Raw genomic sequence first — 72089 nt, forward strand, 5'->3', positions numbered from 1 at the left:
AGGATGTACCTTCACGTTTTAATTGTTTTCTGCTAGTTATTTTTGGTGAATGTTTTTGTGCCTATTAAGAAGAGGGATGTCAGTGCTGAGGAATGGAATACTCTTCCACTTGTTGATATCTAGTGTCAGTGCTAAATGCCCCTGGGATAGAAACATTGTGGATCAGAAGCAAGTAAAGCTTTCTCCACTCTGCCTAATCTATCTTAATCCCCAGTGTCAGCACAACTCCAATTACCAAACCGTTTCCCATATCAGTTATCCATTGCTTCTATGAGTAAGATTAATGTTAGTGCTGATTATAGTCATCTCTACTTGAATGTTGTCCCTATTAACAACTGAAGTGAAACTGTCCAAATCTGACTTGCAGCATCAGAGATCAGTCTGGACTGAATGTTAAGGAAGCACTCAGATGAAAACAAAAAGTGTTCCAATCCCATGCACCATCCATTTCCCTGTAGAATTGAATACACAAGATTAGAAGAAAGGTTTAGATGAAGAAGAAAGCTCTCTTTGAACCATTTGATCTTATCCTTTTACAATACCCATCCTCTTGCCTCTGAGTCAGAAGATTGTGGGTTCAAGCCCCACATTGGGATTGGAGGAGAGGATGGGCGATGCGTGAGAGGCTGGTTGGTAGTGGAGAAGAGGAGCCTGGGGTTGTCCTTGGCCTCCAAGATTATCTTGGAATAGAAGGATGATTTAGCGGAGGTGGAGTGGTAAGTTTTAAAATGATCATTGTGGTTCACGTTCTATTCTGAATTCCTGCAACAGACACAGAGCAATAATTTTTTTATTCATACAGTGACATAATTTCAGTTTTATTACATCTTGTCCATGTTAATTCATTGAAATAATTGCCATATCATTAATTGCCTCTGGTAGGTCTGGTGTGAGCAGTAATTTCAAGAAACGCATCTGGTCTAGACAACAATCTATACACTATATCCATAGTCTCATCACTGGAATGAACATTGGTTAATCTATATGTGAATGCCTGGCATCATTTAATTCCTAGATAGATTTAAATAAATAGGAAGGAATGAAAAACCCTAGTGGCCCAACAAGGGAAAATACCTCACTCTAACTTCATGCAATATTCACGTACATATCAGTGGCATTTGCTTTGCAAGTGGGTTCAATATCCAGCAGGGCAAGTTTCCTTACTCCACATGCCTCTGTTTACCTAACAGTAAGTAGGAATCCAGTTGTCAGTCGATTGGCTGATACCTTTTGGGGGTGCAATCGTTCTCTCCTCTAATTTCAATGTCCTTCCCTTTCAATGTATCAGTAGCTTCGCTCTCCAGGACCCAAGTGATCCTTTCTCACCTTTCAGTGACTCACCCAGGTCACAGACTTCGTGTCGCCAAGATTGTCCTTACAGCTTTATATTTTGGTCCTTTTGGAACGCCATCCCACAGTCCCTTCGCCTTGCTCCCTCCCTTGCCTCCTTCAAAGCGTGACTCAAGACCTTCCTTTTCGACTGTACCTTCAGCCGGCCACCTAGCTCTCTGCCCTCCCTCATCCCAACTCTGCACTTGGATCCTGTTCCCAACTGTTTAGCACCTTGAGATGTCCTCCTGATGTGAAAGGTGCTTTAAAAATGTAATTTTGTTGTTGCTGTTGACCTTAAATGCGCTTAAATGTGCTCCAAGTCTTACTTTGCACAAAATCTCAGTAGATACAAAATATCTAGATTAATAACCTTAATAAAAGAGGTAGATTGCTAATTTGAATAGGGTGACCGCAACAGGAGTAATAACTACCCCCCCACCCAAAAACAACTGACTGTTTGTGGAACACTGCTGTGCGAAATTGGGTGCCATATTTCACTCACATAATATACAGTCACTACACTTTACAATATATTCTGTGAAGCGCGTTGATACAACAACAACAACAACAATATTACATTTGTATAGCGCCTTTCAGATCGGGAGGATATCCCAAGGCCTGGACAAAATTACAGACCTGAGCTGGGGGTCAGCGTCAGGTGGATGTAGGACAGGTGGGGAGGCAGGGAGATCGAAAGCACGGTTGAACAGGAGGGTCTTGAGATGGGTCTTGAAGGTGCTAAGGCAGGGGACAAGGTGGAGGGACTGTGGGATGGAGTTCCAGAGGGTAGGGGCAGAGTGGCAAAAAGTCCGCCCGCCAATAGTGGGTGAGCAAGGCGGGGGACGTGAAGCAGAAGCCCGCAGAATGGTAGCGGTTTAGGAGGACGCAGAGATAGGGAGGAGCAAGACCATGGAGGGCTTTGAAGTGAGAACCAGGATCTTGAACTGTATCCTCTGTGTGATGGGAAGCCAGTGGAGTCGGGCGAGGATGGGGGTGATAGGGTCGCGGAGCCTAATGCAGGAGAGTTTGCATAGTTGAGCATAATTTATTGTAAATAATTCTAACTCTATTTGTTTAAATAATAAACATTACACTAGAGTTAAATTTTCTCTTCATTCTTTCCTCAAGCTCTACTTACAAAAGGTCAAAGGGCTTATTGTTGACTTCTTCTAATTTTCGTTTTGCTTTCTCCCATTACCAATCTCCTCATGAAGGTAGTGTTCTGACCTAGAGAACAACCAACTGAGTCAAGCTGACAAGCATTTTGTATTACAGATTCCTGGATAATGATCAGGAATGGCAAAACTGGTGGAATTTATCCCTCCTTGGCCTGGGAACAGTGAAGTTAATTGGAACATATCCTTGCTGCCATTCAAGTGAGATCAGGTAACTCAGCACTAAGTATGAATCAAATCTGAGACCTTCTTGGCCTGTAATCCTCAATAACCACTGAATCATTGTTAGTGAGCCTGAAACATTGTTTTCTAACATTCTTTTTAAAACATATTGAATGTAATAACTTGTGAACACGGATAGTTAATTGCTACCAAAGAATACATTAATTCAGCTTTAAATGTGCCCAAACCACTTCAGCTAAAAAAAATGCATAGCTTGCCATTATTAGCACCCTCTAGCAAGCTTTCCCATTGTTTGTCCAGCTAGGACAACCTACCCAATAGGGCTTTGGTTTGCAAGGTTAACAGGAGCTGAGTGAGAAGATTTCCTACTCCCAGTGGCTCGTCTGCCTTTCCAAGTCCTGCCGATGAGCCAGGCTGGCTGTGCTGTTATTAGCAGTGCCCTGGAATACTGCGGACCCACCTGGCTTAGGAACCGGGCTACCACGGCCGCCACAGAAGGCTGGCTTGATTCTGACATTCCACTGCCAAGCATGTCACTTCTGAGCCAGTTCAGCTCCAAGGAGACTCCGCTTACCTCCGCACCCCAAATAATAATAACAATAATAATCCTTGCATTTGATATAGTGCCTTATCACACCCTCAAGATGTCTCAAAGTGCTTCACAGAATATACTGTAAAGTGAATTGACTGTACAGTTTGTGGGTGAAGCGAAGCAGCAAGTGTCCCACCAACAGTTGTGGATTGAGTGGCCAAAGTATTATTTTTTTAAAAGGATTATTACCCCCGGAAAGTAATCCGCCAATTGACTAACAACCAGGTTCCTATTTACTGCTAGGTAAACAGGCAATTAAGGAAACTTGTCAAACTTTTGCACCTGCCCAGGAACTGAACCCAGGCTTGCTCTAACCAATCTCTTGCTTGCTCTAACCAATATGAGGCTCTAACCAAAGAGGAGCCACTTCAGCCAACATTAAAAATGCATGAAAATGAAGCTTATTCATGCTTTTTTTTAAACTTGTCATATGATGTTAAAATAACTGTGTTAAAGCATCAATGAACTACAAAGTGATGGCACATACGTTCATTTCACATCCCCCACACAGCTAAGTTCCAGATCTTACTTGCAACATTGCAGGAAAGCACGAAGCAGGAACCAGACACTTTCCTGTATTAAAGCAAGTTAACTCCCTTGAGCTTTCCTTTTAGCATTGAGTTCTGAGAAATAGACAATTAAAAAATAGAGTTGTTCTCAAATAATTAAAACAAATGATTCAAAAATCCATTGTTTTTTAAACTTCAATTTTAAACAGTTTAAATCTCCATTTTTGAATGGTGCATGTTTTGTGCAATTGAAAATACACCATTTAAACAGGGTAACAGTGAAGAAAGAAACTCAAGCACAACCAGAGCAACAGTCTGACATTGCATGAGTGCCAAGCCTGCTGAACAGAGCAATTCCAAATGAGCAAAGTGAGAAACGTTTCCACAAGTTTGGAGACCTTCCAATAAAAAAAAACAAATGTAGGTAGGTATGTGAAACATAAACATGAGGTCAACATAAACCAGAGGCTGTCTAATGTCAGAAGTCTGGGCTGTTTTATTCCAATTCTATTGCATCTTCTGATCCTATATGCTTCCTAATCAGTACCAATGTGGCTAGCGTGACATGTGTCTGTGTATTCAATCTTTACTGATTAGCTAATTACATCCTTACAAATGTCATCAGGTCTTTGCAAACACTAAACTTTTGAAAATATCCAACTTTATTGTGTTTCTATTTTGTAACATTAAACAATGTGTTTCTAAATTGTTCCCTTATAAGGCAATTATATTACAGATACCAAGTTGACAGCTGCCCGTAGTGGAGCAATGCAGAGTGCATCACACTGCTCGCTCTGCATCATTCACACCCCAGACTGAGTTCAACTGAACCACAACTCTGCCAAACAATGCCTGAATACTGATAAGGTTTTAACATCCCTTGAGAGCTGATAGTGCTGCTAGAACTTTAATAATGTTAAAACCACCAACTTTTAAAACTTTTACATGTGAAAATTTGCTTTGAGCTGGCTGAGCTTCAACACCAGTCACACAATAGCCCACGAAAAGCCAAAGCAGCATGAAGTAATTTCTTTTAGGTTGCTTCAAACTAATTTGCACAATCAGATATTACAATCCCAAAACTGCAATTATGCTGCAGTCTGTATCGTTTTGACATCAAATGAGTGTAATTGTAGAATAACTGATTCAATGATGCCCAAAGGGACTCTTTTTCTAACTGTAGAGATTTGACTTCCTTGCTACTGAACATCTACAATGGCCCTATCTATTGTGTGGTCTGAACCACACAGGCCAGTAAACTATGAGAGATGTTAGCTGAGCTGTAGTAGCATTTTAAATCACATTTTCCACATGAACATGTTGATGCTTAGCAAAAGGTAACATTTCTAAACACAGACAAAAAGAAGTCGTCTTAATTAAACGATTTACTTATTTGAGATAATTTGAGAGTAGTGTAGGGTGGCTTCTTCATAATCCCCATATAATAATGATTCTTGCAATTGATATAACGCCTTATCAGATCTTCTAGACGTCACAAGTCACTTCACAGAATATACTGTAAAGTGAATTGACTGTTTATTTTGTGTGCGAAAAGATAATAAAGATCCTGTACAGAAAATTTAGCAAATACGTGGCTCCACAGTGAAACTGTGCTATTGCCATGTTTGTAATGGAAAGCATACCCATAAATACGACTGCTGGCACACTCAGGAACAGATTAAAATGTCCAATGGATCTGTACGTACTCAGAGGACAATCCAATTATACACAGGTTTCCTTACGTGAACTGAAGCAGTGAAAATGAACTGTGTGCAATAAATAACTCAAATGACAGATTGTAAAGTAAATATTGAAATATTATTAGAGAGGCAACTTTTCACAAATGCCTGGAAAGCTGCAGTTCTTGACTAATGAATAACAGAGAAACATTGTTCTTCTTCAAATACATTCTCAATTTATTAGAAATATTTCTTTTTTAAAAATTTGGTTTTACAGGCCCTGATCCAAACATCTGCTTCCAGTTAAATAAAAGAAAAACAAAGGTCTGTCTTTCAATAGAAAATCTCTAAAGAGAGCAGCAGAGCGACAGTAATGCAGCAAAAATAGCTTTAGAAAACTCAAATATAGTAAATTAATATTGTAATGAAAGAGAGGGGCTCGAAGAGGGTTGGTGATAAGGTGGAGTAGTGGGATTGAATTGATCTCCTTGCTTTGTGAGCTGCTGTGGACTCGGTGGATCAAATAGCCTATTTCTGCACTGTAGATTTCTATATTTCTGTTTCTATAATAGTACTGCTGTGTTATCTTTTGGGTATTCAATTACATATTGAAGGTTCAGTGATCACCCCAGTTTTCAATGTTTTAGCAAGGGTGGCATCATGTGCGAGGGTGGCATCATGTTAACTCCATGTTGTAATTCTGCTGATCGTCACCATAACTTCTTCCAATTGGGGAAAACATACACAAAATTACAAAATTACATTTGTATAGTGTCTTTCACATCAGGAGGACGGTCTCTCAGTTCTGCTGTTCAAAAAATCCAGCTCATTCAGAACTCTGCTGCCCGCATACTTACCCGAACCAAACTCGTACCCCCATCTCACCAGTTCTGGCTCCCCATCACTGAATGGATTGACTTCAAGATCCTCACACTCATTTTCAAATCCCTTCACACCCTGGCACCTCCCTACCTCTCCAACCTTCTCACTCCCCAATCCGCCACCCGGCGCCTCTGCTCAATTGGCGCCGGCCTCCTGCTTATCCCTTGCGCCCTCCACTCCACCATTGGAGGCGCGCTTTCAGCCACTACGGCCTGAAACTCTGGACCACTCTCCATCAATCCCTCTGCCTTGCCCCCTCTCTCCCCTTTTTCAAGTCCCGCCTGAAAACCTTCCTTTTCCACTGTGCTTTCGTGTCAGATTCTGCCACTGTTAAGCACTCTGATACGCTACCCTGCATGGAGGGCGCTATATAAGCGCAAGTGGTTGTTGTAGGTGTTGAAATTGCTTTCAATTGGATACATTACAAAACAAACTGAAAGCAGGAAGATGATTTTAAACTATAATATTGGCTTGGATTAAGACATTGGTTATAACTTGCCCAATGTCACCACTGATCATTCAATGATGTTTTCCAGTTCCCATATAGCTGCTGTCAACAAACTAAAATCAAATTGCCACTTGAGAACATTTGGCTAAGTTAAAATACATTTTTCCAACCTTATGTAGATTACTAGTGAGCCCACATTTTGAATATTGTGTGGAGTTTGGGAATCCATGTATTTTGTTTATTGAGGTACTGGAGAAGATTTCAAGATGAGCAACAAAGATAATTCTGGGATTTAGACCTATGAGTTATTAGCAGCGGCATAGATGATGCAGATATCATCAGGTTATTGATTCAGAATGTGAGATTAGTATACTGCACCAAGGCAGTAAAATAAGATGAAATAGTTTAGTGTTGCAAAGGGCAATATGAGGACAGATACCAGGAAATAGTTCCTTACCTAGAGGGTAACTAATGACTGAATTAAGTTATGATGAAGAGTGGTTGAAACGAGGGTACTGGACTAGTTTATAAAACTGCTTGTAATGGGAAGATGGTAGGATATGTATTCTGGATGGATGATATAAAAAGGTTAAAGGATATTTTTCATCCAAATCAAACTTGTGATCTTGTGAAAACTAGGGGTTTGAATTAAAAAGCTTTGATTTTAAGACTCCCCTTTGGCCCCTTTTTCAGGATTAGATTTAGCTATGGTAATTCCCCAGTGAAATAGTGTGTTAACACTCAATATTAAGACACATGTATGAATAACAACCAGTTGGGCAAGGTACTGGAAAGCAAGTGGGTACTAGTGCAATGCACCCTAGTAGAGGGAAAAGGAATCAATTGCTTTTAGGTGAGAAAGAAAGGATTTTAAATTTATTAGTGGAAAGAAATAGGACTAAAAAGGAACATTTCTCCAAAGAGAAGTGGATATGTGGAAAACATTCTCAACAAAGGCAATTGTTTCTGCATCAATTAATTACTTCAAAGTAGGATGATTAAGTATCTGCTTAAAACAGTATAGGTGTAAGTGGATATCAGAATGAACAAATACTCCACAGGAAGCTCTAGTTTCTATATTGGTGAGGGGAGTAAATATTACCTGTGGAGGAAAAGTTTAAGTAGGTTGAATACTGTGACATTTTTGCTTGATTGCTGACAGGCACCTGGGAGTATCCTTGCACAGCCTTTATAAGGATTAGCATGGGGTCATTTGATATAGCATCTTACTTTGTTGAAACATTTCGCTTCCCAAAGGTTTCTGTAAAGTGTAGTGACCGTGAATGCAATAACCATACAAACAATGTCCCACAAACAGTCGTGAAGTAAATTACCAATTTTTTGTCTGGGGGATTGTAGGCCAGGACACCAGGAGAAACTCCCTTCTATCTTTCGAATAGTGCCAGGGGATCTTTACAGTCCACCTGTCAGGAAGGCAACAATTAACTGCAATAGAGTGTCATCCTATGAATTCAAATTCCTAATGCGGGGTTAATGCCTACAATCTTCTGACTCAGAGTAAAGTTCACAATAGGCCAATATACTTTGATTGCTTCATGCTTTATGTTCTTAAAATTTCCTATTATGATTTCAAACACCACATGAACCCCCAATGAGATTTTTGGTTTGTACCCACTCACAACTATCCATTCATAGCTATCATTCATATTTCCTGAGATTGCCCAACCATAAACCATAAACATACAGATCCTCAGTTATTTATTATGCAATAACAATATCCAATACAGAATATGTTTTGTATTGTATTCTAGATGATTAGGATACAGTCTACATGAGCGATCAAATAATATATATGATTTATAATTTATTGCCCTGATCAATACTACGGTATAATCAGTCTGTTCTTCTTAGAGGAAGCAGCTGAATCACGGTGGAGGAGGGTGGAGGCAAGTACTCACAGGCTCTTCCAATGTCATTCTCCGGGTTACTGTTGGGAGATACATTATAATGGTCTACTCAATTCTTTCTCAGGTTTCCTTTCCCTTACTCCAAGGAAGAGGTTCTGCATAGGTATTGCCTGAATCCTAAAGGGAACACTTACGTGGAATCTCTTGGTCTTCCTTTGGAGCCTCTTAAATGCAGTAGTTAATGTCAATATGATATTTCCCATAGCAGCTATTCTTATGGATCTATAGAGTAATGCATATTGCAATGATTAGTGCACAATTAAATGTAGTTTATTTGTGTGGACTAATACCCACTAGCAACTAAATTGAGACTGTCCAAACTTTGCACACTTGCATACATTCACTTGTACCCTCTCCCTTAATCTGAGGGAGAGAAACCAGAGAGAAAATTGAGTAGACCATTCTCATTGTATCTCCCAACAGCCACTCAGAGTGACACGGTAGAGGCTCATGAACACTTGCCCTCCCCCGGCTCAGCTGTTTCCTTTAAGAGGATCAGATTGATTTTATTGTATTATTGATCAGGTCAGGTCAATAAAATTTGTGTGTCAGCTTGGTTCAGTTAGTAGCACTCTCGCTTCTGAGATAGAAGATTGTGGATTTAAGACCCATGTCGGGGACTTTGAATTCACAATCTAGGCTAACAGTTCAGTGCAGGGCTTGTATTGTCAGAGGTGTCGTCCTTCAGATGAGACATTAAATTGAGTTCCGTCTGCCTGTTCTGGTGGATGTTAAAGATCCCATGGCACTGTTGGAAAGGAGAAGTGTTTCTCCCAGTGTCCTAGTCAATATACCCTCCGATCAAATTGGTTATTCAATTCATGGCTGTTTGTTGGACATTACTGTGTGCAAATGAGCTGCTGCGTTTCACTTACAAATACAGTTTTCAGTAAACATTTTATAGTAAATTCCGTGAAGCACTTTGAGGTGTCCTCCTGACATGAAAGGCATTGTATCAAGTATAAAGATTATATTATTAGTTAGACTCTGAAAGAGAAGACTTTCAGTTATCAGACTGGGCTGGATACAAGCACGGGTTCTGAAGTAAAAGGACAGTGTTCTGTCTGTGCTACTGTATCACCCAGAGTCCTTTTATTCCCATTCTATATAATTCCACTGCACAATTCAGAATTACCCCTCATTCCAAAGTGATTATGCTTCAACAATTTTGATTTTGGCATCCTTATATTACAGTTCTACTGTGCCACAGTTTGCATTACCCTAGAATGATAGAGAAACATGAAAATAATGACTATAAATCTTAACATAAATATTTAAAATTGGCTTGATTCCCACCCGAGCTGTTAGCTCTTTCTATCTGAAAGCTAGTAAAATACATTAACATATTAATATAATCAGATTTATGAATTAAACAACAAATTGTATTTATTGATGCATTTTAGAAATCCACCTCTTCTTTGCAATTGCAGATGACTTATTCATTACACAATATCAAACTTGTTCCAGTCAATATCGCAGGTTATGCGTGTTTTTATGGAGGTGACAAGTCTGTAGAGAACTCTCCTGATATTCTTTTTGTGACTATTCCCTTGCAGGATACAAGATTATTTCATTGTGTCTCAATTACTCAATATATTTTACATGTTGTTTCTGTTCTTTCTTTTGGATTTGTTCCCTTTAGAAATGTTCTGTTATTCAATAATAACATTTTGTCTGTGTTCAGATGTTATTACATAACTGACCCAAAGAATTGTTATTATTCACAGTAAAAAATAAATGTATTGCTTTTTAAAAGAAATCAGAGCAAAGTGCATAATTTAAAATTTGAGACCAAAATTGCAAAATCCTCCATAAAGGTCATATTTAACAGGGCATGAGAGCAGTGTGAGCGTTCAAGGTCCATGTAGGGATTTTGATTTCATAGTCTTGCACTTGGGGGTGCACCGTGGTGCTTAGGGATTCATCACACTGTGAAACGTGCTGTCCTTCGAATGTGCCTGTTGTGATGGATGTTAAAGATCCCATGGTATTAGTTGAAAAGAGAAGGGATTTTCTCTGTGTCTTTGCTAAGAATCCCCCAGTTAAATTGGTCATTCACTCATTCCTGTTAATGCAAAAGTGGCTGCTGCATTCACCTACAAATACAGTCATTACGCTCTACAGTAATTCCTTTGAAATGGTTTGAGACATGTTCCTGATCTGAAATGTGCTTTATCAAAAGCAATGATGATTATCATCATTATTGATGCATTACTTGTAAGAGTATTAATATGGACAAATGTGTAATTTAGAATAAATTCAATGAAAATATTTACAAAATGGTACAAGTTTGCACCTCCGATTTATCAACAAATTATGATTAATATCCAATGTTCCCCTTAGCGCTCAGTGAGTTGTTGTAGTGGTCACTCAAAACTCACATAACTAAATCTAAGGCAGCAGCATAGGTCAAAACAGCACTCACAATTTTGAAAGTCTCCCTGGCAGTACTTTTGTACAACTGATAAGCTGCAACAACAGCGCATTGCATTTATATAGTTCCTATCACGTTGGAAGGACGTTCCACAGCACAGGACAGTCAAGGGTTTGCACCCAAGTTGGGAGTTGGGTTCAGAAGGGTTTGGAAGCTATGCAACTTTGTTGGTTTCAATTCCAGCAGTACCAAGTGTACTTTGGGGTCCCCAATGTCTGAATTCCTGCCATTGTGCAGCTGTGTTCTCCTGGCATAGGCGAGTCTCCACTGTGGGAGAGGCCGACAAAAGATTCCCCATGTTGGTACTGCCAAACAGAGACTCTGCTTCACATGCACATACATAAATTTCCTCCGTGTTTTTCTAATTTGAAAACATAGACTTTTAACACAGGCAATGGTTTTACAATTTTTTACAATTATATGCGTTTCAGTGAATTCTAGTGCCTGGCGAATAGTAATAATAATTGTTGCATTTGATATAGCGCCTTATCACATCTTCTGGACAGCACTTCACAGAATATACTGTCGAGTGAATTGACTGTATATGTTGTGGCTGCAATGACTGAATGTCTGCACATCGCTCTCCTTCCACCGTGAACACCAGGCCTTCCTCTGTGGGCTCTCTGGCGATAGCCAGGCCTCGCTCGGTTACAATCGCTGGTATGTCAGGCTGTCACTGCACATGTCCCGGGCTGTGTGAGTGAGTGTAGTGTGTGTGTAAGATCCCGGCGGTGGGGGGAGGGGCGGGGGGTGAGCTTTGCTCGTCCTGGTTTAGCCCGTGTGCGGGAGGGCGGAGCCTCAGCCACTGACTGACTGACAGGGCAGAGGGCGGGGCCTCAGCCACTGACTGACTGACTGACAGGGCAGAGGGTGGGGCCTCAGCCACTGACTGACTGACTGACAGGGCAGAGGGCGGGGCCTCAGCCACTGACTGACTGACTGACAGGGCAGAGGGCGGGGCCTCAGCCACTGACTGACTGACTGACTGACAGGGCGGGACCGGGGCGCGAACCGGAAGCGGTAGAGAGAACAGCGCGAGGCGGCCCCGGGATCCGGGCAACGTTCTGACACCCAGAGAGCAAGTGAGTTACAGAGAGAGAGACAGTCACTACATTACACTGTGTGTGTGTCACTGCATTACACTGTGTGTCACTGCATTACACTGTGTGTGTGTCACTGCATTACACTGTGTGTGTGTCACTGCACTACACTGTGTGTGTCACTGCATTACACTGTGTGTGTCACTGCATTACACTGTGTGTGTGTCACTGCATTACACTGTGTGTGTGTCACTGATTACACTGTGTGTGTCACTGCATTACACTGTGTGTGTCACTGCATTACACTGTGTGTGTCACTGCATTACACTGTGTGTGTGTCACTGATTACACTGTGTGTGTGTGTCACTGCATTACACTGTGGGTGTGTCACTGCATTACACTGTGTCACTGCATTACACTGTGTGTCATTGCATTATGCTGTGTGTCACTACATTACACTGTGTCACTGCATTACACTGTGTGTCATTGCATTACACTGTGTCACTGCATTACACTGTGTCACTGCATTACACTGTCACTGCATTACACTGTGTGTCATTGCATTACACTGTGTGTGTCATCGATAGTGTGTGACTGACTGACTGTTCATCAATAGTGTGTGAGTGACTCACTGTACGAGTGAGTGTATGTGACTGACTACACATAAATATAGGGAGTCAGTAGTGTGGGTGTTGACTGCTGCGACTGATTGCAAACAAATACAGCGAACTGGTAGTGTATGTGTCTATGAGTGAGATTGTTACTTATTCACTGAATACAAATACAATTCTGCACACACTCGTGTATAATGTCATTTATAATAAGAATCGTTGCATTTGAATTACCGCCTTATTACGTTTTCGAGACGCCTTAAACCACTTCGCAGAATATACTGTAAAGTGAATTGACTGTATATTTTATTTTTCTTCCCCCTTTTCCTAACTGATATATGAAATGCAATTCCTCTTACCAAAGGTCATGCTTTGGCCATGGATTTATTTCTGTTCATTGGTTGTCAGTTAGGAATTAATATATTGGGGGGAGGGGAAAGGAGAATCAGACTCCTCGCCCAGTCAGTAATCATTGGAGCAGCAAAGCTCTGTCTTTGGCATGTTTGCACATTGTTTGCACATGTTAGTGTTTGATTGGATGTTTCTGGTGTCAGTTTGGGCTTGGCTGACATGGAAGCTACATTGGCAATTTTTTTTCTGTATCTCATTTTATTGAGTCAAATTCCCGACTTGTTCACATTGCTGTTGTGATGTGGCAGTATACATTGCACCACTAAACAGTAGGCATATGTGTGGCAGTATACATAGCACCAGGAAACGTTAGGCATATTGGGTAATGGTGAGGATCATGTAATAAACCTTTGACCAGTTAAATGTGCCTGAACTCCTGTTTACATTGAAGGTTGTGCAACATTTAAAGGGACATTGTTTCCGCTACAGGCAATTTACTTGCTATGAATTGCGAATGTTTAAGAATGGAACACAAAGGCATTATTGCACTTAAAACATGTCCTTCGGTCACTTTGTCATAGTATAAATAATACTTCCTGGTTCTTTCCTGCCCTACAACAATAACAATAGACTGAAAAGAATAAATCATCTGCCTGAGTGTATTATATTGATTTTGAACTAGTGCAACCTCTGTATAAATAGGCAATAAAAATACCCCACATTGCATTACTGCAGAGTAATCTATGCACATTCCTCAGTGCCTTCTAACATACAGGTATTTCAAGTTTGGGTCTTTCATGTTATTGATTTTTTGGAAGGCGTCAGATTCTGAGCTTTGAACTACAGTGATTTGAATTTCTTTGAATCAAAGAAATAATACAGCACAGAAGGACGCCATTCAATCTATTGTGCAAGTACAGGGCTACCTTATTGTTCTATAACCAAATTCAAAGATTATTGGCTGTATAATTTAGAGGTAGAAATAATATTGAAACTTTAGCAATAAAATCACAAACTGCATTGTGGCAGTATTTTATTCCTAAACACCTCTTATCCTAAACTCTAGGGGTACATTGAGTGTATGGTATGTATTTCAGAAATTGGAAAGATTCAAACATGATCATTATTGTAAGGGTTAACAATAATGTGATATTGCAAGACATCTTGTATTGGTTAAATCAGCCTAATGCATTTTAGTTTCTGTTCCTCAGATGAGTAAATTACTTTTTCATTTTTACAATTTTCAAAAGTTTCAACTTTATGAGACGAGTTTTAGCCCAAATTATTCACTTTAAACAGAGCGATTGTGTGAACCAATTTTTCACTTTTATTTAAAGGGGAAAAAGTCCCCTTGTTATTGTCTAAATAATAAGAATAATAACCTTGTATTTGATATTGTGCCTTTTACGTCAGGAGAATGTCTTAAAGTGTTTCACAGAATTTTACTGTTAAGTTTAGTGACTGTAGGTGAACACAGTATCCAATTTTTACACAGCAGTGGCCGACACATAGCCATAAAGTGAATGAATGGTTTTATTTGGGGGTTTCTTGGCCAGAAACTCCCTTTTCTTTCCAAATACTGCTATGCGATCTTTAATGTCCATCTGGACAGGCAGACAGGACATCAGTTTAACGTCTCATTCAAAGGGCAGCACCTCCAACAATGTGCTCCCCTACCACCTCCAGTTCTGACGAAGAGTCGGGGACCCGAAACGTTGACTCACTTTCCTTTCTCCATAGATGCTGCCTGACCTGACCATTCCCAGCAACTTCTGTTTTTGTTACCTGAATTACAGTGTCAGTCTAGACTGTGAGTTCAAAGTTGTGATGTGAGGTTTGAACCCATAACCTGTGACTGGAAGGCAAGTGTCTTACAAACTGAGCTCGGCTAACACCTTGTCTGCTGTATTATCTACTACTTTGACATAAGCATTCCACTTGGGAATTAAATGTTTCTTCTGATGGAAAATACAACAGCTAATTAGATGAAGACATAAATAACCACAGTTATTGATTGCAGTGATGAAAATGAGTCCCTTGACCTTGTAACAGTGCAGTCAGAGATTACAACTACAAATGTTTGTGCAAAATGTCAAAATCTGGGTAGAGAGTCGAGTATACAGACAGGTTGCTGAATCCTTTATCCTCTTTGTTCACCCATAAAACAGTCACTGCACTTTACAGTATATCTTGCAAACATATTTTGCACTGCTAACTTGTAATGGACCTTTTCCAGAAGGAGGGGAGGGTGTATGGCCAAAAAAAACACACAGCATGTAGCCATATGTTCCCATGTTGCTCCTGGTGCTCTCCAGGGTAAATGGAGGAAGATCCCAAGCAGCAGCTTCAGAATTAGGACTATTGAACCAATTGATCAACAACAACAACAAATTACATTTGTATAGCACCTTTCACATTGGAAGGACATCCTAAGGCACGGGATAGTTAAGTGTTTGCACCAAAGCTGGGGGTTGGAATGAAGCAGGTTTGGAGTGGGAGTGTGGTTGAAGCATGGTCAAATAGGATGGTCTTGAATAAAATTCTGCAGTATACTTCAATGTCAACAGGGAATTAGCTGCGGATACCATAGCTGGAAATACTGCATTGTTTGCAGACAATATAGAACTCTTAAACCCAAAGCCAGAATGGATGTATCACGAGGGATCCATTACAAATTAACTACAGTGCCCATAGCTAAGTGAAACCTGTCAGGTTGTTCAATGGCATTAGATCGAGTTGCAAATCGGAGCATAGCTAAGCAGCAAAACTTCAAAATATTGATTAATAGCAGAAGAAAGTTCTACAACTCTCCCTTGCAGTAGCTGCAGTGCAGTTTATCTTCCCTTCAAAACCTATGTGGGGAACTAAAGCCTTTGAGTGATCATTTGAGAAATAAAATCTGTCCAATCTTGACATTTCCCAAACCACAGCAATTTAACCACAACATTTTTAAAAACAAATATATGTGAACATTTAATTTGCCTGAAGTATTCTGAAAATTGAATCATGCTGTACATGCAGATTTGTGCCATCAGACGTACCTGGATGAAGCACAATGAAAATTCCGGCCTTAAGATTTATCTGTGTATGTGCTGATACTTTATTACTACAACAGCGACTCCACTTGACCAGCATTGGGTCCTCACAACCCATCACGCGCAATGCCCCAGGCGCTCTGAGGTTCAAGGCCTGAATCAGCCCCGAACTTTCACACTCAGTGAAGTCTGACGCCCACGAGGCGGCCTCCAGGTGCGGTCTGGTCTTGAGCTGTGGCACGTGTGTGTCTGTACGGCACGCCTGAGAGCCCAGTGTGTCGTTGACGTGTCTGAAGACCACGTGAGGCCTCCACACTACGTCACAGCGCACATCAGGTAAGTCGTTCCGAGCCGACGCGGCGTCACTCGTCACAGGGTTGACGCAGCATCTTCCAAGAATCCAGCGCTGGTGCCGCACGGCCGTCACGTGTCTCTTCAGCAGTGGCCATGACTCTGAGCCATCCACAAGCTCTTGACACCACGCAGGCCCTGTAATGTGCAGCTCTGTAGCCAGGGACAGGCATTGCTGCCTCCAGACCCACTCCAGCTGGTTCATCACCGAGCTCCCCATGTCCATACTCCGCAGTAACCCAAGGAGTTCGACGTCACATCCTTAGGTACTTGAACCTCTGCACCGATTTGACCAGTCTCCCCAGAGAATGTTCTGGAAACAGGCCTGGCCAACAGCGACCTTCTGGAACTTGGTCTTAATCCACGGTGGGCTGAAGCCCCGTGGAGACAGCTGCTTCCTTCACCGCTTCAGGATGGCTGGCCACTTCACCGGGTTTGTCAGTGAGAAGAGCAGCGTCTTCAGGCATTGACCGGGTTTTAAACACCCTGTGGCCATGGAGGTTGCCGAGCTGGTTCGAGGACCTGTTTGTAACCCAGTTGATCGCCCTGCATAGCAGCGATGGTGAGAGAACACAACCTGTCGGACTCCAGACATGATAGGGAGGGACATACCGCTCCCACCCTCACACGGGCCATATTGTCGGTGCAGGTCTCCAATGAAGCGGAACAGAACATTAGGGTCACCGACACCCTCCAAGGTCTTCTCTCATATCTCACGGTTGAGCCACTCAAATACCACCTTGATGTCAATGTATGAGATATTTAACAGGCCTTGGGACTCGTAGTGAAGCCAGGCCACTGAGGGCTTCAGCTACAGCGGTACAGACAGTACAGCAGTGGAGTTATCAGGCGATAGTTGCCACACGCTATGTGTGGGCCCTGCTCCTTATCGAGACACAATGATGACCTTATCTTTCCACTTGACTGGGACGTGGTCGGTCCAGCACACCATTAAAAGAGGAACGTGTAAAACTTTGCATTTCAGACCCTCCGCGCACTTAATAATAATAATAATAATAATAATCCTTGCATTTGATATAGCGCTTTTCACGTCGGGAAGACGTCCCAAAGCGCTTCACAGAATATACTGTAAAGTGAATTGACTGTATACTTGTGGGCGAACGCGGCAGCCAATTGCGCACAGCAATGTCCCACAAACAGTCGTAGATTGAAAATGACCAATTTATTATTGTTTTTTGTTTTGGAGGGATTATTATTAGGCGAGTGGAGTAAGGAAACTTGCCCAAGGTTTCGCCCTGACCTGCCTTCAACAACTCAGGGCGATGCCATCCAGTCCAGCTGCACGCACACCCGTTACATAGACTCCTCGAAGCACGTCTCTCTCTCTCTTCCTCAACAGACAGTGGATCCACACTGATGTCGAGGTTGCCGCTTGCCATGACAGCCTCTAGCTGTGGGCAACGAGCTGCTGGGGGAAACCTGAGTGTGGACTCATAGTTCTCCTCACAGCTGTCGAGGATCTCGTTTCCATCACGGATGGCACGCCGAGCCATCTGCCTTGATGATAGGAACACCTATCCCACGCTGTGTGCAGACATGCCCCGGACAGCTGAGGCTTTAGGTTAACATTATTTGAAAAGTGAGAGTAACAGTGTTCACCTGATGAAAGGTGTATTTGCTATTTGATAGAACATTATTTAAATGCCTTTTTTAAAAAGAATGTCTTGACACACACCACACACACAGTGATAAAACAACATACGAATGCTGATTGTGCCCCCAAAACAGAATTACTGACACTCCTGTTCCAGTGCGAGCTAATATGTCAACGCCTGCTCCAAATAATACAGCACTCAGCAAGATTAACAGTGTCAATCCCTAACTATCTTGTAGGTTTCCCGGGTTTTATATTATTTCAGTGTCAGGTTAATGATTTCATTGTTGGGCTTCAACTAGTGCAACAAGTATTGAAAACTGAACAGTGCAGACTATTCAATTGTGACCACATTATGATCAATTTCTTTTTTGAGATTACCTTGAGGGACATATCAATATTATTAACCACGTTTCATGGCTATAATTCTTAAATATTGTCTCAATGGATACAGAGTTGACTGAGGCTGTTGTAATGCTGACGAGTGGTTACTCTGGTAACCTTGGGGACAATCTTTTAGCATGTGCAATGTATCAAAACCAGAAAGTAGGATGATTTATTCTTAATGCATGTTGCCTTGACTTTTGCAGGCACTTGTCAGTACTTTAGCAAGGTTACTTTCTATTAGTCTAGTGAATGATACTCTTCACTGCTTCAGGAATCCTAGTGTGTACAGAAGGTCCACTTTGACAGCACTGAGAAATCGGTCATTTGTTTTGTTTAGTTGCTCTCGTATATCACGCCTAAACAGTGGAACTAGCAATGTCTCTAAGGTTTAATAAATGTATAGTACATGTCTGCTGGATTATCTTTGCTGTTCTGATTATATCGGCAGAAATATTTTTTCCAGTGTATTACTAATAGTTTGTTTTAGAGCAGTGGTTGGCCAAAAAAAAAATGCTTCTTGATTGAATCATTCTTGATTTACGGCATAAATTTATGCTATTTTATTATTTCTATGATTACTTTGTTGGACAACGAAAAAAGGCTGTTTTAGATTAATATAACTGGTGAGAACAATTATTTGGTCTCAGCCTGATTCAGTTGGTAACACTTTCACCTCTGAGTCAGAGGTTTTCAGTCAAGGCTGAAAGCCTGGTGCAATCCTGGAGGAGCGCAGTATTATTGGAAGTGGTGCCTTTTGGGTGAGAGATTAAACGCACATCTCACCTGTCACATGTTCAGGTGGATGTCAACAATCTTACAGCACTATTCAAAAATTGTAGGGAGTTTCTCCCAGTGTCCTGGTCAACAATCCCACAAATAGAATTGGGCATTCACTTCATGCTCCATGTTGGATATTGCTGTGCAGAATTGGATGTCATGTTCGCTTCCAAAATACAGAGTCACAACACTTCACAGTGAACCTTGTGAAGTACTTTGAGACTTCCTCCCAATATTAAAGATGCATATTAATGTAAGGATTATTGTTAGGTAGGTGGCACCAACCTTATTCTTCCAAAAGTTTTAATAGATTCAATTAGGTTTCTCCCTTCTGAAGCAACCTAATCTTTGCATTACTTTTTTTGCTTTGCAATATATCCTTAAGATATAACCTGGAGCCCACATTCCAGTGTTATTGGACAGCAAGTAAAGAACAGATTTTATTTCGATTAAAAACACCATTTGAAATAAAGGGATTGCAGAGAAATTAACATATTTACAATCTTGGGCTATCTTGAAATAATTTACTTTGACTGTTGGAAAAGGGATACAGTAATATGCATTTATCTATGCACATTAGTAATTAATGTGCATAGATAAATGCACATTACTATATCCATTTGTAATTATTAGTAATTAATAATGTGCATGTTATACAACTGTAAAATGCAGAGTATTTTATTAGTTTAGTTTTAAATTGTATCTATTTTGATTTGTATTATAAGAAATGTATTAATGTATTATAAATCTATATATTAAAATGTATTACAATTAGTTTTTATTGAATTTTATTGCAATTGGTGTCCACAATTGGCTGCTATGTTTTGTCCACAAAACACACAGTCAATCCACTTGACAGTATATTTCTGTGAAGCACTTTGAGACGTCTCAACGATGTGATAACCACTATATCAAATGCAACGATTATTATTATTACTTGAATCAAGAGAAAATGTCAAAATACAGAAGTGGAAAAGAGTTTCTACATTAGTGCAATTAATCTTTTTGTACTCTGCCTTTCAGTTCTTTCAGTACTTTGATAAAAAGATGCTGAGTGTGACATGCTGGTCATTGTACATACTGGTCTGTTGTGAACAAGTGTTCTTAATACAATAAAACGTTTTAGTACGATAGTTTGAATGATTTCCCCGATTGAAAGAGTGCCTTATTCTGTGACCACGGTTCACTTTGGTAAACAAATCCTTGCAGTGATTTGAAACTGCTGTTTAATGCTCTACAACACGTACTTCAGCTTTGAAAAGATATACACAGTTCAGTAGTTCACAAAACAATCTGCAGACTTTGATGCAAGAGGTTTGAATTTAAATCCACCTGTCAGCTGAAATTGAGCATTATGTGGTAATAGAAGTGTTTGTCTTCAGCGGTAGTGGGGGGTAGGTTAGGATGGAGGAGAACTGACGAGCATGACCAGTTCTGCCCTGTAAAACACTTCTCCTGTTCACATAAAGAGAAGGATGGATGGTCTTTGCGGAATTCTGTATATTAGAGCATCCTTCCGTGACAACTAACAGGAAAGTATGTTGTGGGACTCAAAGGAACCAAAAGTGGGTCATTGGGAATGTTCAAATTACAACAATTGCGTGAATCAGCCGCGGTTTGTGGCTGACTAACCCTGTGTCGTCTTACAATAATTTGTTTTTTTTCATGTTTATGTGCACTTAAATTAACAGTGCTTTCCACTTCTCTCAATGAAACTTTAGTTACGAGTATTAATGTACCACACTTTGTGCACATTGGAACTGGACCAAACTTGGCCATATTTTGAGTGATATATAATTTTTTTAGTGAATATCAATATCAATTCATCCAAAAGTTGTATGTTGTGAGCGCTCAGGTGGTTCAGTAGTTCAGGTGCATGAACTCTTACTGATGTGACCTAGGTTTAAATTTTAGCTCATCACATTTGGCAGAAGCTTGAATTGTCAGACTCCTAAAGGGTCATATGTGAAATTACCTTGGCAGATTCCAATCTGAGCCTCATTTTATTGCTGGCAGCCATTTCTCTCTGGCTGGGAACAGTCAATAAATTTCATACACAATAGCGATCGGCATTCCCTCCCTCATGCCACAGGCGGTTCAGCTTTTTGATAAGATTTCTTTTATTGTACTCTTCAAGTATTTCATTGGTTTTATATAAGAAACTTTATTCCAATATGTGCAGAAATATGAATTCATATTTTATAGAGATTTAACCCTATCATGGGTAGAAAACTGTATACATTGGTTTCTTGTGATATCTTTACTTTCTATTGAGCGTTATAATAAAATAATAATCATCCCTGCATTTGATATAGCATCGCAAAGCATTTCACAGGATCTATTTGCGGATGAGTGTGGCAACCAATGTCCTACAACCGTTTATGAAATGAATAACCTATTTTATCTGGGAGAATTGTTGGCCAGGATATCGGGAGAAACTCCCTTCTCTTTTCGAATAGTATCTTTCGAATAGAATCTTCAATGCACGACATGTTATAATTCCAGTTGGACTATTACATGCATAATAATGGAGGTGTCCATCCTAAGTGTGTTCAGTTCTCTCTTAAACTCTGCCTGGCACAGTGACAAACATAATAAGTTCCCTATTGCCTCCATCTGTGTGCCTGATCTAAGGATAGGATATATGGGGAGGCGGAAGAGCTAATTTGAAAATGTAATGGAACAACCACGATTCACTTTTGAATAAATGCAATTTTTAAGAAAAACGTCAAAAAGCGTCAGCAGGCGTAAAATTACCTTAAAATGTACATCTTTTAAAATGTATTTTGTTCCTCTAAGAAAATAAAATTTGAGCAATTTTCTTTTCCAAAATTGTTACTGAATATCTCAAATTGACATGTTTTGTAAATAGAACACACGGTTGATCTGGCACAAAGGCATATGGTTTTGAAAAAGTGGAAACTCTAAAAGTAGTACTGGTACAAACAGTGCGCAGTGCTTCTGTAAAATCTAAATTTATGCACTCCCATTTTGTTTGTGTTTTAGTGGACTCCAGGGCAATGTGAAGGGGACTTGGGTCGCTCTGTGAAGTGTGTTTTGCTGTCTGGCCTCGAGCCAGGTCATCTTCCAAATTGCTGTATCAATGCAGCTGTTTCACATCTTCGGGAGTATGGTTCTTCCCATGCTTTTGCAGGACTTTTAAAGCAGTATTATAATATGGAAACGACTGCAACAACAACAACAACTTGCACTTATATAGCACCCTCCACCCAGGGTAGCATCTCAGAGTGCTTAACAGTGGCGGAGCCTGACTCCGAGCTGGGGGGAGGAGGGAGGTGGCCGGTCGTAAGCACAGTCGAACAGGAAAGTTTTCAGGCGGCTTTTTAAAGAGGGAATAGAGGGTGCAACGTGGAGGGATTGAGGGAGAGTATTCCAGAGTTTTGGGGTGTAGCGGCTGAAAGCACGACCTCCGATGGTGGGGCGGAGGGTGCGAGGGACGGACAGTAGGCTGATGCCAGTCGGACGGAAGCGGCAGGTGGTGGACTGGGGAGTGAGGAGGTCGGAGAGGTAGGGTGGTGCCAGGGAGTGAATGGATGAACACGGGAGAGGATCTTGAAGTCGATCTGTTTGGTGATGGGGAGCCAGTGGAGTCTGGCCAGACTGATGAGATGTGGGTACGGAGTTTGGTCCGGGTCAGTATGTGAGCAGCAGAGTTTTGAATGATCTGGATCTTGTGAATGGTGGAGCTGGGGAGACTGTCGTGAAGTGTGTTTGAGTAATCCAAGCGGGAGGTGACAAAAGCATGCACGAGGGTTTCGGCTGCATTTGGGATAAGGTACAGTTGGATGCGGACAATTGCAGTCGTTTTCAGTTTATATTTGCTTTGGTCTAATGTCCGATAGTTTAAAAATTAACCCGTTAAATTAAGTTGAATTCAGTGTATGTGACTGCTATATTTGTTTTCTTTCTCAGATAGGTGTGTGTTTGTGAGAGAGAAGTAGATACCAATATGCTAATAAGAATCTTTTCCAAAATCACAATTTGATTGCTAACATAACTCTTGCCTCCCTTGGATTAGAATCTTAAAGGAAGGTCGAATGATGAGTGTTATTTTTAAAATCTGATCAGCTGATTTGAACACCAGGATAGGTCACTAACTTTCTGAAAATTAAGGATGGGAATCATAAAGGTACCATGCTTCTAGGAGAGGTAATCAAAAAGATGGGGTTTCAATAACAAGTAACTGTGAGCCTGTGAAAATGTTACCTTTTAATGCACATGTCAGCATGACTTAGTTGGCAGTACTCCTGTTTCTCAGTTAGAAAGTTGTGGATTCAAGCACCGTATCAGGACTTTGAACTAATAGTCAAGGTTAGCACTCCAGTGCAGGCCTGAAGCGCTGCATTACCAGAGGTGCTGTTCTTTCGCTGAGATGGTTAAACTGAGGTCTTGTCTGCCTGTTCAGGTGGACGTTAAAGATCCTGTGGCACTATTCGAAAAATAAAGGGAGTTTCTACTCGTGTCCTGGACAACAATCCCCCAAATAAAATTGGTCATTCACTTCATGGCTGTTTGTAGAATATTGTTATGTGCAGATTGGCTGCCACTTTCGTCTACAATATAGTCGTCCACTTTACAGTAAATCCTGTGAAGCACTTTGAGGTGCTTCAATGATGTGATGAGGTGCTATGTGAAATGCAAGGATTATTATTTTTTATATGAATACCCAGCAGAAAAAAAATAGGTTTTGCCTTTCTAGCGTATGATTGAAGAGAGCATTTGAGCTGCTGTATTTGATAGTCGGACTAAATCAAGATGACGGCAGTGATGAAAACAATTTGAAGTCATGAATTAAGAGTATCACATAGCCACAAGACTAACATTAATGCATGTTGTGTGCCCCAAGCTCACACTCTGCGTTGAGGTAACTTGATTTCAGTTGGGATGTCACTGCGGGCGGCTTGTGGGTTATAGAAGGGAAATCAAACAAGATTCCTGACCATTAACCAGCAAGTCTGTCTGAGGTGTGTGGATGTCTGTCTGGGGCTGGAAGTGGCTCAGCTATGATGCCCAGCCACCCACAAGGCTAATAGCTTGTCAAGGCTCACAGATCAATAATAGCAACTTGAGTGAGGTATTGGAGGACAGCCAATTTTACAAACATCCATGAGTGAATGCCCAATTTATTTGGAGAATTGTTCAGGACACCAGGTTAACCTCTTGTCTTTTTGAATAGTTTCATATGATTTTTAACCTCCTGAGCAACAGGTAGATGGTCGCTTTAGTTTACCTCTCATGTGAAGGATAGTCGGTGCTTTCTGACAATGCAGCCCTCCCCCAGTATGTCAGTGGAATGTGAGCTCACGTCCTGATGTGGGGTTTGAGCCTACCTTCTTCTGATACAAAATCCTGAACCAACAGCAATTGGTGTCACATCACTGGTACACTTATCCTGCACTATTTATGCTGATCTTACACTGAACTTCTGAGGTGCACATTCACTTATGCAATTGTTGTCTCGCCCCATGGAAGCGTAGCTCAACATGACTTTAATTCAAGCAGCATTTTAACATATATTATTCCCAATACAAGGCCTGCTTCCCACCCCCACTTAAGTTGAGTTTCAAAATGATTATTCATCTTATATTTGTGGACCTACCAAAAGAGTAGATTACTTGACCTGGGTTACAAGATACTGGTTTGAAAAGAACTGTTATGTGAGAATTGAGAAATTGTATGCATATGATCTCAGTTGCTAGGGGCACAATTTTCTACTCGGTACATGTCAATCACATGCCTACTAACGTGCAGACAAATGGAGAGAGAGAGAAAGTCATAGAGAGAAATAAAAAGAGATGAGAACGAAAGTCAGAGAGAGAAGAGCAGGTGTAATGTGATGTCATGATGCACAATCTAAATTGCCAGTATTTTAGAATTTATCAATATTTTTAAGGGAAGTTTAATGTACCGTATTATTGTTCTAAAATTATAGAAACAAGTTTTTTTTTGACTTGTATATTTACTATATTGCACTTTATTTTGTTTTAATCAAAACCATGAAAATCGCAGGGTAGTGTCCTTGTATTCAAAACAGCACATTAGTTGTATTAAATTTGAGTTGAAAATAGTTTTGAAATAAAATATGGTGTTACACAACTTCTATATCTGGGCAGAGAGATGGGTGGGGTAACAGAGAAAGAGAAAAACCTTTTCGAAAAACTTTAATGTAGACTGCCTGAACGATGCAACCGATTCCCACAGAGGTTGATGAAATATTTTGTTTGTATTTGAACCTTTTCAGTCAAGGTTAAATTAATGTTCAAATACCTGTTGCCCTCGTAATGTTGCAAAAGTCGATATATTTTGTACATATATATAGTGCTGTGGGTTTCTTCCTAGCATGTTTCAGCAATCTTAAGAATATCAATGTATTTGGTCTTCTGGGGTCTCATGTAGTCTGTGTAGAAGTACAGTGGGTGATGAGCTACGTCCCAAAGGAATATGTTTTTGATAACAACCTTCATTTCAAACATACTAATATAGATCTGTTATTCCCCTTCCACATCTTCAGCAACACATTTTAAATTGCGCTTGATGCTTTATGCAAATGGCTAACTGATTAGACACCACGGCAGCGTCTGCTGATGTCTCCCAGGATTTCTTCAGAGTTTGTTAACTAACCATCAAAGCAGAGTGGGTGAATGGAAATTACTGTGTAGCTTTGAAGGAGGAAAGCAGGCTCACCTCTTTTAATTAGGCTTAATTAGAAATGTACATTAGACCACAGCATACCTTGTTATTTTATAAGTATTGCAAAGTGTAAGGATTTATGATTAATCTTGTAATCTCTATTTACTGTGCCAAAATGTTCATATTTTGCTAACTGGCCTTCAAACTGTTTAGCTAGCTTCTGTCACCTCAAACAGAATTTTAGGATACGTAAGTAAATGCATCAATCATAGGTCCAAGTAGGTGAACCTTACACTGTATCAGCATTGGTCAGACCACACAGGATTGTGATCAGCTTGGTAAATGTACTTGCAAAAATCGGGCCATTGGAATGTATCTTAAGAAGGTAATAGCGAGTCTCTTGGGATTCAGATCTGAAGGGTTGAAGATTTGGTACGATGGGGGAAGAGGTGACAAGTGGGGAGGGAATGGAAAATAATCCCATATTTGTTAAATTGTGAAGAGATTGTGAAGGTGGCGGATGTGGAGAGGTAATTGTGTGGAACCAACAGAAGAGAACGAGGAAATATGATTTTAAATTAAGGCAACCTCCAGTTTAATATAAATCAAGGAAAATTTAGAGTTAACTTGTGGATTCCCACCGAGCACACTGAATGTAAGCTTAGAGCGTTAATAAAAAAAAAGCCATTCCATTACTGATTGAACAGTGAATGAAGAGTAGAGGCTTGTTGCTAAGGCAGGAATTAAAATGGTTGGAGGCAGGTTATCAGAATGTAACAGTGGAGAAGATTATATAATAATAATCCTTGCATTTGATATAACACCTGATCATGTCGTCAAAATGTCTCAAAGCATTTCACAGGATACATTGTAGAATCCAGTGACCCGTGTATTTTGTAGGCGAATAAATTGATAATCTATATGTGTCTGCATTTCAGCTGTAATGCTACATTTCTGATTAATTATAATATTGTGGGCTTTTTTCATGTGGAAGGTGTCATTTTGAACACGTAATATTTGCATTGCACTTGGATGATGGTCATGGGAAATGTCATTGTGGTTCTTGTTGTGGTTTTTCTACTCACTGAATGAAAGCTGACAGCATTTTGGCTGACCCAGATCATCCATTCATGTTAAATATTAAATGTGTGCCTGTTACTGGCAGGCTGACAGACCAACATGTAGGCATGAAAGGAGAATGCCTACTGTGCAGAAAGAAAGAATAATGTAGACTGCTATCCATGAACAATTTAGGCAGTAGCACAGTGGATTAATTCCTCTGTGGAGTCCCTTCATTCTCATTGCCTATTCTCTAGTCACCAATAAATCTATGGTTGTCTGCACCACTTTTAGGGTCTAGAGCAGCCAAAGGGGCTCAGAATTTGAGAAACGAACATTCAGAACTATTCTTGTTTTTAAAATCTTCATGCACCTTTTATATATCAGGACTTTGAACACACTGACTCAGCTGACAGTCCAATACAGTGCTGGAGAACACTGCACCTGAAAAAAGCTTTGCGTTTTAGCATCTTATCACATCCTTAGAACATCTCAAAGTTCTTCACAGCACTTACTGTAAAGTGGAGAGATTCTGTATTTTGTAGGTGAATGTGGCAGCCAATTTGCACACAGCAATGTCCCACAAACAGCTATAAAGTGAGTGATTAATTTTAATTGGGAGATTGTTGACCACGACACAGGGAAAAATTCCCTTCTCTCTTCAAAGAGTCCCATTAGATCTTTAAAGTCCACCTGAACAAGCAGACAGGACCTCAGTTTAATGTCTCATCCTAAGGACAGCACCTTTGGTGTCAAAGGAGTCTTAACATAATCAATATCTTCTAGAAGGGAGAAGGGGAGAAAATTGAGGGGAAGATATATATATTTTTTAAAAAAGCATAGCATGAGCTAACGAAGTAAAACCAAATTATGGAAAATTAGGTCAGAGATCATTGATGCCTTGAAAATGCTGACCAAGCATAAAACAATAAATTGGGCTAAAAAATAAATGTGCACCAAAACGAGTTATTCATTCCTGTGGGCTTGTCAGTATTGGTTTGCCACACGTACATAGCCATTGCCAGTTCTGTGATGTTATTGATTTGATAGTAAGAGACCATCCATAATTGTCATCTTTTGCTGCGCATGAGTTCTCTTTTACTGATTCTTTGTCCCAAAAGAGTACTGTTCACACAATAGTCCCAGATTGTCCAATTTAAAGGTGGTTTCTTATACAAAATTATATTGAGCAAAATGAAAAGCTTCCCTTATGTATAATCCTGGGGATCATGAAATTGTGATTAACTGTGATTAAAAGTTCTGGACATTTATAAGTTCACCTAGCAGTCTTATTGTTTTCAAAAAATCATTAAGTTTAGGTATCTTATCACTGAAAATTTCAGCAAAATTTTATCTCTGTAAAAATTCCACAACTTGTTACTGACTTCCTTTGTAAAATACATTGAAGCATGCATATTGTTTTACTCACGTTACGCTGTTATGCTGCGGCAGTACAATACTCAGATTGCTTTGGGCGCTGTGCTGAAATTGACAAAACTCACCTCTCATTGTCCTTACAGTATCTTCTGTTGTGTCCTTTCACTTTTGCCTGATTTAAAATGTTAATGCCTCTATATTTAAATGGAATCAAATTGGAACTTTTTCCCACCTGGTTCGATTTATTATGGTTACTGTAAAATAAATATTAAGGCAAATGTGTCTTTAAGTATTCTACAATACAATAACGTTTTACCTAATTTCTCTACGAATTGGAATCTCCATTGCGAGCGCTGGTGCTCAGGCTCTTTATTGGTGAACTCTATTTTCATTCTTGTTAAATTGTAACGCAGTAACAATACATTGATGTATTGTGTATTCTCAAGCTCTCATGTTCTATAGAAATTTCACAATATGCTAGAGGGTGTCCAGAGAATACACATAGGTAAGTACCTCTAACTAACCTTATTTATAAGTGATTATAAATCATTAATCCACTCAAGAGAGGGAAACTTTTTCAAGAGTCAGCAAGTTAAATATTTATATTAACTATTGCATTGCTTATATCATTGTTTCTTTTTTAAATGTTCCCTGAAGTGAATTGTTCCTATTGATCATTTATTGCTTAGGTTCTTGGGTACATAATATGCACTCCAACTCTGTGGGAGCCAACAAGCCGCTAATCGCTAAAATAGCAATCTTTCAGCATTAGTTTATAATAGGAAATCTCATAACAAACAACTGAGAGTTCCCTGTTCGGCAATTCATGTGTGATAAAACCCTTTATATCTCTTTGATCATACCTATGGTCATCTCCTTCTCTTCTCCCTCACTTAGTGCTATTATGCAGATACTATTCTGTGTGAACAACAGCAACTTGCATTTATATAGATCCATTTATATAGTGAAGGGAACTCTCTAAATGCAAATTATTTTTTTATAGCCTGTTATATGTATGTCAGCTTTTATAAATTATTTTTTTCGGGAATGCAATGTCATGTCCAGGGTTGTCAGAGAGGAATTAAAATAATTGTTGGAATGTAATGCAACTATATATTTTTTATTTTTAGATGAGCTGTTGATAAAGATTGAAAAAAAATGGGAAGGAAAGATGCTGGTACCTCTAAAGTCCCAATTGATCAGTACCGGAAACAAATAGGTAAATAAAGTACAAATTCTTACAGATTTAAGAGTTACAAGTTTTAGATAACATTGGAGGGCATTAGAGATGTACTTTAAATATATTTTTTATCATATATTGTGAAATAATTGTGCTTCCTTTTGTTCAAGGAGTACTCCAGGTCTCTCTCTTGAGAGTCTTTTACTGAAAATAACACATAGTCAGGTGTCTATTTGCCACACGTGTAAAACATGTTTTTTTTTGGTCAGCTGGGTATCTGACAAGCGGTCTGCATGTTTAAGAGTATCCATTTTAATTTAAATGTTCAATTTTTTCAATCCTATTTATATGGAGGGAAAACGACAGTGTGTGTCATATGCTCACACATGTAGAGAGGAAGTTACAGGTACTTTTTAACAACCAATTAAAAAACATTTATTAATTTTGTAAGTAATAACAAATTATTTTCATTACGCCTTTCATTCCCTTAGTTCACACGATTTGCATACAGAATGTAAAAATTCTACAGCAGGTAAAACAAGTTTGTATAACAAATGCTAACCATGTAGTCACTAGGCGCTTGTTTGGAGTTGCAATCTTCACGTTTGTAATAATAATAATCATCCTTGTTTTTGATATAGTGCTTTATCATGTCGTCGAGATGTCTCTTAAAGAGCCTCATAGGATTTTACTGTAAATTTAGTGATAGTGTAGGCAAACACAGCAGCCAGTGTGCATATAGCAATATCCCACAAACAACCATGAAATAAATGACCAGTTTTACCTAGTTAGCCTTAAAAGTGAAGAATATGTGGGCCCTGATTGAGCATCCCAACCACTGATATTTATCTATCATCAAAGAAGGATTGAAAAATACTCTCATGGAGATAATTAAATGGACACATGAGAGCTTGAATTTGTCGTAATCAAAAATGCTCTGAGATGGTGTATGGGTTTTTGTGGAGGACAAACCTGAAGCCTCAGGATTATCTGCATTGTATAGGATGACCAATAAGTTGTGATTACAATGCCTAATAAGTCTTAAATGTCGTTTTCAAATCACATCATTCCCTCGCACCTTCCTACCTATCCGACCTGCTTACCCTTCACTTCACCACCGGCTGCCTCTGCTCAGCTGGCTCCAGCCTCGTAATTATTCCTCATGCCCTCCACGCCACCATGGTGGCTGTGCCTTCAGCCATTGCACCCCCAAAATTTGGAAATCTCTCCCTCGATCCCTCCCCCTTGCCCCTTCCCTCCCACCTTCAAATCCCGCATAAAGATCTTCCTTTTTGATCGTGCTTACGGTCACCTCTTGCGTCCCTCTCCCCCTAGCTTGTTGTCAGACTCTGCCACTGTGAAGGGCTCTGGGATGCTACCCTGCATGAAGGGCGCTCTATAAATGCAAGTTGTGTTAAAAGAAATTATGATTTATTTTAGATAATAGGTTAGATATAACAACTCTTTGGTCACCCCGTAGGTCTAGAAGTTGGATTCTCTCCCCCAGTATCCGTGACATGTGCTGTCTTGAAGCTCCGTGCTTGTTCCCTGTTGGCTCCTATATTTTCATTTCTAAGCGTGGTTCAGTTTTTACACGCATTCACTCATCTCGATAATTACAGTTCAAAGCGTTCGAAAATAACCATACATTATGTTATAATGTGGTAGATTTAAGGTGGCGGCTAAAACATGAAATAAAGGACTGAATTTGTGGTTCAAGTCCTGCGTGTTGTTCTGGATTCCAGTGCAGGTTTTTGGTTAGTTGGATGGGAATGTGGAATGTCAACAAAGGCAGCAGGTGCATACAGCAGTGCTAGACAGTTGTGTTGCTTTAGCTGCATGGCTGCATTTTTACATCCTCTCCAGATGTTTGTTTGAGAGGTAACTCTTTGCTAGCCAAGCACCGTATTGATATCTTTCAACTACGTGCATACGTCTATCCTTACGGTGATAGTAACAGACATGGAACACAACATATGATGATTGTAGCTATGAGGATATAAGAAATTTGAGGAACAAGAGAAGATGAAAGGATACATCACTGATTGATTGATTGACCTCAATGCCCATCAAGCTGCTTTCTACCCATAGTCCCAGGTCTCTTCTCTCCAGAATCATATCTCGAACCCATTTATACAATTCATTTCAACGATCTTCGCTGGCAACTCATTCCAAGAATCAATTATCCTTTGGAGAATATAACTTCTATCTGAATTCCCTTTTTTTTGCTCCCAACTTACCAATTTTTAACTTGTGCGTTCCCTGGTATTTGAACTCTTTGACATACAGAAAAAGTTCCTCTCAGCAACACTTGTCAATTTTAACTCATCGTAAAGTTTAGCTTCCAATGACATTATGGGTAATGTCCTTAGCAGATCCTGCTAACCTGTGTTCCTAGTGGGCAGAATCTACTGGATTGGGCACTTGTCTCTCTTTAGAGGCAGTGATATCCTCCCATGATTCAGTGACCAAGACTTCACCTGGTTAAATGTACTAGCTAAATGAAACATTTGGATAGAGTATTGGGTGGTCGCTGCTGAGCACAGTGCCTCTTAGTTGCAAACGGAAAAATGAAATGAAGACCTTTCCTAAGCCTCTCTCCCAGTCTTCTGAGCAGCCAGTCTGAAAGCGGCATTGGTGGGCGAGGTGAGAGATCTGACCACTACTCCGAATTGCCCACAGAATACACAATCACTACATTTTACAATAAATAGATTCACAATAAATCCTATGAAGTACTTTGAGATGTCTTTATGATGTGATAAGGCACTATATCAAACCCAAGGATTATTACTACTATAGATACAATTGGTCTTTCCTTTCAATGCTGTTTGTGGGACATTGCTGGTGTAAATTGGTTTCCCCATTTGCCTACAAAATACAAAGGCACTACACTTTACAGTGATTTTTGAGAAGTGCTTTGAGATATTCTTCACCTATGAACTGCAAGAATTATTATTCATAATAACTATGCATACATCATATAGCAAAGCATGGCAACAGATCCCTGATATAAGAAACTTACTGACAAAACAGGAAGTATCATGCACAGAGTTTTTAACAACAGCTGGGTTATATGAAGTGTTGAGCTGTACACTGATCAGCAACACAAACTTAGGGTTCAGAAATCTTAATGAAATGCATCAAAAGTTTATTGCCTCTTACAAAGCACTTGGATTGGCATAGCTTTGTTACAAATTCCAAATTACCTGTTTATTTGTTTGGATTCATAACAGGGATATTGTTAGTCTCTTTTCTTTCTCAGTTTGCAGGAGCCGTGCTTGTTATAACTGGTCCGTTAAATTAACGCCATGCAATGCACTATACACAAAATCGAGGAAATGCAAAATTTGCTTATGTGCAAATGGACCTGCTTTTTTTTTACTTTTACCTTTTTTCTTTGTGACTGTGTAAAGTCTTTCTGTTTGCTCTTCATTTCCCTGGGCTCCTTAAACATTGAATTTCCTTTATCTGAGCAATGGGGGAAGATGACCTGTTTCAAAATCTCTGCAATGCAGAGACTGAGCTGACAACCACTAGTTTGAGAATGGTTTGAAGACGTCACTCCCTTTGATTATGCTCTCCCCAAGCACAGAAGTACCTCACTTGTGCCGGTTGCTTCTCCAGAGCAGCTTGTCTCTGAAGTGCTGTTTGGGATTGAATTTACATTTTACTGTTGTCTCAGTACTCCAGCCCCGTCTCATGATTTTTACTGTTAATTTATGCTTACTGTTAGTTGTACCACTGTCTACCTACGGTTCCATCTGTGCAAAATTGTGTTTGAAAGTCAACGAAAGTTTGTGCAAACATCTGGCACTATTTTGCTCTTGGTATGAGGTGTGAACGACACTATAGTATTAACTTCTGATTTATAATCCTTCTGTTATCCACCTCCTGGAACAAAACGTGATTTTCTGCCACTTCCTTTTTCAGAAGTCTACGTGTAGGACTCGTATAGGTCACATTACATCCTTCAAAATATCAGATGACAAAGAGTATGTTACAAGTCCTTAAGCTACTCAAGGAATAATATGCTATGCTGAACAGTTCAGAAACGCTGTCCAAACTCTTGATACTATGTTACAGCCTCAAAAGAATATTGAATGTAAATAAACTGAAAATCATCTAAATGTTCCTGTTACAGGAAACCAGAGCGAAATTTAAAATAAAATTGACTTGTTCCAAAAAGTTTCAAAGAGTGCTTTAGTTGCAGCACATTTGCAATAAACAGATGTTAGAACCTTCTTGTAGGCATTTAGGTCAGGGTGGGGAACAGAACCGCTGGCAGAAATTTGCAGCTTTGAATAAAAACTTGGCGGTCGCCGAATTGAAGTAAGAGGCCTTAATACGTGGTGGTGTTATGGTGAGAAGAAATATCTTCACAGAATAGAGCATGTGAATAGAGTAGCAGCTGGATTGGAGTTTGTTCAGAACTGTAACCCAATCTGTGAGTTCACATGATGCCATAACCTCAAGAATAAAGCTCTTGTGGGTTTTAGATTTGTCTGAAACCACACATTGTGTTACAGCTGTGTAAGGCTACCCGACTAAACTTTTTTTTGGTAATCTACACAGAGTTATTGTACTTTATCACAACTTTTTCTTTCAGCAAAATCCTCTCCTGGTCAAATGAATATTCTGGCCTTGGTCCTAATAACTTAATTCCTTCTAAAAATCTGAATGGAAAAGCACAGAAGCAGTATAAAATCAAAAAAAATCATTATTCGCAATGGAAAAGTTTGTTATGGTCTTCGAAGCTGAGAGTTTGTGTAATGGCCTGTTTCAAAACCCATTTTACATCCGGGAGAGTTTGTTCAGGAGGAGATGTGATACCAACTGCACAAGTCATTGTAATGTGTTTTTCACAACACTGCTTTTATATCTTAAATAATTCGCTGCAGATGCATTGGATAATTACTCATGTATTTAAACACCTGCTAAAATAATATCCCAATCATTTCACCAGGAATGAAAACACCCCTTTAAATGACCTTAGTTACTGACCTCAGTATGTGTGTGTGTGAGTGAGTTTGAGAGAAAAGCAAGTCTTAAGCCTTATCGAGCAGCAGATGAGCTAACTCGTCTGTGCATGATCATGCTCCAGGGGCTGATACAATTCCACTTGCCTTTTGCCAGGGGTTTCCTAATTTGCAACTCACATTTCTTTAATCTGTGGTCCAGATTTAGCACAGAGAATGTCTTAGCATTAATTTACTCTATATACTTTAACATATTTTAAATACATTTGCCTTGCAACCATAGTCCGATGCACCACTGTTGCTTTCCTCTGTAGCGTTTCAGACACCTCAATGGCCTTTTGAGGTAGAGGAGCTGGAAACTTTTTACAACCTATGTTGTGTCCAATTTCCTGCCGTACCTGTATTACTTTCCCGCTCCATACTCTAGCTTTATTTAATAAAACTACAGTACTCACAGTGTGGAGATGTTCCTATGAACCATCTGTCATCATAAACATTTACTCTTACTGTACTTTACTGATAGATTAGATGTCTTTGCATGGAATCATTACAGTAAGTGAGCAAAAGAACAGTTATAGTAATAATAATCCTTGCATTTGATATAGTGCCTTATCACATCTTCGAGACATCTCAAAGCGCTTCACAGAATATACTGTAAAGTGAATACCGTATATTTTGTACAGTTAAGTACAAATATATACAATTTTATCAGTTCATCAAATTAATTCATCAAAGTACAGATCAGTAGTACAGATCAGTAGTGCCAGTTTTCTGTACAGAAAGATATTGGAGCAACATCAAAAGGAATCCACAGAATATTCTGATGAAAAGATAGAAGTGAAAGAACATGTAAAATCTGCACAAGGAGACAAAATTACTGAACAGAGTATTCTCCTGTGTAGAATTCATAGAAATAGTTTATTTTCCAATAGGCAATGTTTTTATTGCAGACCAAATAGGATTGATCCCTTAATAAAGATATTAATGGTGCAGCAGAACTTTGAAATTCACAATACTCTAAGTTTCTAAATGAAAGAGTCAGCACCAAGGTGCTACAAAGAATGGTGAGTTTTAGTGATGAAGAGAAACTTGGAAATTTTAGGTATTTTTGGTTTACTTATCTAACACGGGACAGATTTAGATGAAGAATGACGTTCAACCTATCTGATCTCATCCATCCAGAAATGCTACCTGACTACCATCCTATTGCAACATCAAGCTGTTTTTATAAAGCAGTCCAGATTCCTGCCCTCAACCACCTTGTCTAGGTGTGACCTGACCAAAACACCATACAGTTTGATTATGACCTTTAGAGATCTAAATTCAACTGAAAGTCTAGATATATTAATTCATATGGCTTCTTTCCCACAATCAATTAAGGATACCACCTCCTCAAAAAAAAGTCTGAGTTGGACAGACAAGACCTTCTAAATCTGTGATATCAGACATTTATTCAGCTAGTCATTCATTTTCCCATTCAGAAGGTTAAGAATGACTTAATAGAAGTCTTCAAAATTATGAAGGATTATGATTGGAGTGGGGGGGGGAAATAGTAATAATTTATTTCTACTGTTGTGGGCAAATCAATGAGATGGGACAAATTTATGATAATCACAAAAAGAATTAGAGAGAATGTTAGACTTCTTCATGCAAATACTGGTTGGAATGTGCACAAACTGTTATGGCAGAATCGATATATTATTTTAAAATGGAATTAAATAAATGCGTAAAGAATAACAAAATTAAACCTTATGTGGCTCGCAAGCAGCAGAGTAGATTTAGATTTGGTGCCTCATGTGGAGAAAAAACAGTACTGGAGATATGACGGGTCTAATGGACATATTCTGTTCTGTAACATTCTATGATTCTATTCAGGAAGTCATTATTTAATAAGCCCGACACCTCTTGTGAAATAGTGCCATGTGAACCTTTAACATTCACCTGAACAAGCAGATGGGACCTTGGTTTAACGCCTCATCTGAATGACAGCACCTCCGACAATGCAGTGCTCCACCAGCACTGCTCGGGAGTGTTGGTTTTCTCTTGTCAAGCTATTGTTCTTAAATTTACAGTTTTCCTTTCAAATAAAACAACAACTTGCATTTTATATTGCGCCTTCCAGGCAGCATGACATCTCAGAGAGCTGTACAATCCTGGGGTTTGGATGCAGAGTAAGGGAGTTAAGGGGAGGTGACCATAGGCAAATGTAATTCAAGTTAGTTTGGAACCGTATCAATTTTTTTTCGAAGGTCATTTAATTATGTCAGTTCCAGTGTCCTCAATACCACAATCTCCTTGAAATGTCCAGAAAATGTTACAAAAACAACTTCCCTTTAGGTTCGCATTTCAATCCAAGCATACACATAATTTAAATAACAACAGAAATCTGCATCTATATAATGCCCTTCACACGGGTAATGTCTCGGAGCACTTACAGAACAAGATGTGCACAGGGAAAAGTCATTCTGTTTCAAGTATTTATTCTCAGTTTTTTTAAAATTAACTCCTGCTTGTGAATTTGAGTTGTTCCAGAACACAGAATGGACTGACCTTTTGCATAAATAGATGTGCTTAGCTGACATTAGGCAACTTCAGATGTCATTAGCAAAGTGTGTGCAACAGAACGAAGGGGGTTTGACTTAACCGCCTCAACTACAGTTCAGCTCCTCCTCCACAGCCTCTTGTTTACTGACCTCTATGAGCCTATCTTTGTTTTATATCCAAATGCACAGAATATTAAAATGAATCCTGAAAACTTAACAGGACAAATTGGTACTCTCTTTTCCCTCTTCTTCCACCCTCCCTCTCAAAAAGCACAATGCTCTTCTCTAAAAGCTGTTGGTTCAGAGGTGGGGTAGGCTTTCACAGACTGCTGGCAACTCACGTTTCAGTAGCTATTTTTCACCTGTAAGCATTAACTCTTGAGTGCCGGCACTCCGTTCAACTCTATGGCATGAGGCAGTGCAGCAAAGCCCAATCATGTCCTAGCCCAGCCACAAACGCAAGGTTTCCAAGACGATGGTGGACAGAAGCTAACAAAAATCAACCCCTTTACTGTTTTTCTCTTTTCATTAGGCTAGGGGAGACTAAGATCAACCAGCACATCCACTGCTGGGTCTAACAGAGTTTTTTTTCATATTTATTGTTTTTAGGTTTTTATCCCCCAGAAGATAGCGTTCAAAATCCTCAACCTCGCCTTCAAAGCCCTCCACAGCCTTGCTCCTTCCTCCCTCTGTGACCTGCTAACTCCATATTAACCTGTCCTCTCCCTCTGATCAGTAGGCTCCAGCCTGCTCCACATCGTCCGCCCCAACATCGGCGATCAGGCCTTCAGCCTCTTTGCCCCCACGATTTGGAACTCCATCCCACATTCCCTTCGCCTCGCTCCCTCCCTTGCCTCCTTCAAGGCACGTCTCACGACCCTCCTCCTCGACTTAAAGTGGTTTAAGCTATTGCCATTTTGATACAGGCTGTATGACTATAGCAGATGTATCACTGTTTCAGAATGCTGGCTCCTACTGTGAACAAGTAGGTTATCTGATTGGCTGCTTCTCACACCATGATTTATATACTTGTTATAGCTTTATTAACTTTAAATAGCAATATTCTGATAGTAAGCCAAAACTCAAGCAATATTGTGTGCAGCTTGGACTGCAACACTGTGGGATAACATCTGGATTATAGAAGAAGTAATTTAGTAGAAAAAAACCCAAGCTAAGTATGAAATTGAGAGGAATTAATTAAATGTCTGTTTCCTGTCAATACAATGCACTTTCTAATTTATGTTTATTTGGACAGGATCAATTAAAAATACCCAACAAGCTAACCACTTCTGTTTGTTCAATTAAGTAAATGTTGCGCTTCTCAAGTTTTTGTTTGCGTTAAATTGACAGAATTCCAACGCAGGTAAATTGCAAAGACTTGAGTTGAAAGAATAATGGCAAAAATAACCCTGAATAATAACATTTAATATTCTGTCAAATATGCAAACATTGTACTCTTTCATGCAAGATTTCATAATTGCTGTGCTTCTGTCCAAAGCAGGATTTTGACCTTGTATTTTTCTCGTTGAGTCTCTGCATTGTACTGAAACAATACTTCTAATCTCTTGAAAAAGATGTACAGTATCTCAGAAATAAATTCACTCCAGAGAGTGTAGCTGAGTGACTTGCATTGTTTTTGTTTGAATGCATAATTTTCAAATAAATTTATGCACAGTAGCGGCATAATAAACCTTGATCAAAGAGAAATTTCATTTTTACGACTGATGGATCAGCTTTGAGTAGCAAACTCTCTTTTCTAAAACAAATCTAAATCATTAACTCTTTCCCTCCTGTTATTTCCCACAGTTATGTTTCTGTGATCCAAAAAGCTAGTTTAGCATTTACTTCCTGACAGCAATATTTGCTTCCAAAACATTTACATTATTAGCAGATTTTTATCTTAGTTGTTTCTATTTGTTGATCTCGAACTCTTGTTCGGATTCCCTCATTTGGCAGATTCAGCTGAATGAAGGTGAAAGAGAAAGGCTATGCATTTGAATTTGTCTTAATACAATGGAAGCCGCCTAAGCTGGACACATCAGTGCTGGATGTCTTGTCAAGCTTAAGCGGATTCAGAAGTTAACCGAAGTTCCCTTACCTCTTCCTGCTTGGGCTTCCACTCCATCTCTGTAAATACTTTGAAACATTCTCCTACAGGAAAGGTTCTGTTGTCCGTCCTCAATTGAGTTACAGCCTTGTAGTTCACTCAGCTACATATTGTTCCATATGATCGCAATATTGTGAGACAAAATGCATAATTTTAGCTTCACATTTATGCATGTTTCTCCCGTATTTTTAATTAATTTGTTGGGTTTTGTCATGAGTAATAAGTGAGTGATAAAGGAGAGACCATCTAATGATGATAAGAACCGAATATTGGTACATTATATAGAGAGAGGTTGGCAGTGAGTAACAAGGCAGCAATTCAATCACCATTTTGAGATTAGGGTTTGTCTCTAAATTTACAAATGTCAAGCGAACTGTGGGATTAAATTACTGTTTTGTACTCATTACTGCACATTTGTTTTTGTTTATATTACATCATCTTACTTCAGGTTACAGTATTGAAGGGTGATCCTTTTTGCGTTGTCTTTCTATTTACCAGGGCATGTACTGCATATAATGGAGTCAGTGTAACATAAGGAAAAGAATGATAAAAGTAATGGTAATGTTGAAACTAACGGCAATAGAAGTACCACTTCTTTGTGTACCAGTCAATAGTGTTTCCCAGGGGTTATACATTATATGGAACCTGGTATGAAGGCCCAATTTCTAACTTTGCTGATGACACAAATTAGGGAATGCAGCTAATAGTAAAGCGGATTATTAAGCAACTACATGGAGAAATAGACTGAATAATAAAAACTGTTCGAAGGTCATATAATAAGGACTATTTATTGATTTTTTTCCATATTTGAAGAACATTTTTACTGGGGTTTTATTTTAGAACCTCTTTAAGTCGCTTCATACCGATTTTCACCCCTTTTTGTTTTAGTGAAAGTCTAGTAGTAAATACAATTCTCCAGGATTTTGATTAAGGGAAAAAATAAATTCTCCAATTTTTTTCAGTTTCCGGGAATGCATGTACATTACATCATACACACAAATTAGCGGTTTCTCAAGAATTGAGCGTGCATCTTGTTAGTAGGATTGGTTCCAAAAATGCATATGCTTGTGCATTAAAGTTGTACATTGCATCGCGCAGTCAGAGTAGCATGTCCAGAGAATTCCATTGTGATCACGGTAAATGCATCATGTGTCCACATTTGCTGCATGGCAGTTGTGGTTCGTTGCTGTATGCACACTGGCTGCTGCATTCTCCTACAAACTACTGTCCCTGCACTTTACAGATTATCCTGTGAAGTGCTTAGAGGCATCCTCCTACGTCATTAGGGGCTACATCAAAAGTAGTAGATTGCTGTTTTTATTATTAAGTTATTGCAAATGAACCAGTGTGTGATATTTAGCCTTTTCATCTTCCCTGACCTTTGTGTATTTAACCAAACACTTGTCCTGAAAGGTTAATGAGGCCAACATAATGTAAAATAAAAGGTAAAATACTGCAGATACTGGAAATCTGAAATAAAAACAAAAGTCACTTGGAACACTCAGCAGGTCAGGCAGCATCTATGGAGAGAGGAAAGTGGGTTAACGTTTCAGGTTGCTGAGTTTTATCAGTAAAATGTAATGTAAAATGTTTAGTTCTTTTCTAGAGTAGCCGTGAAGCGATGAAACTAATTTCACCTATGAAGACTTTCATCTATAAGAATTGGGTTTGCCTGGGAGCTTACGTTGGGTCTGGAATTTCTGGCACGCTGCTGATGTTGTTAGCAGGAGCTGTCAGAGAATTGGTAAACTAGCTTAACGCCCTATTTTACTGTTCAGGGGAACATGGCCCCTTAAGGGCGAGAAATTCCTCTTGCTGTTAAGCGTAATCATTTTGACTGTGCACCTTCTAATGGGATATTTCCCATTCTAAGTGCACATTGTCACAGTCTTGCTACCCTTTGTGGCAAGAGGAAACCTCACCCAGTAATTACAGAAACTTTATTTCCTAGATCAATAGATTGCACCCGTCCAATGATGCTTTTTCCTGGCAGGAGAGTATGATGTACTCCAGAACTTGTTCACAAGATTAAAGCTCTGAATTTTATTTGCCTAATCAAAGGCAATTAAGTATTTGCAGTTGCAAATTGCAATAAAAGTAGAAATAAACACAGGTGTGAGTCCATTCGTGGGGTGAAAGGATGTTCCTTTGATGCTGCACAGCTGTATTTTTGTTGAGTGAACAGTTTGCCGAGCTCCTCTGCAAGCGTCCACTGACAGTATAATGCAGACTTAAGCAGCTTATGTGGTATTCAGAAATAGCAGTGCATTAATTTTTAAAGCACAAAATGCATATGAGGCACAGGACTGCTGGATGATGATAATGAGGCTAGAATTTTAAAGTCTGCAGGGAATAAAGCTCTGAGCCACTGAGATGTAAGTGTTCATAAAATAATTTAGAGACATTCACATGTTAATGAGCCTGGTCATCAGTATCAACAAATGGCAAAAACACAGGCCTCTGTGGCACAGCTGATAAATCATACAAGTGGATACCCTCATTTCTGTTGCAAAACTCTTATGGTGTTAATGCAGATATTCTCTTCACTCTCACTCCCACAATAATCATTTTTCTCTTTTGTTTCATCCTGCCCTTACCCCACCAATCTATTTGGATTGGACAACTAAATTCAAGAATCCGTCCAGCATCATAATTATATTAATAATAATAATAATAATCCTTGCATTTGATATAGCGCTTTATCACTTCATTGAGATGTTTCCAAGCACTTCACAAGATATACTGTAAAGTGAATTGACTGTGTATTTTATAAGTGAAATGCAGCAGCCAGTTTGCGCACAGCAATATCCCACAGCCATGGAGTGAGTGACCAATTTCATTTGGGGAATTTGATGTCCAGGACCCCGGGAAGAAACTTGTTTCTCTTTTCGAATAATACGATGGAATCTTTAACGCCCACCTGAACAGGCAGGGATCTCAATCTAACAGCCCCCCCCAGCACTGCATTGCTTATCTTAGAATATGTGATTCCAAATCCTGACATGGGGCTTGAACCCACAACCTTCTGACTCAGAGACGAGAGTGCTACCAATGCGCGAGCTCACACACATCTTCACAATAGATGAAGAACAAGGAGAAGCAAAATTATCAAAAGTAAACTAAATAAAAGATTAAACATAGCAAAACAAAGAAAATGAAAGCATTCATATAGATAAGCAGTAAACATTAATGTTTAAAATGGGGATGGACCATAAGGTGGGTATGATTGTGTCCCTGCCCATTTTATCCTCCCCCATTTTGTGTCAATGTAAACCATGTACTTGGTTTATAATGACACACACAGCATATATACATACTTAATAAGTACCAACTAAAAAACATCAGCTCCATGTCATTGCATTAAATAAATAGCCTGGCTTTCTATAATCCTCAGCACTACTTTATTTAGATAGACGTACAGTATTGCCACTGCATTGATCTACTCTTTATGGACATATTTTTACAATTTCTGAAATGCCATCATATAAAAGCTAATTTTTTTTCTATCTGTAAAAGCACAGGCTTGAGTTTGGGTGGAGGAAGTTCAGCAGTGGGTTCAGTTTACAGCAGTGGGCAGTATTTATTTTCTGGGCTTACCTGCTGTGGAAATATGGAAAGTTTGTTTACTTCTGTTTACTGGATTTTGCCTACAAAGTGCATGGTCGATATACATACACTTTACAATATATTCTGTGAAGCGTTTTGAGACATCTCAACGACATAATAAGGTGATATATTATATGAAAGGATTATTATAATGTGCAATGATGTTCCTCCATTCTCTGTGTCACTTCTCCGATCTGGAGTTCTTCACTGGCACCCCTCACACACTTACAATTTCGGGAGCGTTCAAAGCTGCAGCTGCACACGGTTACTGTTAATAATAGTAATCTTTGCACTGGAATCGCGCCTTTCACTTTACAGCATTTAATCTGAAGTGTGACTATATTTGTGAATGTGGCATCCAATTTGCATCCAACAGAATACCCCACAAATAACCATAAAGTGAATAAACAATTTTATCTAGGGGAGGGGGAGACGGTTTGTTGGCCAAGACATCAGGATAAACACACTTCTCATTTGGAATAGTGGCATGTGACCTAAACCCTAAAGTCCACCTGTACAGGTAGAAGGACCCTTGGTTTAATGTCTCATCCAGAAGATAGCACCTCCTTCAATGTAATGCACCCGCTGCACTTCATTGGAGTATCAGACTGGACTGTTGAGATCAAAGTCGTGGAGTCCTGTAGCTCAGTGGTTAGAGCACTCGCTTTGCAAGCGAGAGACCTGAGTTCAATTCCAGGCAGAGGGCGAAACCTTGGGCAAGTTCCCTTACTCCACACAGAGCCTAATATTAATCCCTCCAAAACAAAACAATAATAAATTGGTCATTTTCAATCCACGACTGTTTGTGGGACACTGCTGTGCGCAATTGGCTGCCGCGTTCGCCCACAAATATACAGTCAATTCACTTTACAGTATATTCTGTGAAGCGCTTTGGGACGTCCTCCCGACGTGAAAAGCGCGATATCAAATGCAAGGATTATTATTATTATTAAAGTCCCAAAATGGGCTTGAACCCACAACCTTCTTACTCAGATGGTGAGAATGCTACAAAATGAACCAGGCCAACACCTATGCATCACTCTTACAAATTTTTTTTCCAACACTGGTCGCATTAAATCCCCATTACAAGAGGTACTTTAATCTAACAGTCCATCTTAACTCAGAATTCTTTATGCAACATCACCTCTTGTTTTCCTCTTCTGTTTGGATTGTATCTCATTTTAATATTAAAAAAGCATGCAGGATACTAGTCTTTTATAAATAGGGGCATAGAATACAAAAGTCAGGAAGTTATGATGAACCTTTATAAAACACTGGTTAGGCCTCAGCTACAATACTGTGTTCAGTTCTGGGCACCACACTTTAGGAGGCATGGCAAGGCATTGGAGAGGGTACAAAGGAGATTTACCAGGATGGTACCAGGAATGGGGGACTTCAGTTATCAGGAGAAGCAAGAGAAGCTAGGATTATTCTCCTTAGAGCAGAGAAGGTTAAGAGGAGACTTAATAGAAGTCTTAAAAAAAATTCTGAGTGGATTCGATAGGGTGAACAAGGAGAAACTATTTCCACTGGTGGGTGGGTCGGTAACCCAAGGACACCGATTTAAAATAGTTGTTAAAAGAAGCAGAGGGGCGGTGGCGAATTTTTTTCACACAGCGAGTTGTTCGGATCTGGAATGCATGGACTGAAAGGATGGTGGAAGCTGATTCAATAACAACTTTTAAGAGAGAAGTAGATAATTATTTGGGAAGGACATGTTTTGCAGGGCTATGGGGAGAGCGCGGGGGAGTGGGATTGATTTGGATAGCTCTTTTCAAAGAGCCAGCACAGACACGATAGCCTTCTTCTGTGCTGTATAATTCTATGATTCTATGATAACCATTTTCCAGATAGCTTGTCTCAAGCAACCTTACCTCTAAAGGCTGCTTCAAGGATTGACATTGTTTTTAGTTTACGGAGTGGTCTTATCTATTTCCTAACTACATTAGGAAGAACAAAACCATACAAAAACTCTGGCACTTGGAATTCAAATGTTATAGTGATATCGTTATAACTGTTACAAAATGTCAAGCAATGACCTGCGTTTAATTTGACAATATATTCTGTATTGCCATAAGTGTTTAAAAGATGCGAAGAAAGTCTCTTTCATATGGAAATAACGCATATCGCTAACAAATATTTTATTACCCACAGGAAAACAAGATTATAAGAAAACTAAAACAGTTTTAAAAGCAACAAGATTGAAAGCAGAAGCCAAGAAAACAGCGCCAGGAATAAGGGTGTGTGCATTTGTTTGATAACCTTCATTACATTTCAGTGGATGTCAGGCATCTTTTCCCTACAGATAAACAAGCTGAATATTGATTATTTTTCTGAGATATTGTTTGTGACATTTCAGTATCTGCATGAAATGTTAGGGACTAAGTATTTATACTGAACTGCACTTAAATCTACAAATTATCATAACCCTTCAATGGACTGTGGTGAGAGAAACTTGCCTGATCAAGCTTTTTGAGCTCAAAACTCCCAAGATCTGCTAAGATGCTGAAATAAAAAATCATCTGCCAGTGTATACTTCCAACAATCCACATTTATTAATAAACCCATTCACGGAGCTTATCACACAGTATTGCGGGTTATGAATGTGCAGTGCAAATGGCCGTTGAAGTATCTAACAGCATTGGATGAATACTCCCAAGAAAAATATCAAAGAGGTACAGGAAAAGATCAGGGGAATGAGATTAAAGAAGATTGCTGCAGTGAGGAAGGCAGCACTAGCACAGTCATGATGTACCAAATGGCCTCTGGTGCTGTAAAGTTTCTGTGATTTATTGGTCTTTGGTGTTGTGTATTCAGAATTCATAGAAACTAAGCATATTTTTACTAAGAAGAGATCATTGTATTTATGTGTGCTTTTTTCATTTTGTGATGCTTCCTCCTCCCCCCTGTTCAGCATCCAACAGTGCCACAGTGCAGCACTCCAAGATTCTATCCTGTCAGAGGCCCAATATAAATGCAAGTTATTGTTGTTTAATTCAGTAGAGCGACATACTAATCAAAACATAATGCTGAAATCATGAACAACATTGTCTCTAAACAAATATTAGTAAAAATGAAATTAAATGCCACACAGAATGAAAAATAATAATAAATAACAAGAAGTTTTCCCCAAAAAATTGCTTCCTGACATGGAATTATATAACCTGCTCACCCTTTGCTCATGCTTTTCAGTCCGTGAAACAATGAAACTTGTACAAGCCTTATCTATAAATGATATAATTGCCTAAGTTTTACATTCAGCCGAGTCCCATTCAATTTCCTATCAAAACCACTTTGGTTTCTTTGCACTACTTGTATTAATCACTTCCTAACTTGTAAGGCCGCTCCCCTATCCTCCATACACTTACTGACTGCGCTGAAGCGCAGGAAATGACATCCTGACCTGACCACAACTGAGCACATACCAGCCGGCTGCATTGAATCGCAGGAAACATAGTCTTGATCTGGCAACGCATGCGCAGAAGAACTTCATTTCCTGTGATTCAGTGCACTTCCAACACTTGCCAATAAGTGTTCATGCGGCAATGGTCAAGGCACAATGAATCGTGGGACCCGTCATCACATGTGCACTTAGTTATAGTTACCAGCTTCATTGAATTAAACAAGCGCTGTGTAGATTATTGATTAAATTGGATTTTATATGACTTATACAGTTGGTCTGCAACTCAGACTTCGCTTAAGTCATATTAAATGTTAAGGTCCCGACTGATATGACCTTTGTGAGCTTTACTGTACACTTTTTTTATTTTAGTGCTTTCTTACTGTTAAATGTTTCTTTTTAATAAGCAGTCATTGCATATCATTTTCTTTTAAATGGTGTAGTCGTGAGCATTTGTGATTTTTCAAATTAGGAGGTCAATTTTGTACCTCGTTCAGTATTATTTGTCAGTTCTCATCTTGGATTATAATAATAATAAAATAATAATCGTTGCACTTGATATAGAGCCTCTTAAAATCAAAGTCTCAAAGTGTTTAACAGGAAATTACTGTCATTTGTAAGGTCTATGTAGTTGCGGGTGAACGGGGTAGTCAATTTGCACACTGCATGTTCCCACAAACAGCCATGAGGTGAATTAATAATTTTATCTGAATATTGTTGGACAGGACACCAGAAGAAACGCCCTTCTCCTTTGGAATAGTTCCATGGGATCTTTAACTCCCACCTGAATAGATAGACGAGAGCTTGGTTTAATGTCTTAACCGATGGACTGCATCTCCCAACAATGCATTCGCTCCCCCAGCACTGCTTTGGAATGTTCACAGCCAAGTCTGTGAACCCAAACCCTAAATTGCCTCACTATGAACACAATCATTTCTCATTAAGAGGGAAAAGTGGGCATAAAATAGTTCACAGCAGTCCTTGACCCTACACGCCACATTTTGTAGTTGTCCCAAAAGGAGAATGATAATGTATTTGTATTTCAGAGCAAATATGAATATGTTGTCGGCAAGTATGGATTGTGTACCAAGCCGGTTCTGTTAAGCGCCTTGGAACATCTTCCTAATGTAAAAGGTGTTATATAAATGTAAATTTGCATTGTATTGGAAATTTCAAGGAAAGTTTACCACCAGAAGTCAGTAATTATGCTGCATTGTGTTAGATGGTCTGGTCTATATAGGGAACAAATCTATAAGAAATAAGAATATAGCAGTTCCATGATTAAAAGAAAGAGTAATTTTGTAGCACCTTAATATGTCAAAACATCTACAATCTCCCTACTGGGATTCTTCCCACTCAGCTCCTGTTAACCCTTCAAGCCATAGCCCTATTGGGTGGAATGGTCCTAGCTGGATATGTAGCATGGAGTTTGCCACATATTGTATAGGTAGCATATATATGCAGAACATTTAGTGTACTTTGGATATTCTTAAACATGGTGATGGGGTCCACATGTGTCAGACACTTTGCTAACCAATCTCCCCACCCCCCCACCAACACACACACATACATACTTAACAAGAAATCACTATCAATGTGGCATCCTGTAGCTCAGTGGTTAGAGCACTTGCCTCGCAAACAACAACAACAAGATTCCATTTATAAAGCGCCTTTCACGTCAGGAGGACGTCCCAAGGCGCTGCACAGTTGGGTCATGACCCGAGCAGGGGGGAAATGGTCAGGGTGAGGGGAGGGAAGGGAGGGAGCGAGGAGGGGGAAGAGAGTCGAGAGGGGAGCTGAAGGCACGGTCAAACAAGAGACCTGAGTTCGATTCCCGGCAGGGCAAAACGTTGGGCAACTTTCCTTACTCCACAAGCCTCTGTTTACCAGCAGTAAGTAGAAACCTGGCTGTTAGTCAATTGGCGGATCGCTTTTCTGGGGGTAATAAAACAATAATTGGTCACTTAATCCACAACTGTTTGTGGGACACTGCTGTGCGCAATTGCCTGACATGTTTTGCCCACAAAATATACAGTCAATTCACTTTACAGTGTAATCTGTGAAACGCTTTGAGACATCTCTAAAAGACGCGTTAAGGTGCTATATCAAATGCAAGGATTATTATTATTAGCAAGTGAAGTTACTGAATTTTTTAAGACAAACGTGCCAGCAATTTTGCCCAGCAAGTTCCCATAACCAGCCATGAGATGAATGACCAATAAATCTGGCGCATAGCTAGTTGGCCAATACATCGTGAAAAACTCCCTTCTCTTCAGTCCATCTCAGACAACAGATTATGTATATGATCAAACAAGCTTGGCAGTGAAAATAATTGGCAACATTTAACAAAATACAATATCCTGTAATTAACAAAAAGAGAAGATTAAAGATTAAAACATTACCCTTAATGTCTGATGGATCTTTACTGCTCAGTAAATTTTCTATTTTCTATTTGATTTTATATCCGAGTATAAGAGCAAAAAGGAAATGTAATACTACAACTTGTTTCACACTGTTGCAAGATTGCAGGGCATGACATCAACCTTTGAAACTACAATGGAACACATTGACAATATTTTGAAAAAATTAACTACAGATTCCTTCCACAGCAATGAGCATTGTCAGAGAGCACTGTTATTGTAGCTGCTGAATACCTTGCTCTGCTCTGATTATTTTTTTAAAATGAAAATACTTGCCTTTTCCAATGAATGTTGTGTCATATTATTCTATTGTCAAGGCAAAACCATTGGACCTTCCTGTACATTGAAAAGGTTCAGCGTAGTCCAGTTAATTTGCCACACAATAGTTTCCTATTTTGTAATTTTCTTTGTTGACACTCTCTGACAGTCTACGGTGGATTCATAAATGAAGAATTTTTTTCCCCCCATTTCTCCTTATAATACTTTAAAGCAGATACTTCTATATTTCAAGCATGTGTTACCAGCTGTTGCTTTGGATGGTATAATTGGTTCCCTTCCAAAATCTGCTGTTACTGGATGAACGCAGTCATTTTAGGTTTTTGCCCTTGACTGCTGATCTTGGTCAGATTCGTAATCTTGCTGCTCATACATTCACGGCATCACTTTTGTGTAATGACGTTTTTCAGTAAAGGAAAATAAGATGGCTTTGTTGGCTGTATTGTGGTTAAGTTCACGTTATTTCCTTTGCAAATATTATTCCAAAAGACTGTAAGGTTAATTCTATATTCACAGTTTACAGTGGAGCCATTAGCTTTGCATTTTGCTTGAGTGAGCAATCACTATTGGATATACTGTTGTATGCATTACAGCACAAATTTGGTTGTAAGACGTTTGCACTCTGAACCCCATTCTCACCTGCCAGCTGGTTTATGTGCAAAATGTCGGACTTCTGCGTCATTAAATCATTGCTGACATCATTTCCTCCTTTTTCCCACCTGCCCAAAGCAGGAAGTGGCATCATTAGTGTCCTAATGTCCCAGATGTCAGTCATTTTTGCTTTCTGTACTAAGAAAGGGCCGACTTCCAGGTCATCAGGGGCAATGTTCACTTCATGCTTTACACTCGTGTGTAAAGCAGGAAGTGATGCATTGCCATACCCTGGATTGGGATGTCAAGATCCCAAACACTGAATTTACACCTAGGATAGAATATGTAAAATGATGATATGTATATCTCGTTGGGTTCAGCATGGCTCCATGGCTATTGTGTTTAATCATTGTAAGCAGGAGTGCTACTCTTAGGACAGATTAATCCAGAGACCATTCATTCCAGCATTGTGAAATCTTCGATTTCTGTACCCTCCAAATATCAAATGGGAAAGTTAATTGTTATCAATAAGCCAAAATGTAACATCACCCTTGTAAGATATTTTGATGTTGTGAAATTTGGTCATTCCTTGCTACCCTCCCCCACTGTATATCTTCCCATAGTTGATTTGTTTCTCTCTATAGTTACCAGACAAGTCTCTTCCTGGTTGTTCTCACTTGGTAGATATGAATGATATGTTTTTCGTGCGTACTGGTGTTTAGTTTGGCTCAATTCCTTTTTAAAGTTATCATTCATTTAATTTATGGTCGGACAACGTGATGTTCTGTTACAACAAGAAACAAAACAGTAGCAGATTGGTAGGTTCTCAATCAGAACACTCTCCTGATGCACCAGTGTGGTTGGAGCTTGGAGCAGGAAGTTCACATCAGCAGTATTATAATGCCAGTTAGTATCAAAAGATTTTGGAAGGAGATGAAAGAAGAAGTGCATGGCACAGCTAGTTATCACGCTCACCTTTTACTTTCTCAGCTCCTCTCTACTTGTCCCCTCTGCTCGACTAACAAGCTTGCTGTGCATCCCTCGTCCCTTCCTCATCACTATCGGTGGCTGAGCTTGTGGCACTAACCTCTGCCACTGTCTCATCTACTTTCTATCTTACTTTAAATCCCATCTTAAAACCCATCTCTTCACCCTGATTGTTACCTCCTCCTAACCCTCCCCGCAAGTTTGTAAAACACTCCGAAACTTTACCTTATGTGAAGGGTATTTTATAAATACGACTTGTTGTAATTTTACTGATGGGATCTGGGGTCCAATGTAACTCAAGACAGATGGGATTAGAGTCATCTTGTCTGTTGGCTGTAGGCATCCTATGTGAAACTAGAACTAGTTTGCGCAGTCTCCACCATTTCCCAGTGGACATAGACTTATAGCACAAAACAGCTTTTAATTTGGGATAAATTTGGCAGCCTCTCAGACAGGACACAGGATTGCTGGTGTAGGAAAGGAAAAACCGTTACACCAGATTATAGCAAGAGCTGTTTTCCGAGATACATTTCAGGGTAGAACGGAAGGGCTATACGCTGTACCTAACAATACATCTAGCCATGCTGGACCTGACCTGGAAATCCTTAATATTAACACTGCAAATGCAAGTACTGAATTAGAAAAAAATACAGTGAAGGAAAGTCTGGAAGGAATGGATTACTTTCTGCACTTTCTCCATTTGAAAATGAAAATAGTCCCAAGAGGCAGGACATCTTGTCTTTACATAATTTAGGGGTTGGTTCAGTATAAAGGTTCTTTATTGCTCAATGCTTTAAAATTGCATTAGGAATAAAGAAACTTCACTGTTGTAATTCCACCGAAACAAGGAATACAGCGAGTTGCAGAAAATATAAATGCGCCATGTTGAGTACAACACAGCAATGTTCACCCCCATGATTTTGGCCTTAGCTGTAGCGATGGCATATTGTGTGATGCAAATGCAGTTTAGCACTATGAAAAAAAATGTGATTCTCGCTACATTTTAATGACCTGGAAATGAGTAATAACTTTCACATTCTCTTCGTGCAAATGCACAGCTGGATATAACACCCAATAATCATAGAGCTAATGCTGTTGCAGTTTTCTTTCTGGAGTATGAGCAAGTTCAGCAGAGAACAAATTACAGTTAGGACTCGGTACCAGTGATAACACAAAAATATTCATAGTATTTTAGGCAAAATGAGCGGGATGGCATCTCAATTGTTTGTGCTATAGTATATATACATTAACATTCATTTGCATGATTTAATGCCAGGATTGAAGGGCGCTTATTTCCAAGGATGTCAATTCACAAACCTAATCGAAGGTTCACCCCCGATATAAATGCCTCACGTCAGCATTTACAATAGTTGTGCAAATGAAGGCCACGTCCCAGATACTCTCTCCGTCCCCCACTGGGAGGAGGTCAGAAGAGAAATATTGAGAGGGAATGTGAAGATGGAAAAATAAGCATTGTTTTCAGCAGCAAAACCATAGCTTCCTAAATTGTTACTGGCATCACAATGTGTATACATCTTTGCACATCGTATCAGTGCATCTTTAATTTGGGGTGCTCATATGAAAGTTGATATAAGGCAGCTACGGTGAGATTTTTTGTGGCATCATAGAGGCAAAAAGACACTTTTCTTCAAAGGACCACTTTTAGTCATATTAAGGCCGTAATAAAGCAGGATCATATTTTACTACATCGAGGAACACAAGAGACATCTTAGAAAAGCTTTTCAGTGGAGACGATCGGAATGTGGGATTTGTGTGTGTCGGTGTAGCTAGGGATGCCAGTGGTTGTTTCAAATGGTCCTGCTGTCCACTGGCCTCGGCAGATGGAGCTTACAGTTGTGTGTCACTTGTTTATTACATCCTGTTAAGATTAGTAGCTGTGTGGCCAGATGGGTCTGTGAGCACAGCTGTGGATACTGGAAAATAAATGGAACCTCTCTTGCACAGTCTTAGCCTCTTGAGATCTTGGAGTGTTTTGTTCGGAACAAAAAAAAACCTCTTAAAACAGTCTGCAGATGTTTTTGTTATAGATAAACTGCCAGTAAATGGGGTAAACAATTCCTAATAATTAAAAATCGCATGTAGTTGATGTGAATCAATTTGGCTTTAGTATTGGTTTGGTGATATTTGCAAAGGGCGAGGGAAATCACAGTATATTTGTTTTTCTTTTTTTTGTTTCCTACATTTACGTTCCATATCTCAACTCCTACACTTTCACTATAGAGTAGACAGTCTTCTCTACGAGGGTCAGCACCAATATATGATCGGCCAGGATAGGCTGGTCCTTTAAATTCTTATTGATTCTAAGGTCGTATAACCCTTTCCGAGGTTTAGGGTTCCACTGCCATGCTTTTTGTCAGCTGGTCACACAGCATAAACTGGTGAAACTAACCCAAAGAGGGCAGGCTTGTTCCAACGTCAGTGAAATCCACAATTCAAACTCGTTGTCGTCTAACTGGGAATCCAGAGCATTGCCACCACAACTTGGCTGCCAAAATCATAACCTGCCTTCGCTGTGTTATCAAGAAGCTGCAATATCTTTATTGTATAAATTGCATTAACATAGCGCTTTTCACGTCGAGAGGAGCTCTCAACTACAAAGACCAAGAAGGCCATGCGTCAATGAGAGAAAATTCTATTATTTTTAGGAGATAAGAATACAAAAGCCAAGAAAGTAATAATAATAATCCTTGCATTTGATATCGCGCTTTTCACGTCTTCTAGACGTCTCAAAGTGCTTCACAGAATAGACTAAAGCGAACTGACTATATTTGTGGGCGAAACACAGTGGCCAATTGCGTACAGTAGTGTCCCACAAACAGTCGTGGATTGAAGTGACCAATTTATTATTGTTTTTTTTGAAGGATTATTATCAGACGTGTGGAGTAAGGGAACTTGCCCAAGGTTTTGCCCTGCCGGGAATCGAACCCAGGTCTATCACTTGTGAGGCGAGTGCTCTAACCACTGAGCTACAGGACTCCACCCAAGCTTTTGTTGGGTCTAATCAAATGCTCACCAAGTGTTAAAATTATTGAGCTGAAATAGACTAAAAGCATCCAATATCACCAGGATTACATACAGAGTGTAATATAACAGAAATAATCAAAAATAATCATTTTGGAAAAATTATTACTCTGTTTCTTACCATGGAAAAATACGTTTATCTAGGTTATTTTCATCATTTTAATTGAAATAAAATGTTTTTTTTCCCCTGAACATTGCATTCAAGCCATTTCCCATGATGGAGATAAACAATTGCATTTTCATATTCAAAATGTGCTGTTTGATGCACTGGCCAACAATTCTGTAGATACGTTAAAAATAAATCTTCCAGATACGTTGGTCCTTCACTACACTGTGTGCAATTTGGGTGCCGAAGTACATAGTCCCTGCATTTAACAGCGATTACCTATGAAGCATTTGAAAAATGGCAGTTTTATAAATGTATCAAATGCAAGGATGATTTTTGCATTACATTTGACATACGGTCAAAGGATCTGCACTCAATATTTCCGGAGTGTTTAGACCAACACTTTGTGTATATTTTATCCAGAGAAATATAACATCTAAGATGCTCTCTTAACTATTTCTAGCAGGTTGTACATTCCTGCTTATAATAGGATTTCCACATAGAGTGTAAGGTAGAACAAAACAATCATTAGAACTACCAAAGAATGGTTAGCCTCCTGAATTATGTTTTTCTTATCTGGTGAAATTAACATTTTTCCCCCTTTTTTTCCTGTTGTTTCAAAGTAAGGTGCATGATATACAGTACTGTCAAAGGTTAAAAGATAAACTTTTATTTAAAGTAGTTAATAATACATCAGGCATTGTATCACAGTAAAAGATAATGAACCCATGTTGTTCTTGGACAAGTGACAGATTCATTCTTCAGGAAAAAATAAACAACAAATAACTATCAGTGTAAAGGATAGGAAAGTATTTCGTATTTGATTTCACAACTTTTATAGTGTCTTCACCGCCTGAAACAAAATATTACCAGTATAGCTAATTCAAATGAAATTCACTCTTTCTCTCTGACCCCCCACCCCCAAAACACACACACACTACTCAATATTTATGTTTGTTCTTCTGTCAATTTGAACAATTGTATTAATTGTATTAAACCACCAACGGAGCAGAATATTAACAGGTCATCCTTCAACCTATCCAGGTACCTATGGGTGACACATCCAATTGCCGCTAGGTTCGCTAGTGGCAAATCCTTTTGCAACTCTTGCTAATTAGGTCCCATGTTTAATATTATGTGAAGAGCACCAGTACTTATCATAAGCATCACAAACAGTGATAATTTATTGCAGTCAAAGTACACATATCTCATACAAGACTATCCAGGTCTGTTCGTCTTTACTTCTGTGAGAATTAATTAGTTTCACAACAAATATTTTATTTGCTTTTAAGATGTTGTGTTTACATTTAGAGGTATTGGTGCACATTAAGCTTTATGATATGTGAAGCCTGATTGCACACTCATAGACAAAACAAAATTCAATCTGGCCCATTGTACTGCATGGGGCCAGATTGAAGTTTGCTTGTAAACCATGGTCCCCCAATAAACTGAGGTACAGAATACTTCCTACTTGTGAAGCTGACTGCCCGGCTTCCTCCATCTAGCACGCAGGGGTCGGCATGTCCCAAGAGATCACTGGAAATGCCCGAGGGAGGGAGGGAGCACTTGCTGTTGATCAGTCAGGTTTTGGAGTGTGATGCACAGCCGTAGTCAACCCAACAACAGCAGAAGGGATGGTGAATCGCAACACAATGCTCTGTTATTTTGCAGGGTCTCCTTTAATTGGCCCCAAATGCTGCGTTATAACAGGTGTGAGCTGTAAATATGGTACTTCTGTAAAAAAAATTAATTTATATTCCTATTTACTACTGTTAGAAAAATTACCGCAGCACATGTTTAAACAGAGACCACTTTGGCTGTGTTATGTTATTTTTTTGCGACTTGTTTCTTTGGGAAAGTTGTTTGACACAGAAGTACATAGTGAACTAAATAGCGTAAACATTTCAATCCTTAAGATCTGAAAGTACCATATTAATATTTTTCTATTTTTGTAAGAGTATTTGTTTCTACCCAATGTTGATGATATAAAGGCTTGCAAAACAGAATTATATTTTGTGACAATTTTTTTTAAATGTGCTTTTTTAGGGAATATTGACAGTGTGTCTTTCTGCTTTTGCAGGATGTGACACTCATCATTATAGCTGTGCTGATTTTGGTATTGGTTGTCTACGCTTTCTTTTTCCTGAATCTCACCACGGAAGTTGACCTTGACTTAGATCCGGACGAAAACTAATTGATGCCGTGCTTCCGTCATGTTTCATTCCTTCTTCAGGAGCGACCACATTGAAACAATACTCAGCTGGAATTTACCAATGAATATTGCACTATGAGGAGGCCAGATCGACTGTTCAGCGTCCGCACGTTTATATTTTGATTCTGTTTACCACAGGAATATTTTCCAATACATCAATTTTTATATCATCTGGCTCACCTTGTAATGCATCCAGTAAACCTGTAATTTTAAGCGAGATCCTATTTCATTCAAGTTAGTCTTTTAAAATTATTCAAATTTACGTAGTAATTTTCTTTTTTAAAAGCACCTGGGTTTTTATTAGTTATACCAGGTAGCTGTGCTGGAATTAGACAGTACATGTTCAGCAAGGGAATATGAAAGAACCATATCCAATATAAATGCAAACAGTCAATGTAGTAAGCAATTTAGTTTTAATATGGGAAATCAAGTACTGTAGTATTCTGGGAATCTATCCTTTTCAATTTATGCATTTACTGATAAAAATGACTTAACAGAAATGCCATACCTGGTCTAGATAAAGTAATTAATTGTGCATAAAGACACAGATAGGTGCAAGTTGAAGGAGCAGCATTACAGCAGTTTGCGTTGTTACTTATGTGTGCTGTATTCTGTTGTTTTACATGTAAGATGGTATTTTCTGTCTGTTTTAAAATGACATTTAGGGTCCAAACTTTTTTTAAAATAAATGAACGTGCTATATTTTTCCAAGTCTTATCTGATGCTTAATGAACAAAATGTTGTGTATTGTTCATCAGTGTATTTTTTGTACATTTTTTAGATTAAATCAATATCATCCCATACATTCTGTTTTGTGCTGCTTGTGTATGTGTGTGGCCCATTATGAAGATTTGAGAAGTGTCATAAACCTAAATATGTTTTGTCTACCACACTTGTTTACACCATGTAATTAATTTAGTGCATTGCACAATTAAACCAAATATACCAAGTATTTGCTGCACAAAGCATAGCACTGCTATATTAACGTACCACATTCCTGGCAACCTGCAAAGGCTGGAGGCCAAATAGAAAATTACCCATTTCTTTCTTCCTTGTTTTCTATTTGACTTAATTAATTCTGATTCCATAATGATTTTTTTTCAGTCTTGTGTAAACCAAAACAATGTAAGCTGTTATAAACATTGTCTGACCAATGGTGGGTATTGCTATCAATCCTGTGACTTGACAATTTCACTGTCATTCCAGATTCATAGTTTCCACTGAAAATATGAGCTTTTGTGATTTTGAAGGAAATCAAACAGCAACAATAATGAACAAGAGGATTAGATCACAGCCTCTGCAATACAAAAATAAAGACACTCATAAATATGAATAATTTTCAGAGGTGTAATACTGGGTACAATTGTGTTCTAATGATGAAATTTAGCTGAAAGCTCTTCAAAATAAAAGTGGTAAACAAAAAGGATCTATGCAGTGCCTTGGCACATCCTCCCGATGTGAAAGGCGCTATCCAAATATAATTTTGTATATTCAAACATTATTTTTCTTGTTCAGTTATATATATTATCAAAGATTCATGTAATCATCACCATTTACTACAATAATAATAATCCTTGCATTTGGTATAGAACCATATCACGTCTTTGAGACGTCTCAAAGCGCCTCACAGAATATACTGTAAAGTGAATTGATTATATTTCATGGGTGAAACACGACAGCCAATTGTGCACAGCAATATCCCACAAACAGCTGTGGATTTGAGTGACTTAACAACCGGGTTCCTACTTACTGCTAGGTAAACAGAGGTGTGGAGTAAGGAAAGTTGCCTAACATTTTGCCCTGCCTGGGAATCGAATCCAGGTACTCTTGCTTGTGAGGCAAGTGCTCAAACCACTAAGCAACAGGACTATAACAGACCCATGTTATGTAACAGTATAGAAGAAATAAGCAGACTATCTCCTTTGGGCTTCTTGATACTCACATGATCTTTGCCTGCTCTCACAATTTCTTTCTATTAAATGTACTAATGCTAATGAAGAATACAACAAAACAACACTAACTTGCATTGATGTAGCGCTTTATATAATGAGGGTAATGGACTTGCAATGTGTCTGATTTAGCCAAGCAGAGGGTGCAAGCAGAGAAATGAGCTAGGTAAAATTCGGACTGGTCGAGAGCTGCTGGGTTATGAAGGATTTGTAGGTGAAGGTGAGGACTCATCCTTGATTGCTCCACTGGAGGACACTGGAGCTGGCAAGCACTGGCATGGAACATGTGGGGAGTTTCATTTGCGTGAGGATGCAGGTGGTTTGAGATTTTAATAAATTAGAGCTTGTGGATGATGGAACTGGAGAGACCAGTGAGGAGTGAGTTTGAAAGGGTACTGCCCTTTCCCACGGACACGGTTCTAAAAGCACCAAAGGTAATTGTAATCGGAGCCTTCCTTTGACTGGAGCACTTTCCAGTCTATCCTTGTTTAGATGACTGGCTCATATCACCTGCTAAGAACTTCTTTCATTCAGTGTAAACTTAGAGGCTGGCGTTCTGCAATTCATTAAAAGAACTGGCTTCTAATTTAAAGCTGAGTTAAAAAAAATTCTGTCATTTTAAATTCTAACACTACAGTCTTAAGGTTAATACTGTGAAGAATTTTAGGGTTGGATCTCTGTCTAACAGATTATGAATGTTGCAGGGAAGCTGAACTCTCATCAGTCAAGAAAAATACAATTTTGAAAATTGACCAAATCACATTTTGCACAAGTGCACATTTTGAGGAAGATCTGAGGCCAAGCATTCAGGACTGTTAAGATCAAATACTTAATCCTATTAGATTCCAGCAATATGTTTCGTGCCCATGACTAGTAGCAACTACATTTTTTTTGTGTTTCCCAATGCAGGATTCTTACGGAGACTAACTACTTAATCTTCATGCGTAGTGGTCTCTGAAGTACACAGGACTAAGCAATTGCTTTGACCTTGTAGGTCTCAAGAGATGGACATACTGTGTAGGCTACCATTACAAGCTCTGTCACTAGTACTCAGTGTACTGACAGATGCTTCTTTTGCAGCTTTCGATGTCCATCCCTTAGAATCCTGCACCCAGGAGGATTTGACACAATCAAGAGCCCGCCGGCATGTTAAAGAAGGTCAAATTTTAAATGGAATGCATCTGAGGCCAAGCAATGCATCATTGGATGGACAATATAACCACTGTAACAGCAACTGATGGGAGCATTTCAACCAATCCTCAATCTGTAGCAGGGAAAAACACTATTTGATGTTACATTGTTCTTCCAGTATATTTTCTCTTTGAGCCTAATTTTTTCATGCAATCTCAATTGTTTTTTAAAGCAGTGGCTTGATCTTATTATTTTTGCAGCTTCTCAGAGTAGGAAACATTACATCTTGTTTGGAATCATCATCAACAACATCAACTTGCATTTATATATCATCAGTTTCCCCTTGTGGTATTTGGATGGTTGTAGCTTCAGCTTAAGTATTAAAGGATATGACCGAAGACAGGTAGATGGGTCACATCCCCTCCCCTGACTCAGAGTCAGGCTCTGCCACTGTTAAGCGCTCTGAGACATTACCTTGTGTGGAGGGCGCTATATAAGTGCAACTTGTTGTTGCTTTTTAAAGGGCTTAGCATCAACAAACTGTAAGGTATCAGAACATCTGCTATCCTCACCCTTTTTTTTCTGGTGATAAACCTGCAGTGAATGATTGAAATTGGTGCCTATATATTATAATATTAATAATCCTTACATGTGTTATAGCCCCTTTCAGGAGGACGTCCCACAACGCTTGCCAGGAATTAATGTAAAGTATAGTGACAGTGTTTTTTTTGTGGATGAAGTGGCATCAAATTTGCACAAAGCAATGTCCCATAAAGTGAATGACCAATATCATTTTGAGGGGATTGGTGTACAGGACACAGGAAGAAACTTCCTTCTATTTTGAATAGTACCATGGAATATTTAACATCCATCTGAGCAGACAGACTTGGTTTAATGCTACAACCGAAGGATGGCACCTCCAATAACCAGCATATTCCCAGCACTGCTTTGGAGTGTCAGCCTAGACTATTGGAGGTCCAAGTCCCCACAACCTTCTGAATCAGAGGCAAGAATATTACTAATTGAGCCAGCCTGACAAATTTAACTTGACCCAAGTAGAACAATTTAAAATAGCATTTTTTTTTGCCTCTTCTGAAATATAATTCTCATCGTGTTTTTTTTTAAAAAAGACTAAATTTGACCATCTGTTTATTTTACAACAAACGGCAGATGGAAGAATGTTTATTTTCACAAATGCTCACCCTGTTTCACAAAGATTTGATGCTTCATATTTGTTGGCTGGACAGTTTCCTTCACATAATGCTCTGAAATTTGGCCTTGGGAAACCACTCTTGTGTTCTGATAATGTTTTCGGGGAATACATTTATTTTCTTATTTCAATTTAAATAAGTTTCCCAAAATTTTACATCAGTTACAATCAATTGAGATACAGTTGTTTACCATGCCACAGCACTCATCTACACTAGTGTAACTATCCATAATTAATAATAATAATAATCCTTGCATATGATATAGCACCTATATAGCATCAAAATGTCTCAAAGTATTTCACACCGAATTTCTGTAAAGTGTAGTGACGTTGCATTAATATGTGACTGTGCAGGCAGTTTGCTTACAGGAATGTTCTACAAACAGCTATGACTTGAATGATCAACTTACTGGGGAACGGTTAGTCAACACAAAGGCAGAAACTCCCTTTTCATTTTGAATAGTATAAGTGGTCAGCAACAATTTTTGAATACCATCAATGTACTTTACATGCATTGGGACTATGGTAACTTATTCTGTGACTGATAAATTAAGGTGGAATCAGGCACTGTTGGTCAGGGCAACCAAGAAACTCCCTTCTCGTTTCAAACAGTACCCTGAGATCTCTGAATTCCACCTGAGAAGAGGTAAATCGTATCTTGGTTTAAAATCTCATTCAGAAGATGGTACTTCCAACAATGTAGTGTTGTCCAGACCTGCACTGGAGTATCACCTTAGATCATTGCTGGCTAAGCTACGGCCCGTGGGCAGGTTCTGTCAAGAAGCGTCTCCTCTGAACATTCACACCAGTCTTGGTAAGTTTGTGTTCGATCGATAATGGAGTCCTGTGGCTTAGTGATTAGAGCATTCACCTTGCAACTGAGTGGACCTGGATTAGATTCCTGGCAGGGTGAAACATTGGGCAAATTTCCTTACTCCACATGCCTTTGTTTACTTAGCAGTAAGTAGGAACCTGGTTGTTAGTCGATTGGCAGATGGCTTTACTGGGGATAATAATTCCTTCCAAATAAATTTTGAATTCTTTGTTAGATTTTAATGTTATAGGCACTATATCAAATGAAAGGATTGCAACATTATGTGTGAGTCCTGTAGTTCACTGGTTAGAGCACTTGCCTCACAAGCGAGAGACCTGGTTTCGATTCCTGGGAGGGCTAAATGTTGGGCAAATTTCCTTACTCCACATGCTTCTGTTTACCAAGCAGTAAGTTGTTAGTCGATTGGTGCATCGCTTTTCCGAGGGAAAATAATTCCTTCAAAAATTTTTTTTAAATGATTTGGTTACTCAATCCACGACTGTTTGTGGGACACTGCTGCTCACAATTGGCTGCCGTGTTTTGCCCATAAAATATACAGTCAATTCACTTTACAGAATATTCTGTGAAGCACTTTTAGACGTCTCAAAGATGTGATAAGGCGTTATATCAATTGCAAGGATTATCATTATAGAAAATGATGACAATAACATGAAACCAAATAGATTGGCCACCACTGCCTTAGGCGCTGACATTCCACCATGTAATTCCACTATATGGCTTTGAGTCAACATTGCTACCCATTGAGCCAAGCTGACAACTACACACTTAGTGTCAAATGACCATTTCTTTTGATTTAACAAATTTTCTATGTTACTCTTCAATCCTGCTGGTGGAGTAAACTATACTGTAGCCTTGGCACTGTGTGATGCACTTGGCACACTGTGAGACATAGGTCCCACTGCCCTTTTTGGAGTTTTTGATAAGTATTTCTAAAAATTGTAAACCAAGATGCAGAAGTGCTAGTACTAAACAAAGTTGTGTGTGTTTAGAAGGTGGAATGAAATGTTGAATGGGCATTGTGAAAAGATTACTGAGCTCAGATATTTCGAAAAATGTCAAGAATATTCGTTCTCATCTATTTGCATCACATAAACATCTGGGGCTTTTGTCTATGTATAGTTGTGCCTTTCTTTTATATGTTACCACAGCTGTGAACAAGGAAGTATTACAAATGTAAATACATTTACTTACACAGTAAAGGTTAATATTACATGATTGCTGATGTGAATTCTACGAGTGGATAAGACTTTGTAGGGGCACATATAATCTCAAAATGTTCATGTCTCACAGTGTGCAATGTACACCACAAAAAGGTGACATTGTTAGACTATCAAGCAAAATTGGACAGTTGCCTCCTTATACAGTAACTGCTTAGTCACTGCACAGACTGTAGACTGGCAGCAGTTCAGTCAGATTATTTATAAGCAATTGAGTAGACATGTTATAAAAACATGTCTACTCAATTGCTTATGCCAACTATAAAAAGTTTTATTATTTTATTATTTATTATTATTGTTTTGTGGATTGGTATCATATCTGTAGTGGTTAAAAATATATAGGATATTTAACATGATTTGTTTGTACACAAATAGTGGAGTCAAATTTGCAATCCATGTGATCTTTACCATGTAGATAGTGGACACGCCAATGTCTTTCTCACTCCTGAAACAATAGATTCTGGTTTGAGGATTGCTGCCATTAATTGCCAGTTAGGGTAATACTAAGAACAAAATTCTCCTGGGTCTAGACTTAGACTTTATTCTGAGAATATCAGAGTGTACAAATTGTGAACAATTCTTAAATTCAGTCTTACTTTTGAAGCCAGTTTTCTGTAGGTTCTTTCAAGAACTATAAAAACATGGCTTCAAAATTATGACTGAATTTAAAAATTGTCCAAACTCTCCTCATATGAAATGGTGAGGAAAAGGTTCAATTCAAGATCCACTTAGAACTTCATCCTGCTAACTTTTTAGAAAACAAAAAAGATATAAGTCCATTGACTGGCTTCTCTGATTTCATCGAGAACAGCGGGGGGAGTCCATCTCCAGCCCATTTAATTGCCCGGCTGACCAAAGTCTGCAAGACAACAATCCTCCACTTCTTGAACAGTGCAAGAGAAACAGACAGAAAGTAGACAGAAAGTATGTCATAGGGTGTGGGTGTCATTCACGTGTTTATAATTCCAAAGCTCTTTGTGTGTGGTGGGTGGGGGAGAATAAGAGTTCACCTCCTGCACAATGCGCTACACAGTAAGTGACCCATAGGGAGACAGGATAGGGATTGGGGTAGAGCAAAGTTGAGGGAGGGAAAACTCCAAAAACACAGGCAAACAACAGAAAGAGACTTTTTTATAAAGTATACTTACACTCCCGATCAAGAGCTAAGTCAGTAGCGGAATTAATTTCCCTGTGGAATCCCTTCATTCTCATTGCCTATTCTCCATTCAATATTAAATCTATGGTTGTGTGCACCACTTTCAAGGTCTAGAACAACCAGATGGGCTCAGAATTTGAGACACGAATATCCAGAACTATTTTTGTTTTTTAAAATCTTTACACATACAGGAGTCAGGAAAGTATTACTTCAGGACTTTGAAGCCACTGTCTTGGCTGACAATCCAATGTCGTGCTGAGGGAGTGCTACATTGGCAGAGGTGCCATCCTTTAAATAAGATGCCAAATTAAGGCCCCGTCTACCTGTTCAGGTGGATATTAAAGGTCCCATGGCACATTTGAAAAGAAAAAGGAGTTTCTCCCGGTGTCCCTTCCAACAATTCCCCAGATAAACAAAACACAAAATCCTGCAGATGCTGGAAGTCTGAAACAAAAACAGAAGTCGCTGGGAACACTCAGCAGGTCAGGCAGCATCTATGGAGAAAGGAAAGTGAGTCAACCTTTTGGTTCCACAAGCCTTTGTCAGAACTGGGGCATGCTGGAAGAGAGAGGCCTTTAAGGGCTAACAGAGAGTGGGGAGGTAGGGCAAGGACCTGGGATCTGGGACCAAGGTGATGTGGTATTTTTTATGGTCACAGAAGAGGGGGAGGGGGAAAGTGAGCGGTTATGGTCTGAAATCATCATCATTTTACCATATTATCTTGGTCCCAGACACACCGTTTCTCTCTCTGGTCTGCCTATTTTGTTGCAATCTTTCCCCACCCTTTGTTCTGCAGTATTAATACCTCTATTCCCTTGCTTTGTTGCAACCCCCACCCCACTTTGTTTTACATCATTAACACCTCTTTAACCTATCATCCCCTGTCCTCTACCCCATTTTCTCCTTTGTCTTCTTTGCCCTACTTCCCACCTCTCTGTTAGGCCTTAAAAGCCTTCCCTTCCAACATGCCCCAGTTCTGACGAAGGGTCTTGGACCCGAAACACTGACTCACTTTCATTTTTCCTTAGATGCTACCTGACCAGCTGAGTGTTTCCAGCGACTTCTCAATTCCCCAGATAAAACTGCTCTGGGATAAAGCTCTTGCAGTTTTAGCTGGTTAGACTCCAGCAGTATCCAACAAACACTCTGGAGTCCCAAGCCTTGGCTCTTGCCTATCTGCACCTAATACTCTCCTGAATAAGGAAAGTAGAATGAGTCCTTCCAGGGAGAGAGTGCAAATTCTTTTCCAATAAATATCTTGTGCATTTCCATTATAGGTGGGAATGCATGGAACTCTCACTTTGGTTTGGATACCCTTAAGCATAGTGATGGGTTGCTCAGATGTTGCTCAGATATCTGGCTGATTTCCAAAAAAATGATCATGCACTTCATGGCTGATTGAGTGTGTGCAAATTCACTGCCACATTTGGCTAAAAAAATACACAGTCACTACACAATCCATTAAATCCTATAATGTTCTTTGAGACACCTCAGTGATGTGATAAAACACTCAATGAAATGCAAGGATTATTATTTATTATTACAACAACAACTTGCACTTGTATAGTGCCCTCCAAGCAGGGTAGCATCTTAGAGTGCTTAACAGTGGCAGAGTCTGACTCTGAGCCAGGAGTGGGTGGGGTAGGTAGGGGAGCTGGAGGTGACCGTAAGCACAAATGAAAAGGAAGGTTTTCAGGCGGGACTTGAAAAAGGAGAGAGGGGGTGCAAGGCAGAGAGATTGAGGGAGAGTGTTCCAGAGTTTCAGGGAGTAGTGGCTGAATGCGCGACCTCCAATGGTTGAGCAGAGGGTGTGTGGGACAAGCAGGAAGTCGGTGCCAGTCGAGCGGAGGCACAGGGTGGTGGATTGGGGAGTGAGGAGGTCGGAGCGGTAGGGAGGTGCCAGAGAGTGAAGGGATTTGAACACGAGTGTGAGGATCTTGAAGTTGATCCTTTTGGTGATGGGCAGCCAGTGGAGCCTGGCCAGAACTGGTGAGATGGGGTACGGAGTTTGGTCTGGCTGAATGAGCTGGATTTTTTGAATAGTGGAGCTGGGGAGACCGGCGTGGTATTATCTCAGTCGTTGACAACGTTTCGACACACAGGCACACCCTCAAAGCAGGAACACAATCATGGTAACTAGTTTCAGTGCTCTTTTAGCTCTGATATACTGCTTAAGGACAAAAGATCAAAAAGTGCAAATAAAGTCATGGCTGAGTGAGGAGGATATTTTGCCATGATCAGTAATTGACCCCACAGGAGTGTATGACCTACTGCTGAGGTGACCTTGACAAACAATTGTGGGCAGTGTGTATCGGTATCAGTGACTTTTAAGGATAGAAGGACATTGTGTGAGATAGGACATAGGCCAAAAGTAATTGGGGGAATGAAAGGCATGTGGAAAAAACACATTATAATCTGCTCTGCTTCTTTTTCTTATTTAAAGAATTATATTTATTTTGGCATTTGGATGATGTTTATTTCTGTAGGGAATCATAACGATTTCTTTGTCGAGGTTGTGAGAAAGTGCAGGAAGTGAGGGGGCAATTTTTAAAAATAAATTCCAACACTTTATTTTCTTCACCTTTACGCCACCCACAGCACTGTCTTAGCACTCTTTTCATTCAGCTGAGAAGACCCCAACAGCCTGAGCAGTAGACTTCTCCATGGTCCTCATCAACCTTGGGATTTTTCCTATCTCTCCCCCACCCCTCCCCGAAGAGAGAGGGAAACGGAGAAAGGAAAGGAAGTTGCGGTTAATGACCTTTTAAGGTTATCAAAATGAAACATCAACTCACTTTCCTCTCTCTGTAGATGCTGCCAGACGGGCTGAGTGTTCCCAGCGTTTTCTGTTTTTATTTCAGATCTCCAGCATCTGCAGTATTTTGCCTTTTGTATATTGTAAAGTGAATTGACTGTGTATTTTGTGGGTGAAAATAAAATAAGTTAGTTTAAAATAAGTTAGTTTGCTTGGCATATGCTGCAAAAGTACAAAAGTGAATACATTCAGATGTGTGCTTCAGGATATCACCTAATCTAAAGATGATGCCAAGTTCTGTAAGGCAGTATCCAAGCTAGATATTGTATTGAATTTAATCTACAGAAATCGCTATTTTGCTATTTGTCTTTTAACAAGCTACAGTTGCCAAGTTTGGCTCCAGATCCAGGACATCTGTTGTAGCTATTGTGGCATTAGCACCCACAGCAGAACAGCACAGTATAGCTGGGAAAGACAATGCGAGGTCTCTGAGACATACTAACCAAGATACCTCTACCCTGTATCAATTTCATAACAATCTGTGATACTGTACTATGTGGGAAGTTGGCGTCAAAGTGTCAGATAGCAATGTTGGGGTGGTGGAGAAGAAGGGAATTGGTTAGTTTGTGGTTTGTGGAGTTGTGGGTGCATCCTGTGGCAACTGATTTGAAACTATCAAACAGTGCACCTGCAGAAGGCTTGTACCAGAACCGTTGGAAAAGGGTTCAGGCACAGATGTTATCAAGCTACTGTTGTACTATGATTTCCCAGATCAAAAACCTACAGAAACATGTGTTATGCCTCAGAACTCATGAGAATTGGTTGCCCTCTAGCTGAGTATTGATGCTGTTTGCTGTTGTTTTCACGTTGGATGTACCCTCTAGCTATGTTTGTGTTGATATATACTTTTTCAGGGTACTCCACCTGAGTATGTACAGTTTATAGTGGAACTGGTTGGTGGTAAGGTGACACAGCATGTCTGTGTCCAGTGTCAAGAAGTAGTATGACACGTGTTTCATTGACGATTCTCTGATGTATTGCTATCCTTATCTCGTTCCATGTTTCTATTGCAGTGTTGCAGTTAATGTACTGCAATATAAATTGAAGAGCGCTGTTGCCTCTGGAAGAATCCTTCAAAACTAAACCTCTGCAACTGTGATTCCTTTGACTTCAGGCCTCTGCAGCTGTATTCTCTCCTACTTTAGGCTCTTGCAACCATCAGTAGAGGGACCTCTCCTGTTCCTAGTATATATTAATGACCTGGATTTGTAGACCAAGTACAATGTAGTTAAATTTGGGAACTGTGAAATCAGAGGAGGCAGCAGAGATCCTACAAAGAGAGATAGATAAGGTATGCACGTGGGCTGATATCCAACAAATGAGGTTCAATGTAAATAAATGTTTTACACATAGGAAGTAAATAGAAAAGGCTCATGTATTGTATGGATGTTGTAGAAATTGCCAAGGCTGAAGTTAAAAGAGACTTGGAGATGTTAAATCACTTGCTGCTCACTATAGAAAGCACTCTGAAGAAGCTATAAACAAGGCAAACGAGAAGCTGGGCTGTGTTGCCAAATCAACTGAGTTCAGATCCGTAGATATCTTACACAAGTTGTATAGTGTTCTCGTCAGGCCACACCTAAAGGTCTGTGTATATTCTGGCCAGTGCACTGTAAGAGGCCTGCCCAGTCCTGAGAGGCCGTGCAGAGGAGATCAATGAGCATGACCTCCAGTGTAAGAGGAATGAGCTATGAGCAACGATAGACAAGCCAGGGCATATCAATCTGGAAAAAAAGACCTATAGTAGGCTTTATAGAGGTGTATAAAATGAACTCGTCAGTGGCACCCACACACTTCTGGTCCTGTGGGCTGCTTGTTGGGGCAACCTCCCCTCTGATTTGCTGATGGACCTATCAGTCAAAGCAACAGCTTGCCTGTCTTAAAGAGGACCGACCTTTTAACTAAGGTTTACTCAGCATCCCACCCCATCCCCAAGAATATTTTCACTTGTCGCCTATGGATGTGCTTTCTTTTTAGGTCCTTGTAGTTTTTATTCATTGAATACAGCAATGTAGACCAGAGTACTAAGCTGTGCTTGTGTTTTTGCATTATATTTGTGCCTCTTACTCCACACACCTCTGTTTATATAGCAGTAAGCAGGAGCGTGGTTTTTAATGATTGGAGGATGACTTTCTGGGGTAACAATCCCTCCAAATCAATCAATAAATGAATACATTTATTTTATTTATTTATTTTACGTACGTACATACATAAATAAATTTGGTCATTCAATCCATGACTGTGTGTGGGACACTGCTAGGTGCAATTGTCTGCTGTGTTTCACCCACAAAATACAAAGTCAATTAATTTTACAGTATATTCTGTGAAGCGCTTTGAGATGTCTCAATGACTTGACAAGGCACTTTATCAAATGCAAGGATTATTATTATTAGGAGAGCGCTGCACTGTCAGGGATGCGGTCCTATTGATAATACATAAAACAAAGATCCTGCCAACCTGTTCAGATAGCCATTGAAGATCCGATTATATGATTTAAAAAGAGAAGGGAGAATCACTTCATGGTTGTTCATAGGACCTTGCTGGGCACAAACCGATCCCATATTCACTTCCACATACATCAGCAGTGCACTTGACAGCTAATACATATAAACAAACCTCTTTGTTAGATTTTGATGTTCTAGGCACTGTATCAAATGAAAGGATTGCAACATTATGTGTGGAGTCCTATAGCTCAGTGGTAAGAACACTTGCCTCACAAGCGAGAGACCTGGGTTCAATTCTCGAGAGGGCTAAATGTTGGGCAAATTTCCTTACTCCACACGCTTTTGTTTACCAAGCAGTAAGTTGTTAGTCGATTGGTGTATCGCTTATCCGGGGGAAATAATTCCTTCAAAAATTTTTTTTAAACTAAATTGGTCACTTCAATCCATGACTGTTTGTGGGACACTGCTGCGCGCAATTGGCTGTTGAGTTTTGCCCACAAAATATACAGTCAATTCATTTTACAGTATATACTGTGACAAGCTTTGAGACATCTCCAAAACGTGATAAGGTGCTCTAACAAAAATGCAAGGTTTATTATTATTGTATACACCTAATATACACTGAGTACTAGTTCTCTCTTGTGTTCCTCCAGTTATGTATCTATATTGTTTGTATATATAATAGTGTGATCGTCACGGCTGCTCATTCCAGTTTTGAATCTGTATTGCACTTGTTTGATATAAGATGGGGTCTAATTTGTGGCATTTTCTTTTATTGGAAATCCTTAAATCCAAATAACACAAATTGGAACCAGCTGTACATCCCACTGACCCATTAAACTCTGTTCCACCATGATTTATTCCCAGAGCACAGATCACACACTTTGATGAAAATTCTGACAGGATTCGTTATTGAGGAAGAAACATGAAGAAACATCACATATTAGACTCTCTTCTGTCTAATTGCATTGCATCTATCTACAGTGTACCATTTTTTATTTTCTTAAATTGGTATGTTATGTTTGTATTATGTGATGTGATGGTGTGATACAGTCTCCAGTTTGTGTTTATAGTGCATTTGAGTATTCTGCACTTGAGTTTGCATTGCACAAATGTAATAATTCACACGGTTGAGATTGTGAACTCAGCTTTGGTTGCGTGTATTAGACATTTGGATCGTGTGCTGCAAGTGTGACCTCTGCTTGTGTTTGCATAAGAATTTTGCAGTGTTTGCTGGTGTGAGTGTGTTCCCTGTCGTATTCATAAATGTTATATGCTGTATGTTGTGTGTGTGTGTGTGTTTGCAGTCTGGCTGGTTATGTAACTGCATTGAATCTTTGAATACTATGAGTTCCTCTTTCTCTAGTACTCCATTTCCTGTTGGTTGGTGTGGCCACGCTGAGGAGTTGTTGCAGAGCCCGAACTAGCCGCCGCAGCGCCAGAAGCTTGTTCCAAATAAAAAGGCACCTTTCTGCCGGGAGTCAGGTGTGAACACTATCTCAGTATTACAAAAACACTATTTCAGGACCGAATAGTAAACATGTGGAACAGGGTCCCTAGGGAGATGGTTGAAACAGGAAGTGTTCATTCCTTCAAACATAGATTAGGTAGTTTTCTTTTAGGAAATAATATTATAGGATATAGTACATAGGGGGGCAGTTCGGGACATATGTGCATGCGACCGCTAGTTAAGGTGCAAGGCGAACTAGATGGACCTTGGTCTTTTTTTTTGTCCAGCATTTCTTATGATCTCATGTGAAGTCAGTGCCCTGGGGGCTCCTGGTTTGGGTTTCTAAGCTGATAAGACAAACTGAAACAAATGAAACTTCAGAAAGAATGGGACTTTAGCCGTGCAGTGTCCTGGCTTCATGTCTTCCACCAGCATCTCTATTGCTTTGTGCATTCACTCACCTTGTTTAGTTTCTGATGGTAATTGTTGCATACGTTGAGTATTAAATCATCCAGTTCAGGTTACCTCACCATCCTCTTCCCCATATTCCTTGTCCTGTGATACAGGACACGAGAAGCAAAATAGTGGTTTAAATGATTACCATGATTACGTGCCTTATAATAATAATATTCCTTGCATTTGATATAGTGCCTTATCACGTCTTCGAGACGTATCAAAGCGCTTCACAAGATATACCCTAAAGTGAATACAAACTGTATATTTTGTGGACAAAATACGGCAGCTAATTGCACACAGCTGTATCCCACAAACAGTGACTGACCAAACTANTTTTTTTAAAGGAATTATTACCACCGGAAAAGTGATGAATTGACGAACAACCGGGTTCCTACTTACTGCTAGATAAACAGAGGCGTGTGGAGTAAGGAAACTTGCCAACATTTATACATTTTCAAGTCGGCTTTGTCCTTAGTTAGCAAACTTTTGTGATCTCCCCTGAAGTGCAGGGAGTTGTTAAAGTGTTGGGTTTTCCAGCGCTGGTTCTTCACCTGAGAAGGTGAACAGGTTAATGTTCATGCTGAGGGCAGAGCAGGGAGTTCCTTCTCTGTCACATGATAAAGATTTGCTCAGAAGAGGGAGAGGAGTGTGTGTGGGAGAGGCAAGGGGGAGGGCAGCAGTTACACAGCACGGAGCTGCAGAAAGTGCAGGTGTTCAACAGGTGCATCCTGACAATACAGCTCTCAGTTTGCTTCCAACTCCTCCGCTGTTTGTGTTCTTTCATATTTGTTTTATTCAGGAGCAAGCATGCATTACCCACCTGTGATGTCTGCTTCTGGATAAACAAATGATCCCATCGCCTGCCATTGTTACATGACATTAAAAATAGAGTATAGCTTCATTGGTTCACAAAGTTCCTGGCAAATGGAAGACTATAATTAAATGAAATTCAACATATTAATAATGTTCTCTCAACCATTCACAAATTCGGTTCGATATACAGTCTGCAATCTTTAACCCTTTATGATAGCCAATATAGTCAGACGTTAGAATGGGTCATCCAAGAAATATGTTCTCACTAAACTGTGTTTTAATGTTTATGTAAATAAATGTTTTACCATAAATTGTAGTAAACTACAGTTGAAAAAAATCATGTGCCATTATTCAGAGGATTATCTTTTTAGGTACAGAATAGTCTGCAAAGAAACAGCCAAGATAGCCAATACAGTAAATCAAATTGTGTTTAAAGGTTAAACAAAACAGTGTGAAGGCTGATTTATTGTAAAGATGTGCGTATTCCTAATGAAGAATATCGTCTCCAGCTGCACCTTTACTTTAAACATTACTTGTTCAAGGTCAAAATTTTACTATCGATGCAAAGCATATTTTATTTCATGCTTCTTTTTCAAATTACAAGTGAAGGAAGGGTAAGTCATTAACACAAGCTTTTTGGATCATATTGTGTAGAACTGTACTGCTGTGATTGTGACTGTTTATATTCTTGATAAACATGATGATCACCATTACTGTATGGGGTAGGTGAAAGATGCTATATTAATAC

At 39.4% G+C, this 72089-nt stretch overlaps 1 protein-coding gene across 1 annotated transcript; it reads left to right on the forward strand.

Annotated features, from left to right (window-relative positions):
- The first annotated feature begins 12143 nt into the window (after window positions 1-12143).
- On the forward strand, window positions 12144-56662 carry triqk (triple QxxK/R motif containing). The gene is made up of 4 exons (XM_007902698.2): window positions 12144-12244; window positions 29547-29635; window positions 44986-45071; window positions 55734-56662. The coding sequence occupies exons 2-4, from the start codon at window positions 29575-29577 to the stop codon at window positions 55845-55847; spliced, it is 261 nt and encodes an 86-aa protein (XP_007900889.1). The 5' UTR covers window positions 12144-12244; window positions 29547-29574; the 3' UTR covers window positions 55848-56662.
- Window positions 56663-72089: the final 15427 nt, after the last annotated feature.

Source organism: Callorhinchus milii, unplaced genomic scaffold, assembly GCF_018977255.1.
Source record: "Callorhinchus milii isolate IMCB2004 unplaced genomic scaffold, IMCB_Cmil_1.0 Scaffold2, whole genome shotgun sequence".
Classification (NCBI taxonomy): Eukaryota; Metazoa; Chordata; class Chondrichthyes; order Chimaeriformes; family Callorhinchidae; genus Callorhinchus; species Callorhinchus milii.

Excerpts from the sequence above, each read along its gene's own strand:
- triqk (XM_007902698.2), top strand. The coding sequence starts at position 29,575 with ATGGGAAGGAAAGATGCTGGTACCTCTAAAGTCCCAATTGATCAGTAC. Across the intron at positions 29,636-44,985 it reads TCAGTACCGGAAACAAATAG|GAAAACAAGATTATAAGAAA; the intron begins GTAAATAAAGTA and ends TATTACCCACAG. Across the intron at positions 45,072-55,733 it reads AAACAGCGCCAGGAATAAGG|GATGTGACACTCATCATTAT; the intron begins GTGTGTGCATTT and ends CTGCTTTTGCAG.